Source organism: Populus nigra, chromosome 1 (genome assembly GCF_951802175.1).
Source record: "Populus nigra chromosome 1, ddPopNigr1.1, whole genome shotgun sequence".
Lineage (NCBI taxonomy): Eukaryota > Viridiplantae > Streptophyta > Magnoliopsida > Malpighiales > Salicaceae > Populus > Populus nigra.
The window spans coordinates 49,498,869-49,556,308 of NC_084852.1; the positions used below are offsets into that span (position 1 = coordinate 49,498,869).

Below are 57,440 nucleotides of genomic sequence, written 5' to 3' on the forward strand. Positions count from 1 at the left end.
GCAAAAATCTTTCAAAATGGATTTTATTGGCCCACCATGTTTAGGGACACTAACACGACCAAAAGATTGATGTCTTTTCCCAAGTGCAGGAGTGTCAAAGTAATAAATAACCCGGCAAGACCGGGGTCGAACCACAGGGAGGTTAATTGTATAAATTATAGATAACAATAACACAAAATTAACAATAACAACAACAACAACAATAATAATAATAGTGATAATAATAATAGTGAAGAAGAAGAGGAAGAAGTTGATGAGAACTTTTGAGATGGAAGATAAACGTAAGGATTAAACAATGATAACAACAAATGTCAAGGTTAGAGGATCCACTAATGATATTTCAAACAAGTATAGTATAAACCCTTATTATTCAATTGGAAACCACACACAAGGAGGTTCCAATCAAATTATAAATTGTTAACATGATTACATTAGCTATCTTATTCGAATAATGCTAATACTTGTAAATGTTTTCAGGCATTCATGATTATAACTTATGTTAACAACAAATCAAGTTCCTTTCATAGCTCAGGTGTCGGTTATACCATACAGTATGGGCTATGAAAGTGCCAAGTATTTGTTGTACCAAGTGTTATACAACATAAATCTAGATTAACCATTTAACAAGCAAAGTATTAAAAGTGAACAAGATAACAAATATAAAGCATGTTAGTATCCAACATTAAGGTCCATGTTAAGTTTATATTATACTTATTCTTACACCATTAGTGTACCCTTTTCACCTTGACATAATTAACTTAGCTAGACATAATGAAAGAAAGAAACATAAATAAACAAGATAAGAACATAAGTAAGATAAAAGTTAACTAAGTAAAGCAAAGGAAATGAAAGGCATAAACTTGATACTAATGAAAGCAAAGCATAAGCAATACAAAGAGAGAAAGCAAGAGCATGATCTTGATCTCAACACCAAGATGCCTAAATACATGGCTAATGCCTCCTTTTATAGGCCAAAATTCAGAACTATTGATTTGTTGACTAATTGATGAGTGGGTGGCCACATCTTGACTTGGTGACAATTCTTATCTTCTTGTCTGCCAAAAACGTCATTGATGACGTCAGAATTTGAACAAACTTAAATCATGAAAGTTCTAGGAAATTGTCTCATCTTTCCAGGGTAAAAATTTGAGATCATTTGAACTTCTAGAACTCGAGATATGGGCTGAACACTGAACAGTGTCTGGGCTGCAGGACAGATTCGGACTTCTTCTTTGTTGCTATAATTTGGACTTGAAAACGGCCTTGTTAAATCTTGGGCTCCACATGAAAGTTATAGGTCTATGTCTTATCTTTCCATCCATATAAAATGGACCTAAATCCAAGATCTACAGCTCCAGATATGACCCAATTACCAAACATTATTCCAGTTTAGACTGCACCAGCATCTCTTTTCTAAGTTTGGCCATCTCTTTGTCCTTTCAATTTCAGTACTTCAACTCATCAATCAATTCTTTCATTTATGTGATAGGCCTGCATTTAAGATGAACATTTACCATAAATTAAAGGTGTCGCACGTCGGAAAACACCCGCGAGCGGCGTCCCCGTCCTAGCGATGGCGGTTTTTGCTCTCTGTTATTGGAATTGATTTTGTTGGGAGTCGCCACCTAGTATTTAATTGAGGGTTACTAGGAAACCCAAGTTGACTGGTCTTGTCAGAGATTTGCGGGTAAGGGATTGATTGTGGTTAGGGAAGGTATTAGCACCCCTAACGCACCCTACCTGAGGTAAGCTGCTTCATGGCTTTGATGTGTTAAAGAAGTTTTAAAAATTTTGTCTTTTCATCGGATTTTAGAAATACAACTTCCGTACAAGTTTGTACTTCTACACCGTGATCCAATCAAAATATTAAATCCTTCTTTATTCTTTTGCCGTCTCATTGTAAAAAGATCCCTGAAATAAATACAAACATGCATTTTTTGTTTTTTTGTTTTTCTTTTTATAATTCAATAACATAATAAAAAAAAACAAACACAAACACACATTTTTTATTATATTATATTCTTCTTTTGTTTCCTTTTTTTATGTCCTTTTCTTTTTCTTTTTCTTTTTGCTTTTCTTTTTTTTCTTTTTCTCTTTCTTTTTTTACTCCCACAATACAAATTATAAAATTCAAAAATAAATCAAAATTACATCAAATAATCCAAATTTTACAAAACAGTCCTCAAAACTCCAGAAATTGCAAGGGGACCACTGAAAATGCAGGAATGGTGTGCAGAAACGCTGGCGGCGAGTGTTCCAACGCGCCACCGTCACTGGTGGCGCGTGCGTCCACGCGCAGCCGCCGGTGAAGACCAGAAATCAGTGGATCGGGAGCATCTTCTTCTTCTCTGTCTTCCTCCGCCGGCGGTGAGAGTCACCGTCACTTGCAACAGCAAGAAAAACACACACAAAGCAATCGGTTTTAGTTGTTCTTCATTTTTTGTTCTCGGGTTCTTCCCTTTTTTTTTCAAATCTGTCTCGTTTCTCTGCCTCCTCTGCAGATCGGTCGTCTTCTTCTTTTTTCGGTGGCAGATCCGTCGTGGAGGACCCAGCATCGTGGGTGAGGAGGCGGGTTGATTGCTGCCGTTCGGTGTGGCCGGCGGCTGCCGATGGCCTGGAGGAGGAGAAGACACTGGTTGAAGGAGAAATGGGGAACGGGCTGCAGCAGCTGTGAAGAGAGGGAAGACCAACTGGGTTTGTGGGCGCCACTGCTGGGTTCGGCTACTGTGGTCGCTGCCGTGTTGCTGCTGCTGCCGGAGGCTGTTCGGCTGGCACCAAGGACCGGATGAAGGAGATGAAGTTGCTGGAAGAAGAAGATGAAAATTAAATGTTTTTGTTGGGGGAGGCGGCTGCTGCCAAAGATGGAGAAGAGAGGCAGAGATGTGGAAGGCAAATGGAAACCACGGGGGCTGTGTGCAGCCTTGACCGAAAAATTTAACAGGGGGGGTGGTCTGGTTTGGAAGAAGAAGCTGGAAATAAGGGCTGTGTTTGTGTGGGTTCTCGGGTGGAAGGCTGGAGATGAGAGGAAAAATGGGGGCTATGGAAATGTGGCCGGTTGTTGTGGTTTGTTGCCAAGGGAAGGGGAGATGGTGCAACCGGCTGTTTGGGAGAGCCAAAAATGTGGGGGGCGGCGTCTCTCTGTCAGGGAGAAGCCCCCCCCCCTCTTTTTGTTTGAGTTGTGGACCAGTATTTATAGGTAAAATGTTGCATGGATCTCAAAATTGGTCCCTCAACTTTCTTTCTTTCTTTTTTTGTAAATTTGATTTTTCTAAATTTTTTTGTATTTTTGAAAACGAGCAATATCAACGTTGACTCAATGAAGAAAATCAATGATTTTAAAAATAACGCGTTAAAAGTTGAACGCGTTCCAAATGTCTTTGAAAATTTAAATTCTTTTGAGACGATGCTAAAAATGCTAAAAATGATGCAAATGTATTAAAAATGTATTTTTTTGGATTTTCAATGTTTTTTGCTATTTTTGGATTTTTTCTGAAAATTTATCAAAACATGGGTCAAAAATTGGATAGCAACAAAAGGTATCTTATATAATTAGATATGTTATTATAAAACATGTTTTAGTTAAGGAGTTATTGATACTTCAAGTGCAAAATGATGATATAAAACCTTGATATAAATGCACTTTTAAGTACTAATCACTACACCATCAGTATGCACGGCTGAAGTGGCTGCTGGTTTGTTTTACAAATATGTGGTGAAGTACTATGGGGTTCCTTCGGATGTGGTTAGTGATCGCGATGTGCAATTCACTAGACGATTCTGGATAGTGTTGTTTGGGTTGATGGGAACAAGGCTGAAGTTCTCGACAGCCAATCATCCACAGACGGATGGACAAACGAAGAGGATTAATACATTGTTGGAGGAGTACCTTCAACACTATGTGACGACAACACAAAAAAACTGGCTTGAGTTGCTTGATAGTGCGCAGTTCAGTTACAATCTCCACAAATCGTCAGTGATGGAGTTGAGTCCATTCGAGATAGTGTTGGGGATGCAGCCCCTAACTCCAGCGAAGATAGCAGTCCAGAAGACTGGATAATGACAAACAACACTATCCAGAATCGTCTTTAACAATGGTGGCTACCAACCTCATTTCTCAACTCCCAACTCTCATTTCTGAACTTGCAGCTGCTATAATGACAGCAGGGCTGCTGTCCTTGATAGCATCTCTTTCTCTCTTCTCTCTTTTGTTTGCTCACACTCTCTCTCAAAATTTGCTGCTCTCTCTTGGTGCCTATTTATAGGCAAGAATGGTGCCTACCAGCTTCAGCTCTTCTTTAACAATGGTGGCTGCCAACCTTTGACATTTGGGATGGGCATATGGGATGGGCTGCTGCATTTGTTAATAGACGATGTCATCCATTAATTGTTGCTGCATATTAATGACAACCAACCCAACAAGTTGGAGATGATTGTGGAAACACTTGTTAGAGGGATGGAACTTCACGTTGCTTGGGTCAATTTCTGTGTGTGGAAAGACATGGAGTCATCTCCTTGCTGAAAAATGAAAAGGGAATGGTCTCATGTTAATTTCTATACATTTAGGGTAGAAATTTCTTTCTTTCTGTTGCTACCCAATTTTTGATCCATGTTTTTGATAAATTTTCAGAAAAAACTAAAAATAGCAAAAAAACAATGAAAACCCAAAAAAATGTGCATTTTGATATATTTGCATCGTTTTTAGCATTTTCAACGTCATTCTAGAAGAATTTAAATTTTCAAAGGTATTTGGAACACGTTCAACTGTTAACGTGTTAATTTTACAATCACTGATTTTTTTTGTTGAGTCGAATTTGATATTGCTCGTTTTAAAAAAGTGCAAAAAATATCAAAATTAAAATTTAAAAAAAAAAGAAAAAAAAAAGTTGAGGGACTAGTTTGAAAATATGGCAAGGGAGGGGGCAGCCGGCCCTTTTCCTTGGAAAAAAGGCAAAAAAAAAAAACCTTAACATTTTCTGCTCCTCACCCAAGCGGCCATTGAGAAGCCGCTGCCAAAAAGAACCAACGGCTGCCCCCTCCCTTGGCCAAAAAAAGGAACCAAACCAGCCCCCCTCCATTTTGATTTTCTTCTTCTGGGAGCTGCCGAGAACAAACTCTCAGCTGCCGCCCGCTGAGATTTTTTTTCCTTGCACACCGGCCTCTACTCCAAACCGCAACCCACCCCCTTTCATTTTGAAACGCCGCTGCCATCCCCGGGGTCCTTGGTTTTGCTCTCCCATAACCAGAGAGCCAAGGACCCCGGGCCATTTCAGATCCTCCATTTCCCCCCGTTTCAGCCGATTGAAACCTCCCAGCTGGGAATGCCATCTATTCCCTCATCAACAGACTTTCAGACCCTCTCTCGGCCAACTACCATCAACCAGCCAACAGCAGCATCGTCCCTTCTCCAGCAGCTCATTACAGAGACAGCGAGGAAATGAGAAGGGAGGCCAGAGGATAGTGAAGAAGGGGCAGAAAAACGAAGCTTGGATGGGCGCCGATCTCACAACCATGGCAGCGGTGGACAACACCGCCGTGGCAGAAATGAAATGGGAGGAGGGAAGTTGCCGATCCAGCCATCCACACGCCTGGTCTGTTGGCGGCGCGTGCAACGCCCGACTCTAGATTTGGCAGATCTGAAGGAAGAGAAGCCAGACTGAAAACAAAGAAAGAAAAGCTGCAACAGACTTGCTTGCTGCGTTTTTTGTTGTTTTGCAGGTAACGGCGTTGTCGCCGCCGGCGAGGAAAGTGAAGAGGGGAGGAAGCCGTTTCGAATCTCCCCTGTAGCCGGTCTTTTCGTGGCAACGCGTGGACCAGACGCGCCGCACTGCTTCCACAGTTCCTGAGGGCCTCCTCTGCAGTTCCTGGACTCTTTAGGGACCTTTTTGTAATTTTTACATGTTTAAATATGTATTTAAATTTCTGTTAAATGTTTTTAGTTTGTGTTATGTTGTAAAAATTGTAACAGAAAAACATAGTAAAAAGTGATGTGGAAGTGTGTGTTTGTATTTTTATTTATTTATGTTAGTGAATTATAAAAATAAAAAAGGACAAAGAGAATTAATTGTTTAATTTGAATATAATTAAATATTTTAAGGACAAATAAAATCAAGTTATATTTTTCATGAAAATGTAAGAACATGTTTTTTTATTTTTAATAACTGATTTATTAAAATCTTAGAATTTGATTAATATTTTAAATTTTTCAATCATATCAAATTATAAAGCAGTTTATTTAAGGTAGGGTGTGTTAGGGGTGTTAATATATTTTCTAGTTATAATTAGTTTTTTATTCTTTAATTTTTGATAAAAATTAGTATATTTGGGTTTTCTAGTAATTTTTTATTTATTAAATACTAGATGGGAATTCTCAAGAACCAATTAAACAAAACATAATGGAAAATCGCTGAATCGCGGCGCTGGGGACGTGCTGACACTGTATCCTTTTCCATGTGAGAGAAACGGAGAACCATATTTAAATGACATATTGACATAGAATAATCAAACCCGCGTTTTGGAAATTCTACTAGCACAGCTAATTGGCCTTTAAATTAGGCCCAGAAAATTTTATATTTTTCAGTTTTAGTTTATGTTTCCTTTTTAATTTTGGAAGTTAACACTTTTCTTTTTTTCTATCTAATTGGGATCTTGATGTACTTCCTTGTAATGGTCGGTTTTATACTTATTTAAACAGTAATAGTCCTTTTGTTCAGGGGATGTTTTAGGCAGAATAATCATTTAAACAAGAATAGAACCGCTAGGGTTCTTGTTTGACCCTTCTGCCTTTTTCTTGTTATCTTCTTGTTCTTTGATTTGTAATCTAACTAAAAGTTACGTCTCTTCACCAAAACTGAATCAAAACTCCAGAAAAGTATAGAATGATCGGTTGTCACAAGTTGATGTTTTTCTTACCAGCTACGTATATATAATACTATGTGTGCATAGGCTAACTACTCTTTGTTAGCATGAAGTTACCGACAAGTTCTATATCAAGGCATAATAGATATTCACAGAATCATCAAAGAAACATATATCATATCAAATAGAATTTAGTTTGACAGATTGTCAGTGCAAATTCAAGAATAAATGAGTACTCAAAAAAACATATATAAGTATTCAAGAAATTAACTAGTTGTACTCATTGTATAATCAACATACATACATATTTATTTATAATATATGCATATTAAATATTATCTCACTCAGCTAGAAAAATATAGATTAAAAGGAACATCAGATGAAAGACCCAAAAAACCTATTAAGGATCGTTAGGAGAACCTACAATAAATATACAAAATATAATCAAAAGCAACTCAAAACAACACAAATAAAAGATTTCAATGCATAAAAAAAACCAGGTTTAGTCTCCTAGGTTTAGGGACTAAAACAAAAATTTTCCAAAACAGGGACCAAAACGTAATTTTACCAAAATTGGACCAAATTGTAAATACATAACCATACTAAAAATTCACCAATAAAACATCCTCAATTCTGTCCAGAATGACACCAGGAAAAAACTATAAATTTTTAAAAGTTCAGGGACTAAAATGTAAATCCCTAAAATTAAGGGACCAAACTGAAAATATTCCAAATCAATTACCAAACTGAAAATATTCCAAATCAATTATTAAACTAATACTCCTCATCCTTAACCTCAAAGTAACACTTTCTAGAACCTCAAAATACATTTAGGGTTGAATTTACAATTTTTCCAAAGTTTAGGGACTAAACTGTAGTTTTCATAAATCAAGGACCAAAATAAAATTTTGTCAATCTTCAATCTCAAGATCATTCTGTCCAGATTTTCCAGCAAGGTTGAAATGAATTTCTTAACCCATAAAAATCAATTTACACAAATCAACTCACAAATTCTTATTTTTAACAACATACTCAAAATCAATCACTTAACATTAAACCCCTAATAATCATAAATCATTTTTAACAACATGAAATTCAAATCCTTACAAACTCTAATCTCTTATTTAATCCTTTCATAAATAAACTATAATCGAAAATAATATGAGAGAGAATGACTTACTTGCTACTTCTATCATTCTTGAACTCAAAACTTAAGATAAAAAACTAAAATTTTTGATTTGATGAGGGGAGGGTCACAACAACCACAAGAATTGAAAGAGAAAAAAGTAATTCTCTTGCAATTTTTTTTTATATACCTAAATTAACTTAGGTGTGATTTGGGCTGACTTGGGTTTGGATTTGAGTTAAAAGTATAGATCTTACAAGAATTCTTCGAGTGAGAGTAGAGGACGAAAACTCCATCGAAATGTAAAGTTGCTCTATGATAATTTTCAGTATCTGGGACTACTCCTTGGTGTCAATACCTCTCTCTTATTGCTTGCTCTCAAAACATACAAGTATCCGGACTCATTGAAAACAACTTGATATCCAACATTTGATGAGTTAGAATCTACTGTGTTGCTCCAAAAGTAGGCTTCATATGGAAACCCAGTTGGCAAATTGATGGTATTTATTAAGCACAGCATTTCCGTCCGGAATCAAACGGAACTGGAACCTGCCTTGTGAAAAGTTGGTCTCTGATAGTCTAGAAGAAAGAATCCCCCCCTTTTCCATTATCTGTGTAGGCAACAGGGTATCAGTAAGCAACTCAAAACTCTGCCACAACTTTTCTCCATTTGCATTTGCCTGTATCATTCATGAAACCATACGCTGCCTCACCGTTACTAGGACCAGATTTCCAGATTTCTCCACCTTGAGGATTTTTTAGCACTACTCCAAGTTCAGCAGTTAACTTCACCGTGGACTTTTTTGGCGCAGGTCTATCTCCATTTGCATACCAAACTATGGTTTTTTCTGGGATTTTGTTGTACCATATGGCAAGCAAGTAGAGATCCTTTTTGTCTAGCTGACGAAACCCAAAAGCGAAATCCTCAGCAGGAGAAAGCCACAGTGTTGCCTCATCGCCTGCAATTAGGGAGTCTCCCACCGTTGCATTTCCATTCCTTTGAGCTACCAAAGAACTTGGGAACAGCAAAAAGAAGAAGAAGTATAGAATACAAGGAAGATCGGATGCCATTTCTTTCAAAAACTTGCACAGACTATACCATGGAAAGAAGAACACATACAGAACATATAAAAGGAGACCCCGAGACTGTTAAAACTCATGAGAGTTTGCCTTTGAAGTTTGAAAAAGTCTTAGTTAGATTTAGTCTTTGTTATTGTTTCATGTCAGATTCTTGCTCTGTAATTTTCTGTTTTCAGTTGGTAGAAATATGCTGGGAAAGAAGTACGGGTGTAGTAGCTTATTTATAAAAATAAGCTATAAGAACAAAGTTAAAGAAGAATGAGAAAAATGATATTTTTTATTAAGAGTTTTTTAAAAAAATACATATTTTTAGTTATTTTTTATATTTTTTTATACTTATGTATTATGCTTCTGATTACAAAGTTATTTATAGATTTCGAGTTTTAAATAATCACGGAATTAAACTACTTAAGGGAAATTATATATAACGAATCTAACATTCTAATTAAATAAGAATTTTAATAAAGGAATCTATTATAAATTTTTTTCATCAAGGATTCATGTATTAACTATAATTTTTTTTTTAACTAATATTAAAACTCTTACAAACTCTAAATCCTAAAATATATTTTTACTTGGATTATTTAAATTGTTTTAATATAATCTCTTATGCTTGTCCAAAATTATCTAAAACCATCAAATTAATTTTTATATAAATTAAATAAGATTATTAATGAAAAATGATTTTTATTAAGAGATATAAGAAGAATTTATTTTTTTTTACCAAATGATTGATTTTTTTTGAACAAACTAAATGAATATCATTATTAAAAATGAATTTAATAATTAAAACATATATAATATAAAGAAGTGAAAATTGGTCATTGGTCATGCTCTTAAGGGAATTGGATTTAACGATGAAGATGTGGAGAGTGAAAGCTAATTAAAATTCTGAATTTATGAAATTATTAACTTTTAACTGTGTTAGATTTTAAATTGGCGTGGATGCAAATTTTTTATTTAATATATAATTGAATTGATTATTTATTATATTGTTGAGTAAATCATTATTTAATTATTATCTTCTTAGCAATGAATATTTATCTTTTTTTACAATGATTACAAATATTTTTATTAACATGATTTTGATAAGCGGAGAAATTATTATTTTAAATTAGTTAAAAAAAATTAAATTCATTACAAATTAAAGTTAAAAAAATAATATCTATTTATTATTTTAAACATATTAAAACAAATCTTTATGCACGTTGTTATGTCTTGTCCTTCATCAACTAAATAAAATATATATAGAAACATTCGTTATCTTTTATATACTATTAACTCCATCTCTCCCGTAAAAAGAGACAGAAAATTAACTCAAAATTATTCCCGAGACAGAGACAAAATTGAAATTTAAGGACTTGTATTTTTTTTTCCCGCAATTTAAGGACTTGGTCTTTTTCTTTGCTGCAATCCTGTTTATGGCCTCCACTTTTAAGATTCTACTTTGCTGGAAATCCACATATAGTTTTTCCTTGTACTGAAATATTAGGATATTAATGTACTATATAGGAAATATTGTAGCCATACTCTTGTGTTGTAACCTCACCATTACTATTGTATATTGCCCTACACATATATATAGAAAAGGTTGGCTAACCAATAAGTTAAGCCTCCCAATTATTCTCAACATGATATCAGAGCCTGTTTTAAGCCATATAAAGACTTATGCAACCGACACACATGAGAGGGAAGAACAGAGTCAACAAAACCTGGAGGTTGTTTCATGTAGACCTCTTCGGTAAGGACACGATTGAGGAAGGCATTATGAATATCAAGTTGATGAACTTTCCCATTACGTGAAACCGCAATGGAAAACACTAATTTGACTGAAGGTTTATGAATAATCAATGCCTTCCTGTTGAGTAAAACCTCGAGCCACCAAGCGTGCCTTATACCGTTCAACACTGCCATCCACATGGCGTTTGATCTTGTACACCCACCAGCAACCAATAACATTCATTGAATGATGAAAAGGAACCAAGGGCCAGGTGTGATTAGAGTGTAATCCTTGAAGTTCATCACGCATTGCACAATGCCACGCCTCATATCTGTCAGCATCAGAGAATGTTAGGGGCTCACAAGCAGGAGAAGACAGTACCCGACAGTTGGGTGCAGCAGATGCTGCTAGAAGAGCAGTCTTCGGCAGCCGCAGACGAATAACCATTGGATGCTGACGAGCAGCAGACCGAGGGGTAAAAGGATCTAAATTGGGGAGCTGCTGAAGAGGACAAGAGGAGAGATCAACATAAAGTTGCAGACTTGAAGGAGAAGCAGAGGAAGGACCGGAGCTCACAGCAGTACAGTCAGGAGAGCTTGCTGCAGAATCAGATGGGGTTGCAGTAACAGACCTGGAAATATGTGACCCTGAAGGAGGTGAACCTGTTCCTGCAAAAAGATCATTAGAGAAACATGCAGATGGTAACAGAGGGGTAGGGCTGGGTGGCGGTGGTATGGTGGTTGACAAGGGTGGGGGATGGTGGGGCTGTTTGGGTGGTGCTGGAGGTGTGGCAGAGCTGCCGGATGAGGCATTTTGTGAGGCAGCTGGGGCAAAATTATGGGGGGTACTGAGCAAGTTGGGCAAGTGTGTGGGCTGTGAGGAAGTAGCTGAGGGCTTTGCTAGCTGTTCAGAATCTGCGGAAGGAAACACATTCTCATGAAAACGAACATGACGGAAGACATATATATGTTGAGAGGCGGAATCGAGACAACGATAACCAAGGTGTGAGGAACTATAGACTAAGAATACACAAGGAGAGGAACAGAAATCCAACTTATGAGCATGATACGAACGCAGAAATGGAAAACAAAGACACCTAAAAGTACGTAGAAAATCATAATCAGGAGTATGATTAAACAGACATTTAAAAGGAGACTGATTTTGGAGGACAGGAGTAGGCATGCGATTGATGAGATAGACTGAAGATTCAAACGCATAATTCAAACGCACTACATTGACCTAAGAGTGTAAGACTAGTTTCGACAATATGACGATGATGGCGCTCAACACTGCCATTTTGGTCATGCGTATGAGGACAGATTAATCTGTGATGAATACTAATAGTTTGAAAGAAACTGTTTAATTTACGATATTCACTGCCCCAATCAGTTTGAACAAATTTAATTTTAAGTGAAAACTGACGTTCAACAAGTGTTTGAAAACGTTGAAAAGTGGAAAAGACATCAGATTTGGCAACAAGTGGATAATACCATATATATTTGGTATGCGCATCAACAAAGATTACAAAGTAATGAAAACCATCAGAAGAAAACATAGGAGCAGGACCCCAAACATCACTAAAAATTAAATCAAGTGGAGCAATAGTTTTGTGACCCATAGGTCGCAATGACAAACGTGAAGACTTGTCAAGCGAACAAGCTTGACATTGAACAAGTGACTATCTAGAAGTACACATTATTTTATTTTTGGAAACTAACAAATTGAAAATATCAGACGTAGGATGACCCAATCAACGATGCCACAGATCAGCAGTGGCAGACACACAAGGAGACCAATAAGCTTGAGGAATGGTGGTAGCAGAAGACTCCGAGAGAACATAGAGACCATCATTGCTCTGACCGGAAAGGAGCATTGCTTGAGTGGTGAGATCCTTTACATAAAACACAGAGGCGTGAAATTCAAAATAAAGATTATTATCACGACAAAATTTCTGAACAGATAGCAATGGTTTGGTAATGTGAGGAACATGAAGAATATTAGATAATGTAAAGGTGAGTTTAGGGGAACGTAAAATGGTATGGCCAATATGGGATATAGATAGACCCTTACCGTCACCAACATGTAAATGATCATTACCAAGATAAGGTGCAGAATCGGTTAGAGTCGCAAGATCAGGAGTAACGTGTTGGTTTGCACCAGTATCCGGGAACCAAGTAGAGGCAGAAACTGGACCAACAGCAAGATGGGCAGAGGGCTGATGACCACTGCTGCGAAACTGAGCACATTACAAGGCTGTGTGGCCGAAAGAGAAGCATAGTTGGCACTTGACGTGCTGCTTAGAAGATCGGTGAGGAGGCCACTGTCCACCAGCAGCAGGCTGTCTGCTCTATTGCTAGTGATTCTGCTTCCAGTCCGTGGGAGCAGAGGAAGAAGGGCCACGAAAATCAGACCTGCCATGGCTATTGTACCTGTTGTTGTTGGAGCGCTAGCTGCCGCGGGAACGACCTCTGTTACGACCAAAATAGGAGTTGGTCTGCTGCTGTGCAAGATGAGTAAAGGGCAGTAGAGGTGGATTTGCAGCCAAGGATGAAAGAGAAGACTTATGCAGAAACTCATGAGTAAGAAGGTGACTGTGAAGGTCCGTGTATGATAGCAGTTCTGCCTTGGTCACGAGACTAGTTATCATGTCTTTAAACTCGCCACGAAGGGTGTCGCATGTGTGCGGCGTCGTGGAAAAAACATCCACCCTCAAAATGTTAACTAAGGTAGCAAATGTAGGTAGACAAGGGATTCTTGTCTTTTATTAGTGGAAAAATAGAGTGGAAGTCGCCACCTAGTATTTTGGTCACTAGGAACCCTAACTAGTCACAGAGATTAGATACGGGAACTGGTTGCGAAAATAGAAGGTATTAGCACCCCAAATACGCCCTACCTAAGGTAGGCTGCATTGTTTTATTATCTGATAAAACCTAATGTCTTGTCATGTTTTCTAATTGTTGGTCCATCTATTATTTAAGAAAAGTCCTCCTCGGTAAGGAGATCCTTATCTTATCAGGTAAAACCTAACCATTCTAACGTCAACAAAAGAAATTTAATATCCGGAATACGTCTTACGTATAAGGTCGTAACCCCAGATATTAAAAGAAAACAAAATAATTTTTTTTGGAATTTTTGAAATATTGACCTAGTTCTCATGGCTTTAATAAACTGGTTATTAAAACCAAATGCATGCTAATATATATTTTTTGAAATTATCTTTGTTATATGAAAATACAATATGATGAATTTTTATTTTTATTTTTGAGAGACATGGCCGTATGCATGAAAACAAAATATATTTTTTATATGTTTTTGCCGAAAACCAGGTATTTTAATACCGAATTTGTATCTTTATAATATAAAAATACAAACCGATGTTGATTAAAATATAATAGAAATATTTGCGGAAAATCATAGTCTTTTTTTAAATAATTTTTGAAGAAACTTTTTTTTTTCGGGCTGGGCCCAGCCTGGCCCAAATGGCTGGGCTGGACCCAGCCACCCATGTGGCTTGACCCAACTAAGCCATGCACGCGTAAAATTCTACGCGTGCATGGAACAGTGCGAAGGTAATTATGTTACCTTCGCACTGTTCATCCTTCGTTTTTTTGTAGATAGCTGTTATTAACAGAGCAAAAACGAAATCGCGATCTTTTGGCTTACTTTCGTCTCCTGTTTCTTTTTGTTTTTCTAGACAAACCTGGCGTCAATTGTTGCGAAGAAAGGACATGAACATACCTGCTTCTGGAGAAAGGAAACCGATGGTGGTGTTAACCTCCCCTGCTGTCTTTGCGTTTTGGCTTCGCCGTTCGGTTTCTCCTACTGCCATTCCTTTGCTCTTCGGTTTCTATATCCTCATGCGGCCTTCCTTTGTGTTTCATGAATTTCCCACTGTGTTCTCTCCTCTGTTCTTCTTTCTCCTCTCTCGTTTCCCCTGTCTCGTTCTTTTTTCCCTCCGTTCTCTTCTCCCTCTGGTTTTCTTTCCTCTGGCTTTTATAGCCAGTGGATGCAGACGTTTTCCAGCAACAGAGTAATGGCCGGCGTACATCATGGTAGCCGTGAAACATGCCCCCTTGATTGAAGCAAATCGCGCCTTCGCGGCTGCAAATTTTTCTTGGCCAGCTCACGTAACGTCTTCTAAAGAAGACAGTAAACAGTGTTGAATAAAACGGTACCGTTTTGCAACTTTAAATGTTATTTTTGATTTGGTTCTTGGATGTTAATGCAATTCTGTAATCAAGCTCCGGAAAATTTTTAATTAGATCCCTTGATTTTAGCACCTTTTCCAGTTTAGTTCTTGGGTTTGGAGTGTTTCAATTACATCTTTAATTGGCCATCAAACTTCAATAATTATGCAATTAAGCCCCTGATTAGGCCAAATCAACTCTTCAAAATTATAATTGGACCCCAGAACTTTAATTTCTTTCAATAAAAGCCTAAATTGACTTAAAATTCAATTTTTCTTGCAATCAAACCCTCCATAAATTCAATTAAACCTTAGATAAAATTTAATTGAGTCCATAAACATCTGATTTTGAATAGTTTTTTTCAAAATTGAATTTTCTTTGTCAACAAGACTCTCATCAGTTAACGATAAACTGTCAAATTTCAACCTTTTGTATTTTTGAACCTCCTCAACTTATGGCCCTTTTTTGGCATTCCATCATCCTTTTCTTGCTCATATTATTTTTTTGGATTTCTTCTGAATATTTTTTTTGTATTCTCTCTTTTTTTTTTGGAACTCAAAAATGGGTAACAATAAAAGCCACAAAATATATAGAGGTTGAAGTCTTCAAGAGAGAGGGGTCGACCAGCAGCAACCAATTCATCAAACAATGACTTGACGTGCTGCATATATGTAGTAACTGAAGCATCTCTTTGCCGAAGATCTTGAAAAGACCCGTGGAGTTGCATAATGCGAGAATTTGATGGAGAAGCGAGCGCTTTTTCAAGAGTGCGCCAAACACAAGAAGAAGTCTGACAATCAACCACAAGATGTAGGACGTCTATAGAGAAGGAGGAGAGTAATGCGCTTAAAATAAGCTGATCATGTTGCTTCCAACAGAGAAAAGAAGGGTTAATTGCTGAAGAATAACCATCAGAACCGTCAGAAACATGAGAGGAAGGACATGGCACTGAGCCATCGACAAAGTGGAAAACACTTTGACCAAGAAGATATGGCTTCATCTGCATTCGCCAATAGAGATAGTTTGTAGTTGTAAGTTTCAACGAGACCACTTGATGAGTGTTGGACAATGCAACGATAGAAGGAGTCATTGTCCCCATGATGTGCAGTGGAATGGCAGAAACATGAGAGAAAGAGCCAAGGTTCGGCTCTGCAGGTTGGGGCTACTGCTGGTTGGAGAAAGAACCAGCGGTAGCAGCTTTAGAGTGGCTGGCTGGTTGGGTTGCACCGCTGTTTTGGTGGGGGGAGTAGGCGGCAGCAGCAGCAGGAAAAATTGTTTGCATTTTCATGGAATCTATCAACAGCACGTTGAGAGTCTTTTAAAACACTGAACCACATTCATTCTAATTTTGATTGAAAAAGGCAACAAATTGAAATTACAAATTAATACGTTGTCCGATTATTATTGATTAACTACCGAAGAAAACTGCTGCCATGGAAAATATTTTTTCCGAACGATAAAATTTGGTTTTCAGCTTATTATGCCACTGAATGAACATGGACATGGTGGGATGGCAACTTGAACAATTCCTTCCAGCATCAGCATAACCTTTTTCATGGTAGGCCTCAGAGAGGGGTCTTCCTGGATGCACCAAAGCGCAATCATCACATATTTCTCTAGTCTTTTCATATCACTTGTGGCCTCTGGATCATCATCAACTAAAGCATCAAGTGTGCCTCTGCGAAAGCAATCATAAGCCCAGTCTGTCAGAATTTCTCTATCATTCTCGCCTGTTTCAATAACAACACTTCTTCGGCAAGAAATGATCTCGAGCAGCATGACTCCAAAACTGTACACGTCAACCTTTACAGTGATTGGTTTAGACCTGAACCATTCAGGTGCAACATACCCTCTTGTACCTCTAATGTTGGTTTTTGTATGTGTCTGATTGATCATCAAAAGCTTTGCCAACCCAAAGTCAGAAATTCGAGCATTGTAGGAGCCATCAAGAAGTATGTTTTGTGGCTTTATGTCGCAGTGAATGATTTGGGTGCTGCATTCTTCATGCAAGTACAAGAGGCCTTTCCCAGTCCCCAAGGCGATTTGAGTCCTCTGGTGCCAACTGGGTTTCAAGTCTCCAAAGAGTAAGCTTGCCAAAGTACCATTGCTCAAGAACTCATAAACCAGCAACCTGTTCTGTCCTTCATTACAATACCCTAGCAGTCGAACAAGATTCTTGTGATGTGTTTGGCCAATCACTTTGACTTCAGTTTTGAATTCCTCGTCGCCGTCTTCAACTAATCTGTCTAACTTCTTGACTGCAATGGAAATAGGGACTGTCGGACCAGTTTCTATTATCCCTTTATAGACAATTCCGAAAGATCCTCTTCCCAGTTCTTCATTGAATCCATTTGTAGCATCCTCTAGCTCTTTGTAGTTTAAACACCGCAAATTTATTCCCATGGAACTTTCTTGTTGGTGATTTTCTGCGTGCTTCTTGTGATAGAAGAAAGAAGCTGAACATAAGAGGCCAGCCAATACGAAGATGACAATCACCGAGCCACCTAAAAGCACCGACACGATAATGATCGAACTGTCCTGGTTATTCTCGGCAATTGGAGGTCGACAAAGAGTGTTCTGCAATGTTGAATTAGCTTTACTTACTTTAAGAAAAGCCACAGAACTAACTGCAATATCTTTTCTCCCATTGGAGAGAGGTAACTTCTTCTTCCAACAGTAAGCATTAAATTTTGACACAGCCGCAGCACAAAAACAATCCTGCAGACAAGACTTTCTGCAGTCTTCTTGACTACAAGGCTTAATCAACTCGTAATCAGATGGTGGCCAGTCGGTGTTTTGAAGTTCCACCAAGGTGTATAAATCTTCCTGAGGTCTCTGCCCTTCTACTTCGCAGCCTTGAAGGAAATCAGGTTTGCAGCTTCCATATTTATCATCTGGATCGACTAATGAGTAACCTTGTGGGCATTCACATGTTGGCCTTTGATCATCCTTGAGTTTGCAGACATTGTTGAAGCCGCAAATCCCACTTCCCGGTTCTTCGTTGAGTTCTGCACAAATGTTTCTCGGTATGGTCGTAATGACTGTCCAGGTCTCATTACTCGAGGAATTCTTTGGATGAAGAGATATTGTGAAGACTCCATCAAAATTGAGGGTTGCTTTGTGATAATAACCCGTTACTGGAACCATCTCATCTGGTGTAAGATTGAATCTTTCATCATTTCTTTTTCGTACGTACAAGTAGCCTAACTCATCAAAGACCACTTGGATACCAGCATTTGATGAATTTGCAGCGCCCTCAGTACCTGTGGTATAGTATTGATTATAAGGGAGTTTGGAGGGGAGGTTTATTGGATAGAGGACTGCACTTCCAATTCTTTGCAAACGGAACTGGAACCTTCCTTGAGAGAAGTTGGTTTCTGATTTCCTAGAAGAAAGCATCCCTTCTATCTCCATTGTCTGAGTAGGCAACAAAGTGTCAGTAGGATAGCTAAAGCTCTGCCATACCGCTTGAGATCCAGAGCTTACATTGAAAAGCACAAAGTTGCCTGTATCATTCATTATACCATGGGTGACTGTGCCTATGCTGAAATCTGATCTCCATATCTCTGAGTCTCGAGGATCTTTAAGCACTAGCCCACGGTCTGCAGTTAGCTCAACCTTTGATCCTCTCGGTGCAGGATTTCCTCCGTTAGCATACCAAACTACGGTTCTGTCAGGAATTTTATAATACCATATGGCAAGCAAGAAGAAATCATCATTCTCGCTTATTTGGCGGAATCCAAACGCAAAATCATTGGAAGGAGAAAGCCATGGAGGATTCTGACCCATGGCAGTGAGGGATTCGCCCACATTAACAATACCGCTCGTTTGACACATGACAGAATGCAGGGACACGAGGAAGGAGAACAGAAGACATGAGAAGGCAAATTTAGAGTCCATTGCTAGTAACAATTGGATGGATTTAGCTGAATGAACAGAAACTTGGTAATATATACATATAGGAGTGAGGCTAGTTCCGCGTTATGGAAATTAGACGTTGACGATTCCAAGCTGCTAAGATTTCTAGTCACCAAAACTTGATCAACACTCTAGACCTGTTTTGGAAATTAGAAAGAAGGTGCTCATACTTTTTCCACAAGGGTTTTGAAATTGCACGCATCATTGTTTCTAACCCTAACCTAGCAAAGCCATGTGCGCTGTTCTGTCCCTTAGGAGTAGAGGCTACTTGATTTAAGCTATGATCAATGCATCTCATTCTCATAGATCAGAAGGAAAATTGCAGCTGTCTTGGAGAATAATGTATAAGGGAAAAAAATAATTGAAAGGAAAGCAAAATGTATTAAAAAAAAATTGTGTTTTTATTAGGTATATGGTGTGAACTATATCAAAGTTTCAACAAAAGGTTTCATAACCCAAATTTTGACGCTAAATTCCAAAGATTTTTTAAAACAATCCAAAAAATGCATAAAATTCCAAAATAACATGTTTTTAGCCAAAGGCGAGTATGGAAATTAGCCAAAAAAGGATTTCGACTTCTTTAAAAATAATAATAAAGATAACCATATGCATAATTCTAAGATATGCCATTCAGATTCCAAGATGCTTAGTCAAGGATCAACAAAACTTTTAAAGTGTTATAAGTTAGAGATTAATACAGGTTCTGCAGATTTAACGGTACATATTTTCTTAGTGAGTCTTGGTGGACTTGGTGATCTTGCTTGTTCATTAGCAAGAGATTAATTCTGTGAAGATTCTAACAGAAACGACAACCTTCCAAGGAACCATATTGTTGCTTCCACGAAATTTCGAGTATTACACATATTTCGAGTATAAAGAATTTTTAATACCTTTTATAAGACATTTGTCATTGAAATAGACGTACAACAGAACCTGCTTTAATTTAATTATCCTTTTCCCTTCATTAAACAAAAAAACTTATCTGAAATAGAAATTAGCTAAACTCACTTTTCATGCATCAAACCCGCGTTTTGGAAATTCTACTAGCATAGTTAATTAATTGGCCAACGATGGGAATGCCTTTAAATTCTTAAATTCTTAAAGTGTTATAAGTTGTGTTGGGGATTCCGGCTCTCCTATGCACGGACCGGTGATGTTCAGATAGTTGTTCAGAGAGACCCGATTTTAAATCCCGGAATTCTTTTTTTAGGGTGGTCACTGGCATGGGCCAGTGACCATGCTAGGCTGGCTAAATCCAGCCCAGCTACGCAGGTTGGCCGGGTCCAGCCCAGCCACATGGGCCGGGTTGGGCCCAGCAATAAAAAAAATTTAAAAAAATTCTTTAATAAAATATATGTGATTTCCAGCAAATTTTTTACTGCATTTTAATCAATATCGGTTTGTATTTTTATATTGTAAAGATACAAATTCGGTATTAAAATACCCGGTTTTCGTCAAGACGTAAAAAAAATAAATTTAAAAAGTAAAAAAAAAAATATTTTGTTTTCATGCATACGGCCAAGTCTCTCTAAAAAAATATAATAAAAAAATCATATTGTATCTTCATAAAAAAAAAAATAAAGTTTTAGCATGCATTTTGGCTTTAATAACCAGTTTATTAAAGTCCCGAGAACTGGCCAATATTTCAAAAATTCCAAAAAAATTATTTTGTTTTCTTTTAATATTTGGGGTTACGACCTTATACGTAAGACGTATTCCGGATAATAAATTATTTGTTGACGTTAGAACGGTTAGGTTTTATCCAATAAGATAATGATTTCTTTACCGAAGAGAACTTTTCTTAAACTATAGACGGGCCAACAACTAGAAAACACAACAAGACTTTAAATTTTATCAGACAATAAAACAATGCAGCTTACCTCAGGTAAGGCGTATTTGGGGTGCTAATACCTTCCCTTTACGCAACCAGTCCCCGTACCCGATCTCTGAGACCAGTTAGGGTTCCTAGTGACCCAAATACTAGGTGGCAACTCCCATTCTATTTTTCCACTCATAAAAGACAAGAATTCCTTGTCTCCCTATATTTTCCACATTAGATAAAATTTGAGGGTGGATGTTTTCGCCGCGACGCCGCACACGTGCGACAGAGACGTAATATTTAACATGGTTCGGCAAATTATCTACATTCACGAGAACCTCACTAGCTGTGTCATTGCCCCAAGCACAAAGATGATGTGATATTCAAGCAGACAACCCCGAATTATGATACTCTATTTATCCTTATTATTACTCGTCTCTGCTTTTGGATAAAGGCTATAGAATCTGATTTTTCTTATTCCGCTTCAGATTTACTAAGGTCAGCAGAAGGGCTGTTACGATGGACTAATTCTAAAAACCAAAGGGTAGTTGTTGTGTGGTCTCCTCCTATGATTAATAGCTTCAAATGGAATGTGGATGGCTCCTCTCTTGGGAAGTCGGGCCCTTCCGATATAGGCGGAGTCTTGCGAAATCATAACAGGATTATTCTTGGTATTTTCTCCTTGTTAGTTGGGATCTCAGACTTCAATGTAGCCGAGCTGAAAGCGGTTGTCAAAGCTATTGAATTATCAACTTCTAATTGCCGCCTGCACCATAAACACATTATTATTGAATCTGACTCGGCCAATGTCATTAGCTGGATGAATAACCCCCATAATAGGCCTTGGCGGCATCACAATCTTTTCTCCTCTATTCAGAGAGTAGCTTCATGTTTTGGTTCACTCACATTCACTCATTCTCTTCGTGAGAGTAATCATATGGCAGATCACATGGCCAAACAGGGAGTCTTTAGAAACACTGAATTTGTCGCTTGGCTCTAATTTGCTTGATATGTGGGTCTTCTATTTCTTTAATTTCTGGGTGCGGCTTTTAGGGAAACTGGATTGTTTTCCAGGTTGGTTCGATCTCTTGTAGTTTTTGATGAAAAGTTGCAGGATACTATTTGTGTGTGCCAATGATCTGTAGATTGCTTTGGTTCTAGAAAGGAGCAGAATCACCAAGATATCCAGAGGCAATTCGAGCTTGTCAGATCTTTGTCTTGTGTGAAACTTCGTGGTATCAGAATCTGTTGTTGCAGGTCTAAGGGTTTCTTTGATGATCTTGTTTTTGTCTGCTCTGGTTTTTTCTCAGTTTTAGTGTGGCGTGCGATCTTGCTCCTCTTCTTGTTAAGGTGTCAAAGGCTGATCTCTGGAGAGGCCATGACTGGTTTTGTTTTCGGTTAAGTTGAGGAAAGATGGCAATATTTTGTTTAACTCAAATCTTGTTCAAGTTGGAAGTTTACTTGGCAATTCATCTTGGTGTGTGGCACCAAATCTGCATCTTTTAGCTGCTATTTTGTTATTTTGGCATCAAATTTGCTTCTCTTAGTTGTTATTTGTATTTTTGGTTTCTTAGTTTGTTTATCATTTTATTTCATAGATCTGCTAAACTTGAGCTGTAAGCAGATTTTCTATGTTTTATATGTCTCCTCCGCCAGATCTTGGCGTATTCTAATGCAATATTATACTTCTCAAAAAGAATCTACATTCACGAGAGAGGTCCATATTATTAGAGATAGAAAAAGGATACAATACAAATATATGGAGGAGGAGGATCACTTCACTCTAACTCAACTCTCAACTCTCATTTCTGCACTTGTAGCTGCTGTAATAGCTGCAGGGCTGCTGTCCTTGACGACCTCTTTTTCTCTTTTCTCTCTTTTGTTTGCTCACACTCTCTCTCAAAATTTGCTGCTCTCTCTTGGTAACTATTTATAGACAAGAATGGTGCCTACCAGCTTCAGTTTTTTTTTTAACAATAGTGGCTGTCAACCTTTGACATTTGGGATGGGCATTTGGGATGGGTTGTTGCATTTGTCAATAGACGGTGCCGTGCATTAATTGTTGCTATATATTAATGGCAACCAACCCAACAAGTTGGAGATGATTGCGAAAACACTTGTTAGAGGGATGGAACTTCACGTTGCTTGGGTCAATTTCTGTGTGTGGAAAGACATGGAGTCATCTCCTTGCTGAAAAATGAAAAGGGAATGGTCTAATGTTAATTTCCATACATTTAGGGTAGAAATTTCTTTCTTTGAAACATGGATGCTTCATTGTGTCCTTTTCCATGTGAGAGAAACGGAGAACCATATTTAAATGACATATTGACATAGAATAATCAAACCCGCGTTTTGGAAATTCTACTAGCACAGTTAATTGGCCGACGATGGGAATGCCTTTTAAATTAGGCCTAGAAAATTTTATTTTTTTCAGTTTTAGTTTATTTTTCCTTTTTAATTTTGGAATTTAACACTTTTATTTTTTTCTATCTAATTGGGATCTTGATGTACTTCCTTGTAATGGCCGGTTTTATACTTATTTAAACAGTAAAAGTCCTTATGTTCAGGGGATTTTTTTGGCAGAATAATCATTTAAACAAGAATAGAACCGCTAGGGTTCTTGTTTGACCCTTCTCGCGATTTCTTGTTATCTTCTTGTTCTTTGATTCGTAATCTGACTAAAAGTTATGCTTCGTCACCAAAACTGAATCAACACTCCAGACATATTATGGAAATTAAACAAAAGGTGATTTTACTATTTACCATAGCAACACTTTTCAACCACCCATTATGGGAGTAGTTTCCTGTCATTCTGCTTGGGGACGATCCTTTCAATACAACAGTCAAAGACCCGTTGGAGCATTCATTAAGAATCCTCGAGTAGACAATGTCTTATCCACACATCTACAAAATGCCCTCCAACTATACAAGTTGTTTCGATTTTGCTACAAAATAATTTTTTGCATCAATTTTACTCTCAAATCTTTAAAAAATCTTAATAAAAAATTTCCATCTCTTTTAAAGTTTTGTCATTCATATCTTCATCCACCTTTAAAAATTATCAATTATGAACTTTCGTCTGTTTTTAAAGTTTTTCATCAATATTTTCATCTAAATTGTATTTTTATTGTAAGAAACAACGTCATTTTATAAGAAATTTAACATTTTCCCTGTTACGTGATTCATATAAAAGTTCCCAGTTGAGAAATCAAGATTTGAGAATAAAATGGTTACAAACGATGAATTGAATTGGTTAAAGAACATTCCAACGTTGTACAGTGTTGGAAAAGTCTTGCCTGAAATTTAACCCAGTTTAAGGTTCAGTTTCTGAAAATTTCATCATGCATACAGCTGTAAGAACAGGATCCTGATGAAGTGACATTGAAGGGAAGTGAAATGGAAACAGGTTAATTACGACTTCAGCACTCTCATTTCTGAATTTGAAAAGTCTTTTACGTTGAACATGATAGAAAATGAGAGGTCTAAACTTTTCTAGGGCCTGTGACAGTGAAAATTTCATGATAGAAAATGAGAGGTCTAACTCTAAACGTTTCTAGGGCCTGTGACAGTGAAAATTTAGCTTCAGTATCTAAGGATGAAAAAAAAATAATTTAAAAGTTAAATTTCAATAAATTGATATTTACCTCAATCTATTCTTTAAGTTCATATTATATCAACAAATTTGCAAGTTAAATTTCTTTTATATATTGATTTACATGTGTGTTTAGTTGTATAAGTAGAAGTCAGATCATTTATTAGAGGATAACAAGAAAAAGAGAGGACTAAACTTTTTGGGGCCTGTGATAATGGAAATTTAACATTAGTGACAAATAATTGGGTGAAGTGATGCTGATGAGTTCTGCATTTATCATCTATATGATTATTTTGATAGAACCTCATCCAATAGATTCGTGAAATTTATAATGAATCCATAAATATGAAGTTGGGGTGCAATTATTAGCCTTTTCCAATCAGAATATTTACAATAATGGTTGAAAAAACACTTTTTATATATATTTTTATCATTTGATGCCACAATATTTTAATATAATTAATTAACTGTATATTTTAATTTTAATTCTAAGAGAACTCTCATGATTATCATTTTGTATCACTGACTATAAACTAAAAGTCAATAGGTATTTACTGCAGCAATAATCCACGGTATCTATTTTTTTATTTTTATACTTAGATTTATTTTTAGTCGCTTTTTTTATTAATTTAATCGTAAATTTCTTATAATTTATAGTAGAAACATAAAATTAAAAGAAAAGGAACAAAACCGTAAAACAAGAAGAATTCATGTGGCCAATCTCATAATCGCATGAAAAAATTCTTTTGGTCCACATGTTTTTTTCCTTTACAATACCTATAGTTTTTGGAATTTTAGTTTATATATAAAAGTTTATTTTATTGATTTTTTAATCTATATATTGAGGGATGAGAAAGAAAGTCGTTAAAAAACAAAATATAAGAAAGAAAACTTATTAGTTTGGCATAATTTGACAACACGAAAAAATTATTCATGGTATCAACGGGTTATTTTTGACAAGAGAAGTTTCAATGATATGTTTTTTACCCTTCATCTTACTGAAAAGATAGATCGGGATTGAAAAAGAATTTGTATTTTTTTTTATAAATTTTGGGGTGTTTTGATTAAGAAATTGGTTTATTGATATTATAAGGATGATTATTAGGTTTCTTCTAGTGAAAATATATCGAAAGTAGGTTTTTAGACACTTAAAACTCATATCCTGATTTGCCGACCACTAGAAATGACCAAAAAATATTTCAAAAAATGACAAGTTGTTTAATCATCGTAAAGAAAACAAAATAAAAAAATAGAATGAACAATGTGTCATTCGTTCCATTAAAATAAAATAACATAGATGCATCCACTTGGATTTATAGCCCAAGCGTACCTTGGCAATAGATAGCTAGTGAGGCTATTAATAATTTTTTAATTTTATTCAATAACCTTTTTTTATATATATTTTTTACTTTACATTAATTTTTATCTAAATTTAAATTAGTATTCGCTCTCTCTAATTTTTAAAATTGTTTAGTTCACTTTAGTCATTTTTTTAATTATTTGGTATTTTTATAATATTTCAAAGAGATTATTATAATTTATCTCTAAATTTTTTTTCTTTTATATTGATATAAACAAACTGTAATTTCATAATATATTTATAAAAATAAAAGTCCTTTACTCGTGATAATCAAAAAAACTTCTCTCCCATTCTCTATTTTCATTTAGAACAGTGGCTCTCTTCCCTTTAAGAGAGGTCATTACTTTTTTTTCTTTTTTTTTCTTTAAGAAAGATTTAGAGTTTCCCATATAAATTTCTTCTTTCGCATTCAACCCTACTCCCTTTTTCTTTTACAATTTCATACTTCCTTTCTTTTATTTATTTTTTTAGACCCTTCAAAGAAAACACTATTTATTTTATATTAATCTTCTTATAATAAATTTTTAGGGATTTACATTTGGAGTATTGACTTTGTACATGGGTATCACAATGGTGTGAGCGATCCTTTGAGGGATTCTCGAGAATGTCATTTTGTCTAGTCTTCTCTGGATAATGTAATCGTCTACGGGCTCTTAATGCGATCAGTGACCATGGCGCTCAGGCATTGTGTGTTACTGAAGGTATCAAGACTTGTTGGGTTGGCAAAGTTTGATTTTGTCATTGGGTTGCTAGCAAGGTCTGAGTAAGGAGTTGCACTTATTGGTAAGTTGTTGAATGTCTAGTTAGGTATAAGTGCATGTAGTAATGGGTAAATTTATTATATGTCCTGACACAGGTGTGTCTTGGTTGTGTGTCCTGAAATGACTTAGAAATGTTATAAATAAGTTTTAGAACCTGATGGTTTTTTTATCAATTTTTCATGAACAACATTAATGATGAGGTCTCTAAATATCCAAGTAGCTTAGGAATAAGACTTATGTATTAGATAATCAGTTTATCTCTTAGTTCAAGTAATCTTTCCCTAACCAAAATGTTTGATGGCTTGATATAAAAAGCCCAAGTGATTGGTAGTTGGTAACTTATGGTGTCTGGTAAGTCAATATAGCTAATAGATAGTACTTGCAAAAGGTTCCCTTTGATGGATGTGGGGATTCTCAAATGCTTAAGTCAGTAACTTTATAGAGAGAATGTGCAATTATATTTTAAAGAAAAAAACTCTGAAAATATATATGCTGAAAATGTTAAGAATAAAAAGATTATGAGCCTTGAGTTTGAATGATTCATGGTGTATTTATAGTTCATAAGTTGCTTTTTTGTGGAAAAAATGAGTTAAAGTGTAATTTCACCGTTGTAATATTTTGAGTTATATTCTAACAAAATAATATATATTGAGCTATTATATAACATTAAGAGACCTGTGTAGCATCCTGAAAAAATTTTCAATAAAAAGTTGAGCTTAGGTAAGTTATATAAATTCATTAAAGGTGAAAAATAAATTTAGATATGCTACCTAGATCCAAGCATATGCCCGAGCCCAAGTAGCTGCTAGAGTACATGCTCATCTCCAAAGTTAGGCATGACAATACACCCCACATGGACTTGAGCTGTCATGCACTTGGTAGTAGTTAGACTCGAGCTTGGTAATCCAAGCTCATGAGAATTTTTTTGAGCTATTGGAGGGTTTTGGGCTTTTTTAGGATTTTCTAGGCCCATTCAATTTAAATTTAGGTTAATCAAGTGGTGAGCCTATGCTCTTAGTAGATAATGGTTAAAATCAGCATAGGCATACCATACTTATGCTGAGTTATTATTCTAAACAGTAACTAGTAACTGTAACTTCATACCACAACAACACATACAGTAGCAATTCCCCAAGGGACTAATACCCCGTAGTTTTGAACTAGGCATTCTAACTACAAAGTTTTAGGTTCAGTTTCCAGCAATACATAACATGAATTATACTGCAAAGAGAGGGGAAAGAAATCATGATGATGTCTTAATTAATGAGTATTTATTTCATGTGTGGCCTTGCACTCCTCTGCATTAGCTTTGATCCATGCCTACAAAAACAAATTACAAATTGTTTATTACTGAACACTATATCTCTATGGAGACGGTAAACACACAAGCATCCATGTGAAAACCCACTTAAATGGGAGAAGTACCTAAAGTTGCCATTGACTGATGCACTGAAGCCTTCCTTGGCCTTCCCCTCTTTCTGTTTGGCTTTTCGCCATGCCTTCACAATCAAAGCTACTGTTATCTATAGCTGAATTAGAAGGGAAAAAACTAAAAAGCATGTGTATGTGCATCCTCCGCATCTGCATCCGCTTACATGGGCACACCATAACAGAACATTTTATAAATATGCCAAGAAACAATGAGAAAGCATGTTGTATTTATATAGTGCCTTCATTATGAAGGGAAACTGTTTCTCCTAATGATTTGAGAAACCAAAATGCAGAAGGCCAATTTTCATGTAACACCCAACATCAGTCTTAAAAAGTTTTGCAAAAGAGTACTCGGTGCAGAAGGAACAAAAGACTAGTTATAGAGGTATAAGGAATACTTACAGAGTAGCTGTTTCCACCAACTTATCTTCTTCATTTTGAAGCCCATGCGAATCATAAGTGCTTGAATGAGGGGGCGATAATTCACAATTCAACAAACAATTGATGCAGGTCCTCACCTGACTGGTGTCATGCTTGTTGAAAGCTTCTTTTGTTCTGGCCGGCTTTACAGTAGTAGCTTCTTCCCTTTCTGCCTGCGTTCTTTCAATTTCCAATTTCCGGGACTTCTTCCTTTTCTTCAAGGGAAGTTCCTTTTGTGTACGATAAACTTTTTTGCCACGAGCTACAAGGAAATACGAGGAATAAAACTACTGCTTGAGAAGAAAACAGAGGCTCAAAGTATCAAAGCAGAATCACAACAAATATTGTAATGGAAAAAAAATCAACCTAAAGAATTTTTTTAAGGAGCCTTCAATACTTACAGGTGGATTGCGACTCAACCAATTCTGTTCGAGAAACAATGTAGGACCCAAAAGATTTTTCTCTAATCTGTGTTTCTGAACAAAGGTCATGTATTTCTAAGTGTCTTGTTCACTTTACAATTTTTACACTGATCGATTCCAAAGCATTAATTTTGATGAAATAATGGCAATTTAGAAATGGTTTTATACGGTGATTAATTAGCACGGATTGACACCCATATGAGTCTAGCCAACAGCATTTGTATCATGGAATTAGCATAGTAGATATGTTGAAACCAACAGATCCTTTGATTGCACCAATGCCCTCAGTATCTTTGAAGCAGGCTCCCTATCCTGAAGCGTGACTCCAAAGGACTCCTCTATTCATTTCAATTATTGCAGACATACAGTTGCATTTGTCAAATCAGTAGACAAGGTTGGATATGAACATTGAAGTCCACATCAATCAGAATGAGGACTAACTGTGTGGCATTGCTCTAATTACAAAGGAAGTTGTAGTTCACCTGGTTGAGTGCAGGGTGCTGGAAGGGCAAGGACAACACTGGCTGAAAACCTGGGACCTTTTACATTCCTGTTATTTCACAATAGAATGAAAAACTAATTCAGCCTAACAGGGATATCCTAAGTGTATATCAAAAGGCAAACCTATATGACAAAATGAAGAATGACAATTAATTTTCAAATCTGTCTGATTGAGAACGAAATTCCATAATGATACAGATTAAAAGAGTATCCCCATAAACGAAGATGTTAAAGGCAGGTAGATGGTTAATAACTAAAAGATACGCATATTTCCTGAAATGATTAAAATAATTAATCTCTACATAATATGACAGGGATAGAAGAGGCAAAAATGGTAGAACAAATTTACCTTTTAGAAGATGCAGAAGAATTTGATGTTCTTCCTTCCTTATCAGGTTCTTCAAGTTTTTGTGACACCTGAAATAGATTTATAAGCTCTAATAACATTTTTTTTGTAACATGATGCTATATTTTTCAATTGAACATCCTTCAATCAAGCACACAATTAATTTGAAGAAAGAAATATCGATGAAAAGAGAAACAAAAATGAGACTGACAGCGGCTTTAACAAATAGATAATACCAAATCCCTAAAAGGAAAAATAGCAGGTAAAAATGGAAGATTAATTACATGGCTTTGCATCGCAGGCATGCAATTCTCTTTTCCAGTTTTCTTTTCTACAAAATCTGAAGATTTGATTTCGCTAGCAATTGCTGATTGGAGCCCATCATGTGGCCGCACCTTTTGTACATCCAGACTTGAATGTTTTCTTAAAGGATAATACAGCCATCCAATGCGCCGGTTCTCTTCTTCAACCAAGAATCGCTCATCAAAGTGCCGAAACTGTGAACGAAGATGGTTAGACCTTAGTACAGCTTGCGGCACCTGTGGAATAGGAAAAGAAGGCCGGCTATTTCGAATTCTCATATTTAGAATGGGAGGAATTAAGCGAAGAGGAAAAGAGAGACTCTTAATAGATTGGATGGTGAAATTGAGGTCTACCGTAGCCCTCATTACAACGAAGAGAGAAAACTTAAGTTATAAGAATATGTGCATAATGCCACGAGGAAAAGAATGCTAATCTGTCCGTTACATAGAAATCTTCTGGTCATCAACTACGTGGAGCATGTTCCATTGCATTTTCCACACGTGTAGTATTACTTCATTTTCAGTTTGGGATTTGCCAGAGCAGATGACAACATGTAATTTTTCAGTTTGGGATTTGCCAGAGCAGATGACAGCATGCATGATATTACGTGCACTGCCATGTCTATTAGCAAAATGGACAGCCACTTCTTTATAGCATTACTCCCTAGTGCCCATTGATTCTTTGCAAAACTTTTCTTTCAATGCATTGAATACTGAGTTTGGAAATTATGTTTCAATTGGAAACAAGTCTAGAATATTGGGATGTATATGAAAATAAAAGAAAAATAATGACCTCGTATATAACTATTAAAGGAGATAAGGAAATTACTGATATATATATATAGGATATATATAGGAAGTATACTGCATATGGACTAGCAATAATTCATCATTATCAGTAATGATTCCATATCTAGTGACAAACATATTTAAAATGGGTGAGAAAGAAAAAATAAAAAAGTAAATCCAACAGGCCAACTTAGATTTTGTTTTTTAGTATTAAATTAAGATCCAGATGGAGGAGCAAAGCAAAAAAATTAAACAAATAAAAAAGGAAGGAGATGGGAATTCTACTGGTTCGGTGGAAAATAAATCTGTATGCTATGCTGTGTAACAAACTTCTCTTCCTTCCCAGTTGAGTTAAAACTTTTATCATTTTCAATTTGGAAGGTCCCATAATATAATTATTCATTGAAAGAAGACTTAGATTTCAATTTAGAGATGGAACACTTCAACCAGTTAAAAACATCAGTCTAAATCTATTAGAAGCATAAAATTAGAGCTCTACAGTTTAGATATATTGGCTGAATGCATATAAGATGATATCCATACTATGTGCGGTTCAGTTCTATTAAACAAGAATGTATCAAAAATTCTTATGCAGATGCCTGTTGCATGGATGTAAGAATGCTAATGAATATTAGACACCAATAGAGAGGGAGGGAGGGAGAACATACCCTCTCAAGGCTGTAAAGGTTCTGTACAAAGAGGTGAGAATTCTAATAGCCTTACTGTTTAACATGTGCAGCTCCTTTTTGTAAGCCTTGTTCCCATGGAAAATCAAAGCGCCCATCCCTACATTGCCCATCACATGGGATCGCATTAGAAAACCAAGTAAGAACATAGCTGATGTGGATATTTCATCATTATGCATCTGCTGAGAAATTAAAATTAAATAGAAGACAAGAAAACAATATGCAGTAGTAACCAGAAAGAGGAACATAAACATAACTATCATAGGAAAGATGATCGATCTTGGGATAAGTGTACATTAATAACCAATGACAAATTGCAATCTTCCTGAAAAGAGTTGCTACTGTTTTTTATATAAAAAGTTCCTGTAAATACATTCACCTCATGTCTTTCTAAATTTACTGAAAAAGCAGGTACTTAGAGGGGAAAAAATGAATGAGTTACAGATCCATAGGCCTTAAAGAAAGACCAAGACCTGTATAGAGATCCAATTGTTCTACCTATCCAAAGTAAAACTAAAAAGGGAAAAACAGCAAAAATGCTGAAAGAGAATGAGTTTCTCTTCCTTTCAGATATCTCTACACAAATACTGTTAAGGCTACTTGTTCTGAGTAGGGTTTGAAAGACTTGGTGGAGCCTTCCTGAGACTTGTCTCCACAGCTTTCTGAGGGTCTTTATTGGCTTCATTTGACTTGTTAGCATTTTTGACAAAAGAGAAGAGACAGAAACTAGCAATCTCCTTCCTTGATTTCTGTATAATAATAGAACCTTTCTCTCATGGTGAAGACACGGTAGAGAGGACATGAGAACATGAATAAGAATCAAGGAAAATAGAACAAACAAAGCTCTGTTACCATTTCCCATGATATACTTTTGCAAAGACAATGAAATTCCTGGTGTTTTCGGAGCTAAGGAAATGGTGGTGTCTTCTCAAGGAGGCAGTGCATAATGTTACATATAGTTTGTGCTCAACTCTGGCTGGGAGTAATATATAGACAACATTAATAAAAAGCCTACGCCTGTTTGGTAGTTAAACCCCACTAATATCTTAACCAGGTACAAGGTGTTCTCCTGCCCCTATGAACTACAGATAAACAAGAAGCTAATGGACAGACCATTCAGAATAACCAGGCTATGTTTAAGCTTTCATGGTTAAAAGGGGTAGATCTAGACCATTCCAAACAGGGCAAGCAATAATTGAAATAAGGATTTCCCAAACTCATATAATGAAATATCTGCTTATGGAGAGAGAAAAATCAGTTAGAAAACTAATAATGACAAAGCAGCTCGATGATCCACATCAGCATAAGGCATGACAGGATTCCAATTATAATGCATGTTAGAATCTTGTAGAAGCATAATTTGACTGGCCAATTTCCCAGTAACATTTCCATATAAACTATACTTTAGGTGATTTGCTTCTTTATTTTTATCGGTAGTTTAATGATAGGACTTTTGTTCTTGAATAGGTTGGAACTTGGAAGCAGCTGACCATGTGATTCTGAATTGAATATTATAATTCTGACTTCTGTGCAGTCTTCCAAATATGACTCACGTGACTTATCACATGAGACCAACCCCTTCTTCTGCCCTTTTTTACTAGTCACAAAACAGTTTAGTACTACTTTTAAGACTAACAGATACAGCTATAGTTAGCTGGGAAAGTCTGCTTTACACAACAAAATCAACCATCTTCTTCTAAAAATTGCCATGCTCCTCTTCCACGACTTTACCATGCAGAACTTAGACTAATGTGACTTGGGTTCCGTCCTAATCTTCTCCAACCTAATCCTAGTGCTGCATTCATATAAACCTCAAGTTGGTGTGGTTAAAGTCTGAGCCTTGAGGATTATTTTTGCATGTCTAATACAGTTAATCTTTTGCCTCAACCAAATTTAGTCATCTTGACAGCCTTGCAGAACTCTTTTCAATTTATGTATGTATTTTTATTTCACTATTCACCTCATGGCCAATGGTTCTCCCAAGATTCAGAGGTGGATTGAATATAGAGTCTGGATTTAAGAACCTGAAGACATGCTGAAAAGGTATCCACCAGCCCAAACCCAAGCAGCAACCTTTGAAGCATTATCATAAAGATACTCCTCTAAATTTGATAAACTCCCTTCCATTTAGCCATGTGATGGTGTATCACTCCTCAGTCACTTCACATTATTCGGCAGATGGTGGAAGTTTTTTATCCTTGGAAACTGCAATCTCGTCTCATAGGGTAGAAGAAAAATGATCACAGATGTTAAACAAGAACATTATATGGAGAATTTGGGAGATCTAGTCAAGGAACTCTTGGGAGAGGTATTAGAATACAGGTTTTGGTGAAGCCATTAGGTGGTTTCACGGGCTGGGAATCTTGAGTACATGTAAGGGCAAACACATTCATGCAAAACAGGAATAAAATAGAAACATTATTGATTTCCAACTCATTACTGACATGATCATATGCATTCTGAACTCATATAATACTGGATCATACAGCATCAGAATTACCAGGATCATATGCTGTTTTCACGCAAGAAAAAAGCACCAACAAGATCTCACTGATTGAAGATGCTGATCCTGGATCTAACAGTATTAAGGTTGCTTCTAGATAACTCCCCCAGCATGATCACCACAGGACCTGAGTTCTCAAATGCCTTGTACCCTATATTGCCTACAATTACACTGACAACCTCAAAACATAATAAGAACTTTCTATTGATGATTCTACTTTCCCTATTCCCCATTCCTAAAAATAATTCACTGTGTCCGCAGTTCTTAATGCATTTTGAAAAAACAATAAAATATCCTCAGGTATTGCAAGACTATTCTGTTTGTCACTCTCTTGATATAGACACGATATGTCAATTCAACTTTCACAAACATGAAAAATCTCATATTGATTCATTTCATGAATAATCAATCATACAGAAAAAGGTTTACATAATTTATTTTTTAGGCATATAATAGCCACGTCATTTAGTTCTCATTACATACAAAATACTGAAGCATTATCAATCCATGTGTCTTTCAGGTTTCCCATTATCTAGCAATGTTGGCTCGTTTTCCTTCCAAATAAGATTATTGAAACCAAATATTCTTGCAAAACAAGAAATCAACTGCTCATGAATTACTTCTTCAGAAGGAAGCACAGTACCTGTCTCCCTTCTCAAAGATGTAACTTCTTTATCAGCAATCCCACAAGGCACAATGTGCTTAAAATAGTCTAAATCAGGATCAACGTTGAACGCCAATCCATGAGAAGTGATTCCAGATGATATGCGAACTCCAATTGCACCAATCTTTCTATCTCCAACCCAAACACCGGTCTCACACTTTTTTCCAGCACAAGCTTTCACACCATATTGTGATGCCATATCAATCATTGTTAACTCAAGTTTTTCCACATACTTCCGAGCACCAAGTCCAATGTCACGAAGAGAAATGATGGGGTATAAGATGGCTTGATGAGGACCGTGATATGTAATGTCACCTCCTCTTTGTGTATAGTGAAGTTCAGCTCCTATCTTTTCAAGTTCAGGCACAGGGATCAACAAATTATGATCAGTGCGCCGTTTGCCAAGAGTATATGTAGGAGGATGTTGCAGGGACAACAGCGTATCTGGAATCTTATGAGCTTTTCTATCACACACTAGCTTTTCCTGCAGCTTAAGTGCTTCCAAGTAGTTGACTTTACCTAATTTCCAAACCTCAAGACTTCGTGGAAATATCATTCTCTGCAAACTGAGAAATAATTAATCCCTATTCTTATCTTATTCTCACGGCATCATTGTGTTATAATCACATGGTACCATTGCACCCCAAATATCAGAATTAGATTTAAAAATTAAAAAAGCAAAAATTCCCATGCACATGCAACTTTAGCTAAATTCATAATTCTGGGTAGAAAAATCAACGCTTTCAGTATGATGTAAAACAGCAAGAATTTTAACGGTCAACGGCAAGCCAAAGACGGCAGCACCAATTTTAGTTTTGCTAGTGAATGAGACCATCAATTAACTCACAGAATCTAAAAGATCAAAAGGAAGGGATATCAACGTCACAATAACAAATAGTACAAATAAACAACAAATCTTCATATATAAGTACTCCTCCTTTTTATGCTATAACTAAACCACCAAAAAAGAAAAAGCTTATTTGAAAAGAAATGCATCAATTCCTCAATGAAGGAAGCCCAACATTAAGAACAAAAACATGGGTTCTAGCAGAAACAATGTACTAAAAAAGGGTTATCATCGCTTACTAGATTTCTCATCCAAAATGTGACCTTCAGTCAAAAAATCTCACTTAAAATTAAACAAAACAAAAAAAACCCTATCCATTGCATGTCCTTCATGTAATTTCAACCCGCATCAGACCTTTTTGTGGCTGATTTTTTCACTCCAAAAGCTAAAAAAAAACTAAATTTCTTCGTGGGATTTATTTTTAGTAGTTTAGCAAAATCTGAAAAGTTTCATTGAGGCATTTCATCAAACAGTCAGTGCATAAAAAAAATGTAATGGTTTCAGCAAGCTAAATGTTTTCATTATCCATTTTAAAACCAAGATTATGAGATTCAATGCACGCAATTAACAATCAGGGAATAAAAAAAAAACAAATACACTGTAATTTTGAACAATGCAGATGAATCGAGATTCAATAAAGGCTCACCTGTAACAGAGAAACAGCTTCTGCTTAGCCACAAAAGTCAATTTCACGTAGGAAGAAGATTTTGAGATAGACAGAGAGAGCAAAATAGAGATAACGCACCGGTTTGAGTTTTTAAGGGAAGGCATAAGGTTTTCGGATTGACATGTCGTTTGAGAAAACAAATGGTCTCTGACTGTCTGTACTCTGTATTTGTCGTTATAAATGGACTGTCAGTCAAGCTCAATCTATCTTCTTTTATGATCAAAAGTATGGATATTTACTGAAATTATTTAAAGATATTTTAATCATATTGCTTTCAAATTTACAATATAATGAGAAAAGATTTACATGCATGAAATTGAATATAAATATTAATTATTAAAATTTAAATAATTATGGATGAATTAATTGAATTGAAAAAAAAATAGGATAATGGTATAATTCAAAGTTTATTACCACTTATAATGATATATTGTTACAAAATAAATAGTATATTTTTTCTCCTTTAGAAAATCACTTTTTAAATAATCATGAAATTTTCAATATTTAGGTATATATATAAAAAAAAATACTATACATAACATTGCAAGCTCTCATATCTCAAATCTATATCTTAACTAATTTAATTAAAAACTTAACTCGAATTAGGCTCTGTATTTCAAGTTCCTATATTAACCCACTCGAAGAACAAGTAACCTTCAGAAAAGTTTTTGTATTTTTTACACGTCCAATAAAAGGCATATTTCAGTAATAACACCATGCATATACTCACGTGTCTATAATATTGAAGAAACTCAAGCAGTCTCCATATTATCCATGAACAAGATTACAACCATTGTGATAAGAAAAAATAAAAATAAATAAATAAATAATACCTTTCCAACTTGACCTGTTATAACAGCATAGACAAACAAGGTTTCCATGTTACTGCAGTTTATTGTGAGGACAAGAGCTTGATTCTACTATTACATACATGTCTTAAGACTACTTTCAATAAGATCAAGCAACTCATGAAGAGCATGAAAGCATGCAAACACCAGGCCGATAAGCCCAGGCTGGTGGAAGGCGAGCATATTTTTCCATTCCAGGCTGCTCATCATACGGCCTCTCCATTAATTTAAGGAGCCTCCTGACCTCTGTGTAATCACCTTGTTCAGCTGCGTCAATGGCAGTCTGGCACAAGTAGTTTCGGAGAACATACTTGGGGTTTACCGAATCCATTTGGGCCTTCCTCTGCTCATCTGAGATCCCACTAGCAGCCAGCTGCAGAAGTAGAAAGGAGATCTTATGATACAACTGAAAACTGAAACTGTGTAAAACACATCACGCCTCTTCTGATCTGTTTGTTCCATCAGATAGTTCATAAAAATAAAAACCAGGCAAGCACACACACATGCACCAAAAGCATGCGTTTGACCATACCTGATTATGAATGCAAGGGAGGCACCTAACAACTATTTAGGGATATAAAAAAGAATCACATGGAACGTGCATGGCATAGTAGTGCCATGAAAGAGTAATAACTGCTCGCCACGGATCAAATGAATTTCCTCTAACTATTATAATGTCTCAGTTTAAAATTAAACTGTTCATTTATTTTAGTTTATTTAGGTGAAAAGGGTAGGACTTAAGCTCGAGACCCGCTGCCTTCTCCCCAACTTCATAAGAGTACCATTGTCTGAAACATTGTTGGTTGTAAGAATTACATACGAAACACAAGAGTGGATAGCTAAAAGTTTCCACAAAGCCATCAAGTGTGCTTTGTGCATAGGCACAAGAAAGAGAAGAAAAGGAAAATGGCTACATGCCATGATAGCAAAGGAAACAATTAACCATATGTAACCAGGGGCAAAAACAGTAACAAGTTTTGAAAACAAAAGAAGAGGAAGCATAGTAAATATAGTAATCCACACCGAAGATATAATGCCTGTATATTTTACCTCATGCACATAGGATTGCACCCAGCTCATCCATGCCTCTTTGCGCTCCTGTCCAATATCTAAAAGAACAGCCTTCAGGGGAACTAACAACTCATCTTCTGGAATTTTTGGGTCTGCTTTAACATTGGAAAGCAACCGGAAGAAATTTGTGTAATCAACTTTATCCACAGCCATATTATTAAGGAGTTTGCTGATCAATTGTTTATTGTACTTTGGAAGGCCAAGTTTTCTAGTCATCATAGCTTGATACTCATCCATGAATTTGTTTCCATATCTGTAACAAGTCATTGCAAATACCCTATAAGCAACTGCCATTGGCAAATATGCTTCCATTAAATCTAACAATTACAAAATACAAGTACCTTTCCATGGCATAATCTGCCTCCTTATCGCTAATCAACTTGGCAGTTGAAAGGGTAGCTGTGAACTGTGCAATATTCCATAAACCAATATCAGGCTGATTTGCAAAACAGTATCTTCTTCCTGGAAGATCCGTGGTGTTTGGAGTGAAACTAGGATCAAAGGCATCCAGGAATCCAAAGGGACCATAATCAATGGTGAGACCCAGTATACTCATGTTGTCAGTGTTCATTACTCCATGTGTAAAGCCAACCCCTTGCCAGCTTGCGATCATAGAAGCAGTCCGTTCAGCAATCTCCACTGTCCAAGCTGAAAAAGTTCACAAGATAAAGCAAAATGAGTAGAATACAATTGAGGACTCTGGAAGATGGTCTCGATTAAATATGGGACGACAAGGGTGCCCTAATCAATAAAAGTAAAGTAATTCAATCTCAAGTATCATGGATTCAAAGTGCTTAAACCACAATGTAAAATAATTTTCATATTTAATCATTTCTGACTATAGGTTGAACTCTTCATGAAGCTCACACAGTGCTTCCTTTACTTTGAAGTCTTCTTAGGCAAGCCGCATACCACTATTACAATTCCTCTACATACCTAACTCTTACTATAATCTAATGGATGCTCTATATTTACCTGCATACTTGTTTGAGGTCAGATCCACAACTGAATGATCTTCATCACCTGTACTAAAAGATAAGCTCTCGCTTTTATTCATGTTCTCGATATGAGGAAAATGATGTCTGATGGCATAATTTGCCAAAGCACGAACAATTTCAAGGTCCTCTTTCCCTCTAGAGGCATGTATTTGGTACGAACCAAACCGAAGAAAGGATGGTGCAACTCGGCAAACAATAGCACCAGGTTCTTCCTTTGCATTGCCACTGCAAAAAGAGGTGCAAAAACTTGTAATCAGCATTCACTGAAGAGCATCTCAAAGTCATCACGTGAATACATTGACCAAACAGTCTTTCAATTCCAGGAGTTCCCAGTAACATGTTATAATTTCCATTTCCACCTACGTCAGTCAACTACAAAATGTTTAATGGAAGTGCAAAAGAGTAATATTTGCAACAAAAAAACCAAAAATATTTCCTAATTAATGAAAGGTAAATGAAGTTCAAGGCTACAGCATATTCCATTGTGACAAATACTAAATTCATTTTCAAAGTCTCGAAGCACTAGCACAGAGGAAATAGGTACTCTGTGAAGCTGAAAAAACAGAAAGCATTCTGCTAGCAGAAAATTCAAAACCCTGACAACTTACTCGTAAAACATGTCACGGGTAACATATTTTCCTGTTGTCACGAGAGAAAGAGTAATATTTGCAACAAAAAAACCAAAAATATTTCCTAATTAATGAAAGGTGAATGAAGTTCAAGGCTACAGCATATTCCATTGTGACAAATACTAAATTCATTTTCAAAGTCTCTAAACCTCCAGTTCCTCCATGTGTCAAAAGGCAAACTTTCTAGTATCAGCATAAATCCCCAACAGAACATCATGTAGAAGCATTAGCACAGAGGAAATAAGTACTCTGTGAAGCTGAAAAAACAGAAAGCATTCTGCTAGCAGAAAATTCAAAACCCTGACAACTTACTCGTAAAACATGTCACGGGTGACATATTTTCCTGTTGTCACGAGAGAAAGCGCACGAGTTGTCGGGATTCCTAGAAAGTGCATTGCTTCACTGCAAAGAAATTCCCTAATGCTGCTACGCAAAACCGCAAGGCCATCTGCAAAACGGCTATACGGAGTCCTCCCGGAACCTTTAAGTTGCAGTTCCCACCTTTCAGACTTTGAATTTACAACCTCCCCAAGTGTTATTGCCCTACCATCACCCAGCTGACCTGCCCACATCCCAAATTGATGTCCTCCATAGCACTGAGCATATGGCAACCTGCAAGACAAATGTCAATATGTAAATAAATTCATAGAAGCAAGATACTTGGTCAAGTCACAACATAAATCCAAAGTTACAAAACTTACGCTCCAACCAAAGGAGAAGCCCCTGAAAACAAAAGGGGAAAATCTGGCCTTTCAAATCTGCAAATCCCAGCGCAAAAAACTGTCATCGGTCATTCAGTCTCGTGAATATTGAAAATCAATGCCACACACATTCTCAGCTGTGCACTCATAGAACATGCCCATGTGAGTGGGAACCCGCAATATCCATCGCGGGCATATTCTAAAACACACTTAGGATCACACAAACGAACAAGCAAACTTGTAAACTATCAGTAGATATAAACTGATAAAGATGCAAAAACGATAAAATTTCATAACTAATTCAAATCCAATCCATCTTAAAAACCCACAATTTATATAGTTTTTTATCATTTTCTACACACAAAAGCGCATAAAAAAGTCACAAAAAAAATCAAAAACTCACTCTTTAGGATCCAAATCAAATAAATCAGCAACAGAATCAGACCAAGCAACAAGCTCAGGGTTCTCCACTTCAGCAGATGGTAACACTTTCGTATAGCAAGCATGCATCACCTACACCCACAACAAAAACAACAACCCACAATTTATTCCAATCCAGACAGCACAAAAAACCCATAAAAATCAAAACTTTTCAAAAAAATCAAAAAAGAAAAACTACCTGACGTGGAATTGTATCAGCCCTTGGATCCCCGGGCAATGCTCTAACAAAAGAATGGTCCCAGTTGAGATCTTCAAGCTTCAATTTAGCCTTACTAACATCATCAGGACCTAAAGTTTGATTCTTTAAATCCTGCGTCACGGAGTCGAGTGACACAGTTGGTTCTGGTGAGGATGACTCCATGGAAACACTACTACTACTACCTCTGCTAGAAGGGAAGGAGCTGGTGCTGACGTGGCGTGACAGGGAGGGTTTGAAGAGGTGAGCAGGAGGTGATAGAGGGCAGAATTGGGATTTGACGAAAGGGGGAGGGTAGAAATGGAATCTGATAGGGAGGAAGGGACGGAGGAGGGAGAGTGAAGAGGAGGAATGAGAAAGCAGTGGTGGCATTGTTGAATTTGGTTGCCTTTGACTGATATATTCAAGTGGTTTGGGTTTTGTTTGGGAAGTGTGTAAAAGCTTCTGCCTTCGGATTATGTGTTGTCTTTTTTATGGTTATATTTTTATATAAATTATCAAATTTTTATCATGAAAATCACGCTAAAAATATGCTGTTTCGATATCTTTTAAATTGTTTTGAGAAGAAAAAAAATCCTTGAATTTAGTTGTTCGAATCTCATCCTAATTAGTAATTAGTTGTTTGAATCTCATTCTAATTTAATTGAGTTAGCCAAATTTAAACGGAACGATCTTTAAATCAGATGAAAATAAAATTAATATATTTAATATTATGATACAAGATACTTTTTATTTAAAAATATATTAAAATAATCTTTTTTATTTTCAATATTAACACATTAAAACTATTAAAAAAACACTGTTTTTATTGTATATAGTCATATTGTTCTCGTTCAATAAATTGCTTTCTTTGTTGCAGCCTTGTATCTGAAGTTTGACGAAGGTCTGTGGAGTGAGAGTGGACATTCATTTAATTTGTGAACCCTAGTTTAAGTGAATTAGCACTTCATTAGAAGGAATGCGAGCTAAATTATTCTATCTATGAATTCATGAGATTGCGTATCAGTTGGGTAAGATGACAAAGAATTGCCACTATTAAGCATTCAATTATAGAGTATTCATCCTTATAATAAAACTCATCCTTATCTAAGAATAGAATCATTCAACAAAACTCAAATCTAATCATGATTAATAATAGAATTTATGTTTAAAATATTAAAATAATATTATTTTAAAAAATTTAATAAATTTTAACCCGTATAATAAACTAATTTATCAAGTTAAATTGAATCAACTCGGTTCAATTTGATTTAAATAACGCTTAACTTCTTTCAACACTAACTATTAATATAAACAAGCTTTTTAAAAAAACAAAAGTAGCAGGTGATTGTTTTAAAATAATTTAAGTTGATCAACTGTTATATAATTTAAGGTGATTAATTGTTATAAATAATCAATGAAACTATTCGCATGCAATGGCTCATTAATCAATGTCTATAAAACGATCAAGATTAAACAATCAAATTATTAGCATGCAACATTATTTATTTTTGAATTTTTTAATTACCAAATTCATAATCAAATTTCAATTAGAGTCTTTTAAGCAAAGAATTTCTAGTTTAATCTTTTTAGAAATTATTAATCATCACACTATTTGTTGTTGAAACATGCTAGTCCCATGTAAAAAATATTTATAAATAAACTTTTTTATACTAGATTCTTACACAAATTAATATATTAACTCACAAATCTTTCCATATATTTATATAAAAATCCTATATTTAATTAAAGAGTGTTAATATCAATATTTAATATTAATCGTTTTGTTTATTTGGTCTTAACTTTTTTTAATCAAGGAAATATGGTATCTCAACTCTAGATTAAATGAAACACAATGGATATCAATCCTTTTCAATTTCTAATATCAAGGAAAAAAAATCCTAAATCAAATTAATTTTTTCTCTAATTTCTTAAAAGAAAAAACCTTTGTCAAAAACAAAAAAGAAATAAGAAATAAAAAACAGCGAATAGCCGGAACTCAAACTCAACAATTAACTGCAGACAAGAAAAAAAATAAAAAAAAAATCCCTTTCAAGTCCGCGTTCCGCAATTCACTATCTTGAAACCCTAATCTGCTCTCCAAAATCACTCCCACCAACAATTACCGCTCAAGTTTCCCACAATTCTACGCGTCTTTCTCAAAACGCCGTCGAGTTTCTTTTTCGAAGCTCTCCGGGTCGTTTTCCGGTTCAGTTTCGAGGAATTGGACGGTAAATTATTAGGGTTTCATTTTACGCCACAAGGAGAGGTTAAAGTTCGGAACTTTCTAAAAGGGTTTTATTTAAAACCTCTTTTTTATTTTAATCGAGTTTTAGTTACTTTGAAGTATTTAGGGTTTGGTGAAATTTCAATGGACATTGGGGATTGAATGGTAGCGGTGAGTTTATGAAATGTTTTATCTTTTTGTATTTTGGTTTAGTTTTCTTGAATTTTGCTTAAATTCCTTGTTCATCAAGTTTTTAGCTGGTGTTTTGGTTGAATTAGGTCTTTTGTTTTGCTGAATTTAGTTTATTTCCTTGTTTATGTAGTCATTTAGTTGGTGCTTGAAGTAAAAAAAGGAACCAAGAAGGTTGTGTGTAATTTGGTTTTTTAATTGCTTACAGGGTTAGAGGACTAATTATGTGAACTAGGGCTACTTTTTTTTCCAACGAATTTGGCTTAAATTGATTGTTTTCTGAAGCAGTACTAAGCATTTGTGATCTCTGAAGTGTGCTTCTTAATTTGTTAATTAAGAAATTTTCTCATTTGTTTGTCAGGTTGTCTGTAGCTTGAATTTTTGAAGAAGTTGGTTGGTTTGTTACAGTGGTCGAGTTTTTTTTCGTGATTAAAAGGCTGAAAGTGACAGGCTTGAATTTTTAGGAGTTGAAATGGATTACGAGCTTTCTGATAGCAGCGGTGAGTTAGTTTAAAGTTCGTTGGTATTTGTAATTCTTTTGTGTTCTCCATGTCTTAATTTCTTGAATTGTAACCTTTGGAATTGTTGCATTTTACTATACTGTGAAGAGTTAATGCAGTGTGTTCCTTATCTTTAAAATTGTAGGAACTGATGATGACCTTCCACCTACACATCGAAATAGATTCCAAAGTGGGGCGCGAACTGCTGGGAATGGAAGATCTGCAGTTGGTGGTGCTGCTTCACAGCCAAGGTTGCATAGTGACATGGAAACTCAAATCCACAACATTGAACAAGAAGCATACACTTCAGTCCTGCGAGCCTTTAAAGCCCAGTCAGATGCTATTACTTGGGTATTATACTTGTTCATTTCATATACATTAGATTTATGCTATATCATTGGATGTTAAACAAGTTTTTGATGCCCTTCCTATGAATGTTCTCCCCCAGGAAAAGGAAAGTCTAATTACAGAACTCAGAAAAGAACTAAGAGTTTCAGATGAGGAGCACAGGGAGCTCCTAGCCAGGGTTAACGCTGATGATATGATTCGGAGGATAAGGTTTAGTTTTTTCATGAAATATCTGCTGAGAAGATTCTTAGAAGATCTAATTTCCAGCCAGTTTTTCTAACGAGTGTTATCACTTATGATTCCAGGGAATGGAGAAAGGCGAACGGGATCCAACCTAGCATGCCAAGCACTGCCCAGCCTTCTCACGATCCTATACCTAGTCCTAGTGTTTCAGGATCACGCAAGAAGCAGAAAACCTCACAGTCAGTCGCATCATTGTCCATGGGTGCACCTTCTCCTGTATTGCATCCATCTATGCAACCATCTACATCAGCCCTGAGACATGGCCCTCCACCTGGATCTGGGAACAAGAAGCCCAAATCAGTAAGTTGAATAAGTGTGAGCAAAATGATGAGGATTTATACTTAACTGGTTTGTCCTCAACTTTTTGGTTAATGATGCTGTCTGCTGCATCCTCAATGAAGTCCATGCAGCAGCGTTCTACAGGTTTGTCCAGCAGGGCTCAAGCTGCTAATCGTGGTTCTTCAGGTGTCTTCGCAACCAATGATTTAATTGGAAAGAAAGTTTGGACTCGATGGCCAGAGGATAACCACTTCTATGAAGCTGTTATAACTGACTACAATCCAGTTGAGGTACAGTCTACTCTTGGCTATGTAATAGTCTGCCTATCACTGGGTTTCCTTTAACATAATCATTTTCCACAAATTGACAGGGTCGGCATGCTTTGGTTTATGATATTAATACTGGGGATGAAACATGGGAATGGGTCAATCTCAAAGAGGTAAGTGTTGCTGTGATCCTGGGAGCTGATAATGTGATATGGTTTATTTTACATCTAGTTATCTTAATTCTGGCCTGCAATTTTTACCATGTACATTCTGAATCTTGCATGTAGTTTGTAAAATAATTTTTACCATGTAGATCTCCCTTTTTGGTTGTGGGGGTTTGACAATTCTCTGTTCTGTATTGCATAATAGTTTGGGAGTAAAGTGGGATTGCTACTTGGTCTTCTGAAAGATTTGAATGCTGCTCCTGCTTGCCTGTTCTCTTTTTGTAGCATTTCCAAATATGATAGTAAAATTTTATCAAAAGAAGAATGACTTGTATATAAGAAATTGGCAGCTGGTTACTTGTTTAAAAACTTATCATCCCTGCTGACTCAACCATTGGAATATGAAGATTTGATTTGAAATGGTTTTCTTTTCTGTTGGATTTATGCGCTATTGATAAGTTCAAGCTAACCTTTTTTTCCTTATGCGTGTGCTTTGCTTGTTCATGGAGAATGTAATGTTAACCAAGTCCTTTGCTCCTCTCATCTTATTCCAGGCTAACAGCAGTGTCAAGGGTTCAATTAGTGATGCATTCAATGTGGCATGGCAGATTACAAATAGTGCTTAGTCTTTTGAACATTGTCCTCCCTTGTTTAGTCTGCCATCAATTTTCTTCATGTGTTTCCATCACACTTCATCTTTGGAATGTGTCCTTTTCAGAGTCAAATGAGTTTCTAGTTTTAGCTGCTACTGATCTGTATGTGATAATGGCAGATATCTCCTGAAGATATTAGGTGGGAGGGTGAGGAACCAGGACTTTTCCGTAGAGGTGGCCGGCCTGGACCGGGCCGTGGGAATAAGAAAGCCATTGCACGTGGTGGTGCAGTTCTCACTGCAGGAAGAGGTAGAGGAACCACAAAGGGTCAGTCCAAAAAAGATTTCCCTTTAATCCAGAATGGCATTGGGAAGAAGGCTATGGGTGATATTGAGATACTTCACACAAATACTCTAATCAAGGAGGTAAGTTGGATATTGAAACTTGCTTTACGTTGAAATAAAGGAACTTCTTTTCCCTAAGTTGGCCAATTTGAACAGGTAGAAAAAGTTTTTGGTGCTAGCCATCCTGATCCTTTGGAAATTGAGAAAGCAAAGAAAGCTCTGGAAGTAAGTACCACGCCCCTCGTTTTGCTTTAATATCTTTTGTTACTGCATTTATATCTTCCCTTCCATGCAGGAACAAGAACAAGCCCTGGTCAACGCGATTGCAAGGCTTGAAGAAGCATCAGATGGTGAGAGTGGTAATAACTAATTACACATAACATGTTCATATCTCCCCTGCTATCTGTTGTATCATCTAATTGTAGCTTTTGGGTATTCAGACCAGCCTGTAATAGTTGTATACTGCTGTTCCCCGAATTACTAGTTTTTTTATCAATCCAGTGAGATGCAAGTAAATCTCAAATGTTTATCTGAAAGCTATGCAAACATTTCATTGCTTGTCTTAAATTATCAAGCATGACCACTTGTGACTTCATTTTCATGCTAAGTATCAGTGGGATGTGATTGTTTACAGGCTAATCATTTTGGTACATGTGTAGCCCTGGTCCTAGTCCTCCATCGAAGTGGATTATTTTCACCAGAAAACAATACATTATTGATAATGAAAAGAATAAAATCTTCTTTTTCTTGGCATCAAAGCAGATGAGGGGGAACATCCATTTCCCCGTGTTCAATCAATGGACCAAGATCGGGGATGGAGAAAACGGTCATATGATGAGATTGTTGGTGAAGGTAGAGGAATTGAAGGTTCAGATGGCAACAAAATGGCAAGAAATGGCAGAATTGTTTCAAGTGATCAGCATGATGAGAACTATGACATGTGATTATTAGGCTTATTGTCAACCAGTGGCCCTGACTTGTATTATAGCTTCCTCAAATTTTATGGCCAGCCAAGAGCATGACAGTCCCTGGGCTTATATATTAGCTAGGGAAGACAGTAGCTTTGATTTCAGTGTAACTTTAGTTTCATTGAAGTAGGAAAATGTTGATGTAAATTATTTTCAGAGTGATATCTGACCATGTAAAAATGGCTAAATGGCTTTGAATCTCTCTCTCTCTCTCTCTCTTCGTTTTTGCAATAGCAATGTGGTAATAGCTTGGACGTTATTCTCACTGAATTGTTAGTTGACTCTGATGGCATAGAATATGTAAACCATTTGCCAAATCCTGCAAATTAAACAAAGATAATCAGCATGTACAACAATAGAGTTCCTACAGGGGGCAGTCTGACCCAGCACACCTCATAAACTGACATGGCATCTAATATTTCCTATAATGATGAGATAAACGGAAGGATAAGGTTCACCATCTGGTTATCAAATTCAGGGCCTTCCATTTGGAAATGGCTTGCTCCTTCAATTAGATGTGTTTCAACGCGTCCTACAGCAGAACTCAGCTTGTTCTGCAGCTGCTTTACACTGGTAAACCCATCTCTAGTTCCCATAACAAAAAGTTTTGGCTTTGGAGAGTTCAGGACTGCCTTGTGGTGTCTTCCAAAAAGGATGGAGGCGAACATGCCAAAGGGGTACCCTATACTTACATAGCCAACCGCTTCTTTAATCTCATCGACTGCAGAACCTGCAATTGGTGCACCTGTACCAGGGGAAAACATAATCCAAAGATTAGTTTCACGCAAGAAACGGTGGAATTTCATATTGCTATGCAGTTTATTTCGTGATTTTAAAATGATCACAATCATAGTAAAGCAGCTGCATCAATTCATTGCCATCATGTTAATTTACCAAATATGCAACAATGACTTGAATGCAGCAACAGAACAGCCTAACAAAAAATATTTCAGAGAAAACTTGCTAAAGTTGACAGACTAAGAAATGAAAAACACAAGCTTGAAAGCTCTACTGGCCTGGAGATCAAACCAAAACTGCAGGGAGTATATAATTATTTGATCAAATTCAATCAAAAGTAAAACAGAACAGAGAAATTTCCATTACCTAGACCTTCTATCATATGAGGCACACCAATATTCCTAGATATTCAGCTCTTTTTTTTCACATTTTTAATAAGAAATGGAAATTACATTTGATGGCCTATGCCAGCCTAAATTATGGACAAATCCAAAATTCAGAAACATCACACCTGGAAGTTTTAGTTTCCTTCACAAAACTCTCATATTTGCAGCATTAACTCATCCTATCAACTAAAATCCACCCAAAGATGCCCACATCAACACAAACAGGATAGAAGAACCAGAGAAGAGGTTGACAAGGTCATAGAAAGCAGATCATCAAATCCCAATTCATGGACAAAATAAACAAAACAGGCTATAGTTAGCCTAATTCTATCAACAAGCACAATTATCACCAAAAATTGAAACTGAATACCATCAATATGCTCAAACTCAGTCCTTAATTCAATCAAACATCCAAATTAGCATATTCAACCATGCTGCAAATCACTTGTACAAATTGATTTGATCCATCAAATCCTTCCCTTCCTTGACAGCAAAATCATGATGCATCTTCTCAGATGTGCTGATGACCATTGACTGTTTTCCCTTTCATTCATTTTTCTTTCTTTGTGATAAGAAATTATGAATAACCACCATATCAGTAGAGTCTTACAACTATCACAGATTCACAATTCACAAACCAACACTCAGTTCACAGATCCAATAATCATCATCCCCATCAAGCATCCTAATTAATTCCCACAAAGCATTAAACTTTCCTCACCAAAAATCACAGACAATTCACAAATCACATCACATCAAACCAAATAAAGCACATACCTGCAGAAGAACCCACCAACAAAATCCTATCAGAAGACAGATTCTCACAGACCCATTTGCAAACAGCAATAACATCCTTGATTTCAGAAAAACCAGTAAGAGAAGCCCTCCCAGTAGACTTACCAGCACCTCTCATATCAAAGGTCACAGCTTTATAACCTTTTTCAGCTAACCCAGCAGCAATTCCTTTTAAAAGTGCTTGACAACCACCCAAGATTGAAAATGGATGTACAAGAACAATCACCAGGTTGTCTTTTACATCTCCTTCCTCTATTGGCTTGAACAGCCTTGTATGCAGCTTGGCTCCATCACTTGTCTCTACTTTGGTGGACTCAACTGTATAGTTTGACATGTTTCAGAGAAAGAAAGAGAGAGAGAGGAAATCAGAAACGGGGTGGCTTTGATGAATGAGAAAGAGAGAAAGATTGAAGCTTTTTCCAACTTGATTGGACAACAGTATGAGGAGTGAAGGTGTTTCTTTTTTTTTTTTTTGGTGGAATTGAGAGAAGTTATTGCACTGGTTCTTGGTAAGCCAAGCGTTGTTTCATTTTAATTTTCTCCAATTAAAGGAGCAAATCAAGACTGATTCATCTTGTATATTCTTTATTAACTTAGAAATACCCTCTGATGAGTTCGAGGAGATGCTCGGAGTATAATATCATTTAAAATGTCATAGCATCTGCAATTACTTACTTTCTATCCATTCTCATTTCTCTATGAGGTAAACTTATGTTTTTACTCTACATTCGAATCTTGTGTGCTTTATTTTTTCTATATTCATGTGAATTTCGTAACATGAAGCTAGATGCAATGGCTGTTTCATGTGTGAAAATAACTTCAAATATGTGACAGCTATGAATTGCTATAATGATTTATTTATTTTTCATTCATATATTTTTTTTTTCAATTAGACCTTTATAGAGTCATAGGCACAAATTTTTTGCAACAAATGAAAGATTATAAAATAAAGCATCAAAATAAAAAAAAAATATAGAGAAAAGGAATGGTTGTTTCAAATTTGGATAAAAAATTCACTTTGATCCTCAAACTTTTTAAATTATAGCATCCGGCCCTTTGATATTTTGAAAATTTAATTTCAACCCAATTATTTTTTTATTTTGTGGTTTGAAAAGTGAAAAAGAAAATAATCGTATTCTGATGGTAATGAGAGAGTTTACTAATATTGACTTTAACTATGAAAAATAGTAATATTTGTGTGTGTGAGTACTATTAGATGAAGTATATTTTGTCATTCATTTTACCTGAAATGGTGAATCTGAGCTCACAAAATTTTTCTTTTATTTCAAGTTTGATATTCAAAAATCTCAAAAATAAGTATAATTTACGTAGATGAAGAAAGAATCACAAAAATCGTTCTCAATAAGACTCTCAAGCCTCTTTCAACCAAAATTGTGATTTTGGGCAACCTTAAGAGCTAGCAATGCGTATATAACAAGAGATTACTAAAGTTATTTCAATGCATAATTGAACTTAGAGAGCATATATATATATATATATATATATATATATATATATAAAGTGGGGGGCTTGAAGAAATTTCATGGATGTTGACATTCACCTGTTTTTTTAAAAGACAATGAAGCAACAACCATCCGTTCTACTATTGTGGGTTAGACTTTATTTAAGGTGTGTTATACAATCAATATGATATTCAATGGTTAGAGAGTTGTGAGAAATACTTGCAAGTATTTTACAAATAATGTAATTTAATTTCAAGAGCTAAATTTTAAATAAGTTTTTTTTATTTTTTTTATTTTTGAGATCAATATTCAAAAAAATTATAATTTTGATTGCATTATTTTCATACAAGAAACTCATTTTTAAGTATTATTTTAAAATCAGATTGACAACTTGATAGCTTGATTATTTTTAAAAAAAATAATTAAAACTACATCATTTTTATTATTTATAAAGAAAATTAAGGATAACTTTCCCAACCCATAACCATTTTTTTATTATTATTAATACGAAGTTTGAGCATTAATAGTTGATGTTTAAACTTGATCTAACCTCCCCCTCTCTCTTGGTGGTCCTAATTGAAAATTTCGCTACCCATGAGACCAACTTTTGTGATCTATACCTCTACAAAATTGACTCATAACCATAGGTATCAAGCTGGCTAAATAAAGTAGATTATAGAGTCCACCCAAGTTTATTTTAAAATAATACTATTTTAGATAAACAAAAATATTATTATTATTATTATTATTATTATTATTATTTTAAACAAAAATTAAAAATTATTTTTGTTAACTTGATATAACCTCACTCGGCTTTTGAAATAGATGGAAAACAAACCCACCTCAAATTATTTTCAAGATCTCCAAGTTACCAGATGAACTTGCCTGAACACATTTAATATCTCTGCTCGTAACTCTTACCACGTCGTTAGCACAAACCTTCGAATACACTAGCATGATGGGCAAGTGTAGGTCTCGGAGATGTTTTCTCCCTTCAACGCTTTCATGAAATTTAATTCAGGCAGGTTAGTTTCGTACTACACAAACCATAATGAAACAAGCAAAGAACAAAAATATAAAAAAAACAACCCTATGATTCATGTTTTCCCAAAACATGCTGTGTATATTCACTGGCCAGCAACTACAAAACATTCTAAGAGTTCGAAAGACAACTCTCATTTCTTCCTGTCCAGTCTTCACCACACGCCCTCGCCCCTTCTTCTCCACTGAGCACGTGAAAGTCACTCTACACTGACCAGACAAAAATCCAAAAATCTCCCTAAAATAATTTACATTATACAACCCCCACTAGGATCACCACCTCTTTGACCTCTTTTTTACTCTTCCGCCACCCCCAGCCCCTACCTCGGAATCCTCATTATCTCTCCCCCTCTTCCCCGTCCCACTGCCTGACTCCATTTGCTTCTTCGGCGGCCTTCCTCTTTTTATGTTTCTACTATCTTCTCCTGGTCCTCTTCCTCTCGAACTCCTTGTTACCCTCTTAGCTATCCCATCTGCTTCCCTTCCTCTCCTCTTTTTGTCATCCTTTCTACCATCTTTACTTTCATCCTCCTCCTCCGAGGAGGAGGAGGAGGAGGAGTCCTCCTCCGTCACTCGACTTGGAGAATTTTGCTTCATCCTTTTCAAGAAGCTCGCTGCTCCTTGCTTCTTCCTCCCTGTGTGTTCTTTCCTATCCACCTTAATCTCCAACGCATCATGTGAACTTAATTCATTACCACCATATTGATGCTTTATCTCTCCATTCTTGTTGCTTGTCTTTGAGTTTCTACGACCCGAGACCGACCTCTCTTTTGTTGTTTTCTTCTTTAAACCCTTATCCTCAATCCTATCAATTGAAACTTCAACCTTCTTCTCATTTACCTTATGTTTTCCTTCCATCTCTTTATCACCTTTTTTACCAGCACCTCCAGATATTGCTTTCATGGAACTGTGTTTGCAACAGGCTACCAAGGTAGATGAAGAAGATTTGTTCGGTCTTGAAAGCGCAGCAGAATGTTGTTCAGTTGCAGGCTTGGCATCCACAGGTTGAGGTTTTGGTTTCCGAAGCTTCTCCTTCACTTCCTTCAAAACAACAGCTCGAAGTTCATTCGCGGCAAGATTTTCCGGTGAGTTTTTTCTAAAGAAAACAATTGCATTGTTTAATAAAATCAGGAGATCCTTGAAGAACTTTTGGAAGCAATTGGAGTAAACCCCTTTATTCAGCCTAGATTGAATCATTTGAAGATCCATGTGCTGCCGAACCAACTTTCTGTACCTTTCAGATTCCTGTAAAACAATAGAATTGTTGAAAGGAACATCCGATTCTAACTAGAAATATCATAATGAATTTTTTTAAAAAAATTCTTTTTCTTTCAAAAGTCCCTCCTGAACGTGCTAGGCCACTACCAGTCACTGTTGAGCCATTTCACACCTAACAAAAGATGCTGGATATTCCAAGGAAAACATGGCATCAATTTTGCAGGAATATTTGCGACTTTCACATCGGTTTTACTTTATTTTCAACTTTTTCAAAAATATTTCGTCAGCCACAATCTCATTTACTTTACTTTGGCACCGTTTGCAAAAATATTTTTGAAACAAAATGATTTTTTTAAATGATTTTTATATTTTTTTATTGTTTTCATATATTAATGATAAAAATAAATTTTGAAAAAAATAAATTTAAAACATTTCTAAAATAAAAAATATTTGAATACCAAAAACATAGTACCGTATGGACCCAGCTGAGTGAACTCAAAGGCCAACCACAATTGGACCTTGTGTCAAGGGATGGCCATTTGGTCCAACCAGTGGATATCAATTTTGACCTGCTCCAAAGAAAACCCAGTTTTTATTCCGACCCGACTAATTAAATAATATATTTTTATATTGACACTTTTAAATTATTAAATAATTGTATTTATGAGTTTACTATACATGGAAAATATTATAAAAAATCAGAAACCCAGCTGGACCTAGTGCCCGACCACAATACCCAGACTGGTCTAAAAAGGGTACGGTGAAACGGAAGAGACATAAGCTGAACTGACATGACCCATCATCATTACTTGTTTCCCTCTTTATGGCTTGGGATTGTTGTTAAAAAATAAGCCCAAATACCCTAACACAGACGCAGTTGCTGGCCCGAAACCAACCATTTTATGACGAAGCAACTAAAACTAAGAAGGAAGGGTGGTGCAATGAGGTCATAATCCAATTAGCCGTCAAAAAGTCAATATTCCTATCGTGCAAGGCAGGTTATTATACAAAATGACAGTGATGTAGCATTATGTATTTCTAATATATTCAGACTTTATGTGGATAGTTTGAATATCTATTATTTATTATTAACATAAAATATATTTTTTAATTTAATATATATAGCATAATATTAAGATTAATTGCTTCCCTGTTTGCAAAAAAAAAAAAATCCTTCAAACATGTTTAAATAAAATATTTAGCTTGTATTTTGGTTGGGTAGTTTGGAATTGTATTCAAAATGATGTTTTAAAAATTTTGAATTTTTAAAAAAAATTAATGTTTTTAATGTTTTTAGATTGTTTTAATATATTTATATTAAAAATAATTTTTAAATTTTTATATATTAAAAAAAACATTTTAAACAATAATTACTATATCACATAGACAAATACCTGTCTAAAACCCTATCCCGTTATACAATGTGACTCTACACGTGCATTTGTTCTTTTCTTTCCAAAACAGAATAAATCTTCTAATCTATAAACGGGGAAAGCAAAACAAAGGACACCAAACATTCCGACCTTAAAAAAAGGGAGGGGGGGAAGATGGCTTTCAATTCACTTGAGCCAGCTGTTGAATAAGCCGCTTATGTTAAATAAAAACTCAATAAGATAGATAAACCAACAACAAAAGCAATTATCTTTAATTGTACTCCAAAAATCATCAAGGTTATTTTCAAAACTCTTCTAGGGCTCGTTTGATTCTATGGCAGAGCTGAGTTTTGCTCCAGCTATGGATTAAATCTTGTTTTATTGATAAAAACAACTATATAATTTTACATGGAATCCATTTACGATTATATTTTGAATTTTAATTAAAAAAAAACTATAATTAATAACTATTCACCCGTTCAATCTCTTACTTTGAACCCACCCACCAAGACCAAGATGCATTGCATCCACGCCTTGTAACTAGATCTACATATCTAATGCATGGCACCAAAAAATACCAAACGAGGATGCCCATGCATTGCGTTGCAAGATAACATCCTCCTCCATGCGATAATTACCAAATCATCCTCACATGAATATATGGTCTGCTTACTCCTTGCTACGGCACCCTCGATCTCAACATAGTAAAGTTGCTAGCTGTAATTCTTTTTTTGTAAAAAAATAATAATTAACGTTTTGCCTAATTGTTAGCGTGGACCGTCCTACCACCCTAAATTATGCAGATTCTAATTAAGATGAAATCTTCACTAACAAGTTCTTACTTGACTTTGATTCCCTTAACGGTCACAGAATTAAGACATTAATTATATTAAACTTTTTATAATATGATCATATTGATTTTTGAGATTGATGGAAAATTTTATAGTATTCAAACTAAAAATACCGGATACTATGCGAGATTGACAAAAAAGAAATTATATATATATATATAGTCCCTTTTTTCCGTTATTTTTTTTTATTTCTCTTTATAACTATACCTTTTGTAAGTGTTTGGTTATTACGTTTAAATACTATAAAATTTCTCGAGATTATGAAAGCTATAACATAAATAATTTTCTTTGTTTTCTTCTCTCCTATCTTTTTTTCTCATTATATTTTTTGTATTTAAAAAAAAATAAAGGGCGATTAAAGAAGGATGATCAGAAAATTACCTGGCTTCGGAGCCGCTTTTCAAAGACTGAGCCAAGCCGATGAGACCGAATAATCCCAAGAAGTTTAAGCCATGGTTCAGATTTGACGGGAGGCACATTTTTCCTGGCGGGAGAAACCTCATCATCACCTCCCTCTCTCCCCTCCTCTCCACTGCTACTCCCTTCTTCACTACTACGACGTCGTTTCTTCTTCCTCATCGTCAAACTCACTGAACTTTGTACGTCACTATTATTATTATTATTATTATTATTATTATTATTATTATTGATCTGTTTAATATTATCCTTTTCTTTGTCTTCCCGCTTGGACTCACCAACAGACTCACCTAACTCGTTCGAGTCCGGACCGAGGCCACTCTCCCGACTCAATCTCTCAATTTTCATTTCCTTTTTCGGTTTTTTATCGTCGTCATCTTCTAACTTACCGTTATGTGACCATTCCCGCTCGGGTTCCGGGTCGGATCCTAACCGAGACGGATCCGGATCCTCCCTAATCACATCCGGTTCGGGTTTTAGCTCTGTGTTCGCGTTCTGTTCTTTCTCCGTTTCCGCCTCGGCTTTCTGTGGCTGTTGACTCGTCGAATTGGATTCATTAAACGATCGTTCATCACCATCGCCGGACTCTCCGCCGTCGGACTTACCGGCAACAATCTCCGGCGAAGGCTTATCCAGATCTGATGATTTTTCCATCTCCTTCAAGCTCCTCTCCCTATCCTCTTCTAACCTCTTCACTTTCATTTCAAGCGACCTGTCAATCAAAAACGAAAACAAAACTCATCAGATCTCAAAACGAAGCTGAAAACAGACTTTTCAAAGACAAAAATGAGGCGTGTTTTTCTGTTATTTACACGATAGACGCATCACGTCGATGCACTTCACGCCGAAGCTCATCGACGCGAAGTTTCCGGAGCTCATCAACTAACGAAGCGGTGTCGTTTCGAAGACTAGTAAAGCCGAAACGTCGTTTGAGGTCGTTGAACTTGTCAATACAGTTTTGAGAAGTGAGGGAGGAGAAAGTAGATGTCCTGTTCGATACTTCCATAGCTATAGAGTCCCAAGAATCGCTTCCATGGCGGTTCACGGCGCACGCTAGCAGTAACTCCTCTAAAGTGGTCCATGGTGAAGGTGGTGAAGGCTGTTGCTGTTGCTGTTGCTTAGCCATGAATGAAGAGAAATGGTGAAGAAGAAGAAAGATTCATTTCATGGTGTTAAAGATTATTTGAAATTAGGGTTTTTGTGTTCTGATTGATTTGATTTGAAATATATACAGTTTGATTTGTCAATGGACGACGACGATGATGACGATTCGATTTTATTTTATTTTATTTTGTTAGATTTTGCTCTTGTTTTCGCGGGTTTGGGTTTGGCTCTTTTTCATGGGCTTTTTTTGAGTATTTTTTTAGTTTTGATTCATGTAAGCTCGTATTGTAACAGAATTTTGGGTTTGGTAAAGTTTTGTTTTAGTCCCTGAAGATGTAACAGTGTTCGGCTTTGGATCCTATAGTTTAGCTGTTTCACCTATCAATCCTCTCGATGTTCTTCGAACAAAATTCTCGATGTTGACCATGTAAGAACTCGATCACATTGACTAGGTTTTATCAGGGCAATATTGTTTTTTTATTCAACTTTAAACTCAACCCAAATTAGAAATCAAATTTTTCTAGGTCTAGTTCACTAAAAACCCAATCAGATTAGTTTTGTTTTATTAAGGCAATGTTTTTTCTGGTTCAACTTTAAACTTGACCTTAACAAATATGCTATCAATATAAATAGATTGATCGATGTTATATTTTTGTTGTTATAGTTTAAAATTTTTTTTAATGATATCTTAATAGTTTTCCAAGTCTAGAAAAGAATATGAATGGCTTGAAGAGGGCAGCCCTATATATATATATATATATATAACATTCTTAATTTTAATATTTACATTCAGATTTATCTCTTTGTATTCTATTAATAAAAAATTAAGAATTTTTTTTAAAAAAATTTGATAGATTTTTTCCTATAATTTTACATACCAAATTATTAACATTCATATTTTCAATTTCTAACATTAATTTCTAATTTTTTATTTTTTTATCCAATCATTTTGGATCACGTCTCATTCAAGACTAACCATACTTTTCAATTCACCACGTACCCAAACATACATTTAAACAACCAAATCATATAACTATTAAAAGATAATTAAAATATGAGCAACATATGTACATT

The 57,440-nt window shown here is 35.9% G+C and overlaps 7 protein-coding genes across 22 annotated transcripts; 1 reads left to right on the top strand and 6 right to left on the bottom strand.

Annotated features, from left to right (window-relative positions):
• Window positions 1–16,337: 16,337 nt before the first annotated feature.
• On the bottom strand, window positions 16,338–18,876 carry LOC133683530 (G-type lectin S-receptor-like serine/threonine-protein kinase RLK1). Its single transcript, XM_062106780.1, has one exon. The coding sequence runs from the start codon at window positions 18,866–18,868 to the stop codon at window positions 16,439–16,441; it is 2,430 nt and encodes an 809-aa protein (XP_061962764.1). The 5' UTR covers window positions 18,869–18,876; the 3' UTR covers window positions 16,338–16,438.
• Window positions 18,877–27,443: 8,567 nt separating this feature from the next.
• LOC133688060 (uncharacterized) lies at window positions 27,444–30,225 on the bottom strand. Of its 3 annotated transcripts, XM_062107620.1 has the most exons (7): window positions 29,823–30,225; window positions 29,542–29,609; window positions 29,174–29,241; window positions 28,368–28,531; window positions 28,252–28,279; window positions 27,844–27,917; window positions 27,654–27,738 (listed from the first exon to the last, which is right to left on the bottom strand). In XM_062107620.1, exons 1-6 carry the CDS (start codon window positions 30,204–30,206, stop codon window positions 27,844–27,846), a joined length of 786 nt encoding a protein of 261 aa, XP_061963604.1. In that variant the 5' UTR covers window positions 30,207–30,225; the 3' UTR covers window positions 27,654–27,738. The 3 variants fall into 3 exon arrangements, with proteins under 3 accessions (XP_061963539.1, XP_061963468.1, XP_061963604.1); XM_062107555.1 differs by lacking the exon at window positions 28,252–28,279 and having other exon boundaries at window positions 27,444–27,738; XM_062107484.1 differs by having other exon boundaries at window positions 27,444–27,738; window positions 28,252–28,531.
• Window positions 30,226–30,406: 181 nt separating this feature from the next.
• LOC133688266 (octanoyltransferase LIP2, mitochondrial-like) lies at window positions 30,407–36,173 on the bottom strand. Of its 3 annotated transcripts, XM_062107881.1 has the most exons (4): window positions 35,976–36,173; window positions 34,462–35,048; window positions 33,816–33,978; window positions 31,282–31,415 (listed from the first exon to the last, which is right to left on the bottom strand). In XM_062107881.1, exons 1-3 carry the CDS (start codon window positions 36,098–36,100, stop codon window positions 33,863–33,865), a joined length of 828 nt encoding a protein of 275 aa, XP_061963865.1. In that variant the 5' UTR covers window positions 36,101–36,173; the 3' UTR covers window positions 31,282–31,415; window positions 33,816–33,862. The 3 variants fall into 3 exon arrangements, with proteins under 3 accessions (XP_061963714.1, XP_061963865.1, XP_061963794.1); XM_062107730.1 differs by lacking the exon at window positions 33,816–33,978 and having other exon boundaries at window positions 30,407–31,415; window positions 35,976–36,172; XM_062107810.1 differs by lacking the exons at window positions 31,282–31,415; window positions 33,816–33,978 and having other exon boundaries at window positions 34,190–35,048; window positions 35,976–36,170.
• A 544-nt stretch (window positions 36,174–36,717) lies between these two features.
• On the bottom strand, window positions 36,718–41,323 carry LOC133688464 (uncharacterized). Its single transcript, XM_062107984.1, has 8 exons — window positions 40,863–41,323; window positions 40,647–40,756; window positions 40,244–40,300; window positions 39,855–40,154; window positions 38,891–39,138; window positions 38,257–38,563; window positions 37,895–38,168; window positions 36,718–37,217 (listed from the first exon to the last, which is right to left on the bottom strand). The coding sequence occupies exons 1-8, from the start codon at window positions 41,250–41,252 to the stop codon at window positions 36,963–36,965; spliced, it is 1,941 nt and encodes a 646-aa protein (XP_061963968.1). The 5' UTR covers window positions 41,253–41,323; the 3' UTR covers window positions 36,718–36,962.
• A 1,531-nt stretch (window positions 41,324–42,854) lies between these two features.
• LOC133688546 (protein EMSY-LIKE 3) lies at window positions 42,855–47,180 on the top strand. 11 transcript variants are annotated; one of them, XM_062108169.1, is made up of 12 exons: window positions 42,855–43,257; window positions 43,409–43,449; window positions 43,637–43,775; window positions 43,921–44,126; window positions 44,224–44,333; window positions 44,429–44,666; window positions 44,768–44,935; window positions 45,016–45,084; window positions 45,848–46,093; window positions 46,169–46,237; window positions 46,308–46,371; window positions 46,772–47,180. In XM_062108169.1, exons 3-12 carry the CDS (start codon window positions 43,748–43,750, stop codon window positions 46,954–46,956), a joined length of 1,383 nt encoding a protein of 460 aa, XP_061964153.1. In that variant the 5' UTR covers window positions 42,855–43,257; window positions 43,409–43,449; window positions 43,637–43,747; the 3' UTR covers window positions 46,957–47,180. The 11 variants fall into 11 exon arrangements, with proteins under 11 accessions (XP_061964153.1, XP_061964078.1, XP_061964302.1 ...); XM_062108094.1 differs by lacking the exon at window positions 43,409–43,449; XM_062108318.1 differs by lacking the exon at window positions 43,409–43,449 and having other exon boundaries at window positions 46,775–47,180.
• Window positions 47,181–47,272: 92 nt separating this feature from the next.
• On the bottom strand, window positions 47,273–49,582 carry LOC133689161 (uncharacterized). Of its 2 annotated transcripts, none has more exons than XM_062109047.1 (2): window positions 49,005–49,582; window positions 47,273–47,725 (listed from the first exon to the last, which is right to left on the bottom strand). In XM_062109047.1, exons 1-2 carry the CDS (start codon window positions 49,231–49,233, stop codon window positions 47,403–47,405), a joined length of 552 nt encoding a protein of 183 aa, XP_061965031.1. In that variant the 5' UTR covers window positions 49,234–49,582; the 3' UTR covers window positions 47,273–47,402. The 2 variants fall into 2 exon arrangements, with proteins under 2 accessions (XP_061965031.1, XP_061964955.1); XM_062108971.1 differs by having other exon boundaries at window positions 48,882–49,582.
• Window positions 49,583–51,438: 1,856 nt separating this feature from the next.
• Window positions 51,439–56,615, bottom strand: LOC133690195 (uncharacterized). The gene is made up of 3 exons (XM_062110420.1): window positions 56,075–56,615; window positions 55,227–55,974; window positions 51,439–52,648 (listed from the first exon to the last, which is right to left on the bottom strand). Exons 1-3 carry the CDS (start codon window positions 56,386–56,388, stop codon window positions 51,677–51,679), a joined length of 2,034 nt encoding a protein of 677 aa, XP_061966404.1. The 5' UTR covers window positions 56,389–56,615; the 3' UTR covers window positions 51,439–51,676.
• Between the last annotated feature and the right edge of the window lie 825 nt (window positions 56,616–57,440).

What these genes read in the sequence shown, in the direction of transcription:
- LOC133683530 (XM_062106780.1), bottom strand. Translation starts at nt 18,868, where the DNA reads ATGGACTCTAAATTTGCCTTCTCATGTCTTCTGTTCTCCTTCCTCGTG.
- LOC133688060 (XM_062107484.1), bottom strand. Translation starts at nt 30,206, where the DNA reads ATGAGGGCTACGGTAGACCTCAATTTCACCATCCAATCTATTAAGAGT. An exon ending in AGCACCCTGCACTCAACCAG is followed by an intron (nt 28,532 to 29,173) that starts GTGAACTACAAC and finishes ATTTCCTTGTAG; the next exon opens with CTCGTGGCAAAAAAGTTTAT. An exon ending in TTGGTGGAAACAGCTACTCT is followed by an intron (nt 27,918 to 28,251) that starts GTAAGTATTCCT and finishes TTGATTGTGAAG; the next exon opens with GCATGGCGAAAAGCCAAACA.
- LOC133688266 (XM_062107730.1), bottom strand. Translation starts at nt 36,100, where the DNA reads ATGCCTTCCCTTAAAAACTCAAACCGGTGCGTTATCTCTATTTTGCTC. An exon ending in AAGCTGTTTCTCTGTTACAG is followed by an intron (nt 35,049 to 35,975) that starts GTGAGCCTTTAT and finishes ATTATTTCTCAG; the next exon opens with TTTGCAGAGAATGATATTTC. An exon ending in ATCTTTGAGAAGGGAGACAG is followed by an intron (nt 31,416 to 34,461) that starts GTACTGTGCTTC and finishes TGGGCAATGTAG; the next exon opens with GGATGGGCGCTTTGATTTTC.
- LOC133688464 (XM_062107984.1), bottom strand. Translation starts at nt 41,252, where the DNA reads ATGCCACCACTGCTTTCTCATTCCTCCTCTTCACTCTCCCTCCTCCGT. An exon ending in CTGATACAATTCCACGTCAG is followed by an intron (nt 40,757 to 40,862) that starts GTAGTTTTTCTT and finishes TTGTGGGTGTAG; the next exon opens with GTGATGCATGCTTGCTATAC. An exon ending in GCAGATTATGCCATGGAAAG is followed by an intron (nt 38,169 to 38,256) that starts GTACTTGTATTT and finishes GACTTGTTACAG; the next exon opens with ATATGGAAACAAATTCATGG.
- LOC133688546 (XM_062108169.1), top strand. Translation starts at nt 43,748, where the DNA reads ATGGATTACGAGCTTTCTGATAGCAGCG. An exon ending in GGAACAAGAAGCCCAAATCA is followed by an intron (nt 44,667 to 44,767) that starts GTAAGTTGAATA and finishes TCCTCAATGAAG; the next exon opens with TCCATGCAGCAGCGTTCTAC. An exon ending in AAGCAAAGAAAGCTCTGGAA is followed by an intron (nt 46,238 to 46,307) that starts GTAAGTACCACG and finishes CCTTCCATGCAG; the next exon opens with GAACAAGAACAAGCCCTGGT.
- LOC133689161 (XM_062108971.1), bottom strand. Translation starts at nt 49,233, where the DNA reads ATGTCAAACTATACAGTTGAGTCCACCAAAGTAGAGACAAGTGATGGA. An exon ending in GTTGGTGGGTTCTTCTGCAG is followed by an intron (nt 47,726 to 48,881) that starts GTATGTGCTTTA and finishes CCCCTGGTACAG; the next exon opens with GTGCACCAATTGCAGGTTCT.
- LOC133690195 (XM_062110420.1), bottom strand. Translation starts at nt 56,388, where the DNA reads ATGGCTAAGCAACAGCAACAGCAACAGCCTTCACCACCTTCACCATGG. An exon ending in CGACGTGATGCGTCTATCGT is followed by an intron (nt 55,975 to 56,074) that starts GTAAATAACAGA and finishes TTTGATTGACAG; the next exon opens with GTCGCTTGAAATGAAAGTGA. An exon ending in AAAAGCGGCTCCGAAGCCAG is followed by an intron (nt 52,649 to 55,226) that starts GTAATTTTCTGA and finishes ATTGTTTTACAG; the next exon opens with GAATCTGAAAGGTACAGAAA.